This window comes from Lagenorhynchus albirostris, chromosome 2 (assembly GCF_949774975.1).
Source record: "Lagenorhynchus albirostris chromosome 2, mLagAlb1.1, whole genome shotgun sequence".
In the NCBI taxonomy this organism is placed as follows: domain Eukaryota; kingdom Metazoa; phylum Chordata; class Mammalia; order Artiodactyla; family Delphinidae; genus Lagenorhynchus; species Lagenorhynchus albirostris.
Genome location: NC_083096.1, coordinates 12,444,829 through 12,516,917, shown reverse-complemented (window position 1 = coordinate 12,516,917; position 72,089 = coordinate 12,444,829).

Below are 72,089 nucleotides of genomic sequence, written 5' to 3'. Positions count from 1 at the left end.
TGCCACAATCCAATTCCAATTGTGGTAAAGAAGAATTTTTGTTAGTCCAACCTTTTTAAGCGATTATATCTAGTTTTAGAATTGAAATTTGTATAGATCCACGCTTAAGGACATTTTGAAGAAAACAAAAAGGATGACTAATAAAGTTTATTTTTTTAACATCTTTATTAGAGTATAATTGCTTTGCAATGGTGTGTTAGCTTCTGCTTTATAACAAAGTAAATCAGCTATACATATACATATATCCCTACATCTCCTCCCTCTTGTGTTTCCCTCCCACCCTCCCTATCCCACCCCTCTTGGTGGTCACAAAGTACCGAGCTGATCTCCCTGTGCCATGCGGCTGCTTCCCACTAGCCATCTGTTTTACATTTGGTAGTGTATATATGTCCATGCCACTCTCTCACTTTGTCCCAGCTTACCCTTCTCCCTCCCCGTGTCCTAAAATCCATTCTCTATGTCTGCGTCTTTATCCCTGTCCTGCCCCTAGTTTTTTCAGAACATTTTTTTTTTAGATTCTATATATATATATATATATATATATATATATATATATATATGTTAAGATACGGTATTTGTTCTTCTTTTTCTGACTTACTTTACTCTGTACGACAGACTCTAGGTCCATCCACCTCACTACAAATAACTCAATTTCATTTCTTTTTATGGCTGAGTAATATTCCATTGTATATATGTGCCACATTTTCTTTATCCATTCACCTGTCGATGGACACTTAGATTGATTCCATGTCCTGGCTATTGTAAATAGAGCTGCAATGAACATTATGGTACATGACTCTTTTTGAATTATGGTTTTCTCAGGGTATACACCCAGTAATGGGACTGCTGGGTCATATGGTAGTTCTATTTTTAGTTTTTTAAGGAACCTCCATACTGTTCTTTATAGGGGCTATATAAATTTACATTCCTACCAACAATGCAGGAGGGTTCCCTTTGCTCCACACCCTCTCCAGCATTTGTTTGTAGATTTTTTGATGATGGCCATTGTGACTGGTGCGAGGTGATACCTCATTGTAGTTTTGATTTGCATTTCTCTAATGATTAGTGATGTTGAGCATCCTTTCATGTGTTTGTTGTCTATCTGTATACCTTCTCTGGAGAAATGTCTATTTAGTTCTTCTGCCCATTTTTGGATTGGGTTGTTTATTTTTTTGATATTGAGCTGCATGAGCTGCTTGTATATTTTGGAGATTAATCCTTTGTCAATTGCTTCATTTGCAAATATTTTCTCCCATTCTGAGGGTTGTCTTTTCATCTTGTTTATGTTTTCCTTTGCTGTGCAAAAGCTTTTAAGTTTCATTAGGTCCCATTTATATATTTTTTTTTTTATTTCCATTTCTCTAGGAGATGGGTCTAAAAGGATCTTGCTGTGATTTATGTCATGGAGTGTTTTTCTCTACCTATGTGTTCCTCTAAGAGTTTTATAGTGTCTGGCCTTACATTTAGGCCTTTAATCCATTTTGAGTTTATTTTTGTGTATGGTGTTAGGGAGTGTTCTAATTTCATTCTTCTACATGTAGCTGTCCAGTTTTCCCAGCACCACTTTTTGAAGAGGCTCTCTTTTCTCCATTGTATATTCTTGCCTCCTTTATCAAAGATAAGGTGGCCATATGTGTGTGGGTTTATCTCTGGGCTTTCTATCCTGTCCCATTGACCTATATTTCTGTTTTTGTGTCAATACCATACTGTCCTGATTACTGTAACTTTGTAGTGTAGTCTGAAATCAGGGAGCCTGATTCCTCCAGCTCCGTTTTTCTTTCTCAAGACTGCTTTGGCTATTCAGGGTTTTTTGTGTTTCCATACAAATTGTGAAATTTTTTGTTCTAGTTCTGTGAAAAATGTCATTGGTAGTTTGATAGGGATTGTGTTGAATCTGTAGGTTGCTTTGGGTAGTGTAGTCATTTTCACAATGTTGATTCTTCCAATCCAAGAACATGGTATATCTTTCCATCTGTTTGTATCATCTTTAATTTCTTTCATCAGTGTCTTATAGTTTTCTGCATACAGGTCTTTTTCTCCTTAGGTAGGTTTATTCCTAGGTATTTTATTCTTTTTGTTACAATGGTAAATGGTAGTGTTTCCTTAATTTCTCTTTTAGATTTTTCATTATTGGTGTAATACAGTTTATTTCTAATCAGTATTATTCATCTGTATTTTCCATCCTACACTTCTTTCATGAAACTCTCATTTCCTAAAATAAAAGTGACACTAAGTATTGTTAAAACAAAATTTGTAGAGTTAAACAGGTATGGAAGATTTTATTGGAGGCTCTTGCAAGAGACTAGAGAGTACATAACACAGTCTGAATTCAACTCCTTAAAAAAGTAGGGCTGGAGAATTTTTAAGAGTGGAGTTCAGGGAATCTTAGGCCATCTGTGTTTGCTTATTGGCCTATCTTCCTGACGGGAGGTAATTTTATAACTCTGAGCAAGATGCACACTGAAGTTAGGCTCCTAATCTCCCACAGAGACTAGGACATAGGAATGCTAGCATCCTTAACGATGACCATTCCAGGTCCTAGAGAAAGACAGTCCTGGGTTGTAAAACTGGTAAGATACTTTTTTAAAAGATTCACATCTCAAAGAGGCAGAGACGTTTTCAAGTTTTCTAAGGCAAATGGTCCAAGATTAGAGAGGGGAGGGACCCCTGTGGTGAGGATATCCGGATTTTGTATGGGCCAGAGTAGGAGGGAGGTCATGGGCCAGAGGCAGGAAGAAGTCTGTCTGAAGTTTAGTCAAGCTTAGAGAAATATTAAGGCTATGTTGGTCAGCATTTTTTAAAATCTATTTTTAAGACTATTTTTCCAAGTATATAGTTTTAGGTTCACAGCAAATTGAGAGGGGGACAGAGAATTCCCATATACTCCGGCCCCTCATACATGCATAGCATCCCTCATTATCAACATCCCCTATCAGAGTGGTACATCTGTTACAATTGATGAACCTACACTGACACATCAAAATCACCCAAAGTTCACAGTTTACATTAGTGTTCACTTTTGGGGAACATTACATTCTATTTGTCTATTACATTACATTCTAATGTCTACATTCTGTTTGTCTATTACATTTAGACAAATGTACAGTACAGTGAATCCATCATTATGATATCACACAGGGTACTTTCATTGCCACAGAAATTCTCTGTGGTCTGCCTATTCGTCCCTCCTACCCCAGCCCCTGGAAACCACTGTTCTTTTTACTGTCTCCATAATTTTGCTTTCTCCAGAATATCATATATTTAGTTGGAACCATATAGTGTATAGGTTTTTCAGATTGGTTTCTTTCATTTAGTAATATGCATTGAAGTTTCCTCTGTGTCTTTTCATTGCATCTCTGTGTACTACAGCTTATTAACCCATTCACCTACTGATGGGCATCTTGGTTGCTTGCAAGTTTTGGCAATTATGAATAAAGCTGCTGTTAACATCAATGTGCAGGTTTTTGTGTGGGCATGTTTTCCACTCCTTTAGGTAAAATCTAAGGAGTGCGATTGCTGGATCATAGGGAAAGGGTACGTTAAGTTTTGCTGAGAAACTGTCTAAGTGTCTTCCAAAATGGGTGCACTATTTTGCCAGCAATGAATGAGAGTTCCTGTTGTTCCACATAGTTGCCTATATTTGGTGTTGTCAGTGTTCCAGATTTAGCCCACTCTAATAAATAGTAGCTTATTGTTGTTTAAATGTTCATTTCCCTGATGACATATGATGTAGAGCATCTTTTCATATACTTATTTACCATCTGTATACCTTTTGGTGAGATGTATGTTAATGTCTTCGGCCCATTTTTCTTATATATTTTTTCCTGTAATTGATATCTAGTCTCATAGCATTGTGGTCGGAAAAGATACTTGATACGATTTCAATTTTCTTTAATTTACCAAGGCTTGATTTGTGACCCAAGATATGATGTATCCTGGAGAATGTTCCATGAGCACTTGAGAAGAATGTGTATTCTGTTGTTTTTGGATGGAAATGTCCTATAAACATCAATTAAGTCCATCTTGTTTAATGTATCATTTAAAGCTTGTGTTTCCTTATTTATTTTCATTTTGGATGATCTGTCCATTGGTGAAAGTGGGGTGTTAAAGTCCCCTACTATGAATGTGTTAGTGTCGATTTCCCCTTTTATGGCTGTTAGTATTTGCCTTATGTATTGAGGTGCTCCTATGTTGGGTACATAAATATTTACAATTGTTATAACTTCTTCTTGGATCAATCCCTTGATCATTATGTAGTGTCCTTCTTTGTCTCTTGTAATAGTCTTTGTTTTAAAGTCTATTTTGTCTGATATGAGAATTGCTACTGCAGCTTTCTTTTGATTTCCATTTGCATGGAATATCATTTTCCATCCCCTCAGTTTCAGTCTGTATGTGTCCCTAGCTCGAAGTGGGTCTCTTGTAGACAGCATATATACGGGTGTTGTTTCTGTATCCATTCAGCCAGTCTGTGTCTTTTGGTTGGAGCATTTAATCCATTTACATTTAAGGTAGTTTCGATATGTATGTTCCTATTACCATTTTCTTACTTGTTTTGGGGTTATTACTGTAGGTCTTTTCCTTCTCTTGTGTTTCCTGCCTAGAGAAGTTCCTTTAGCATTTGTTGTAAACCTGTTTTGGTGGTGCTGAATTCTCTTAGCCTTTGCTTTTCTGTAAAGCTTTTAATTTCTCCGTGGAATCTGAATGAGATCCTTGCTGGGTAGAGTAATCTTGGTTGTAGGTTTTTCTCTTTCATCACTTTAAATATGTCCTGCCACTCCCTTCTGGTTTGCAGAGTTTCTGCTGAAAGGTTAGCTGTTAACCTTATGGGGATGCCCTTATGTGTTACTTGTTTTTCCCTTGCTGCTTTTAATATTTGTTCTTTGTATTTAATTTTTGATAGTTTGATTAATATGTGTCTTGGTGTGTCTCTCCTTGGATTTATCCTGTATGGGACTCTCTGTGCTTCCTGGACTTGATTAACTATTTCCTTTCCCATATTAGGGAAGTTTTCAACTATAGTCTCTTCATTTGTTAGGTCTGGTGGGTTTTTACCTTGCTCCTTTATCTGCTCTGTGTTTCCCTGTCTTCTCATTTTGCTTAGCTTCCTGTGTTTGGGTTCTCCTTATCGCAGGCTGTGGGTTCATAGTTCCCATTGTTTTTGGTGTCTGCCCCCAGTGGCTAAGCTTGGTTCAGTGGGTGTGTAGGCTTCCTGGTGGAGGGGACTAGTGCCTGTGTTCTGGTGGTTGAGGCTAGATCTTGTCTTTCTGGTGGGCAGGTCCATGTCTGGTGGTGTGTTTTGGGGTGTGTGTGGCCTTATTATGATTTTCGGCAGCCTCTCTGCTAATGTATGGGGTTGTGTTGCTGCCTTGCTAGTTATTTGGCATAGGGTGTCCAGCACTGTAGCTTGCTGATCGTTGAATGGAGCTGGGTCTTGGTGTTGAGATGGAGATCTCTGGGAGATTTTCGCCGTTTGATATTACATGGAGCTGGAAGGTCTCTTGCGGACCAGTGTCCTGAACTTGGCTCTCCCACCTCAGTGGCCCAGCCCTGACACCTGGCTGGAGCACCAAGAGCCTGTCCTCCACACAGCTCAGAATAAAAGGGAGAAAAAAGAGAAAGAAAGAAAGAGAGAGAGAGAGGGAGAGGGAGGGAGGGGAAGAAAGAAAAGAAAGAAAGAGAAAGAAAGAGAAAGAAAGAAAAGAAAAGAAAAAAGTTATTAAAATAAATAATAATAATTAAGAAAAAAAAATTTTAAGTAATAAAAAACAACCCTGGGACAATTAGTAAAAGCAAAGCTATACAAATGCACACACAGAAGCATACACATACACACTCACAAAAAGAGAAAAAGGGAAAAAAATATATATCATTGCTCCCAAAGGCCACTTCCTAAATTTGCGATCATTCGTTGTCTATTCAGGTATTCCGCAGATGCAGGGTACCTCACGTTGATTGTGGAGATTTAAGCCGCTGCTCCTGAGGCTGCTGGGAGAGATTTCTCTTCTTTGTTCGCAGAGTTACCGGGGTTCAGCTTTGGATTTGGCCCCTCCTCTGCGTGTAGGTCGCCTTAGGGCATCTGTTCTTCTCTCAGACAGGACGGGGTTAGAGGGGCCGCTGATTCGGGGGCCTTGGCTGACTCAGGCCGGAGGGAGGGAGGGAGGGGCATGGAGTGCGGGGCGGGCCTGCGGCGGCAGAGGCCAGCGTAACGTTGCACCAGCCTGAGGCGCGCCGTGCATTCTCCCGGGGAAGTTGTCCCTGGATCACGGGACCCTGGCAGTAGCGGGCTGGGGAGGGGAGATGTGGAGAGTGACCTGTGCTCGCACACAGGCTTCTTGGTGGAGGCAGCAGCAGCCTTAGCGTCTCATGCCCGTCTCTGGTGTCCGCGCTGATAGCCACGGCTCGCACCCGTCTCTGGAGCTCCTTTAAGTGGCGCTCTGAATCCCCTCTCGCGCACCAGGAAATAAAGAGGCAAAATGTCTCCTGCTTCTTTGGCAGCTCCAGACCTTTTCCCGGACTCCCTCCCGGCTAGCCGTGGCGCACTAGCCCCCTTCAGGCTGTGTTCACACAGCCAACCCCAGTCCTCTCCCTGGGATCCGACCTCCGAAGCCCGAGCCTCAGCTCCCAGCCCCCGCCCGGCCCGGCGGGTGAGCAGACAAGCCTCTCGGGCTGGTGAGTGCTGGTCGGCACTGATCCTCTGTGCGGGAACCTCTCTGCTTTGCTCTCCGCACCCCTGTTGCTGCGCTCTCCTCCGTGGCTCTGAAGCTTCTTCCCCCCCTCCACCATGCGCAGTCTCCGCCTGCGAAGGGGCTTTTAGTGTGTGGGAACCTTTCCTCCTTCATGGCTCCCTCCCACTGGTGCAGGTCCCGTCCCTATTCTTTTGTCTTTTTCTTTTCCCTACCCAGGTACGTGGGGACTTCCTTGCCTTTTGGGAGGTCTGAGGTCTTCTTCCAGCGTTCAGTAGGTATTCTGTAGGAGGTGTTCCACAAGTAGATGTATTTATGATGTATTTGTGGGGAGGAAGGTGATCTCCACGTCTTAGTCTTCCGCCATCTTGAAGCTCCGTCCCCATTTTTTAATCAGGTTGCTTGTTTTCTTATTATTGAGTTTTAAGAGTTCTTTATATATTTTGAATAATAGTCCTTTATCACATATGTCTTCTGAAAATATTCTTTCTTTGTCTATGGCTTGTCTTCGCATTCCCTTGAAATTGTCTTTCACAAAGTAGAAATTTTTAATTTTAGTAAAGTCCAGCTTACCAATTACTTCTTTCATGGATTGTGCCTTTGGTATTGTATCTTAAAAGTCATAAGCCATAACTAAGGTCATCTAGGTTTTCTCCTACGATATCTTCTAGGATTTTCATAGTTTTATGTTTTACATTTTAGGTTTGGAATTCGAGTTAATTTTGTGAAAAGTATAAAGTCTGTATGTAGATTCAATTTTTCTTTTTCTGCATTTGGATATCCAGTTGTTCCAGCACTATTTGTTGAAAAGGCTATCTTGGCTCCATTTCGTTGCCTTTTCTCCTCTGTCAAAGATCAGTTGACTTTATTTGGTTCTATTTCTCTTATTTCTCTCATTCCCTTTACATCAGATTGCATTAGAGACTCTATCTATATTCACTATGTTGAATTCCTCTGACCCAATTTTCTCTTCACCTTACTGTAAACGTTTTCAACTCTACCACTTTAGCAAAAAGATATTTTAAGTTACAAATGATCTCAATGGTGCGAAACCTCATGGTCAATTGAACATACTCATTTTACCTGAATAATCAGAAGACTGTGATATACTTTCTCTGAAACACTTTCTTCATTTGGTCTTCAGGGCATCATAGTCATCTGATTTTCCTCCTACCCACTTGCCAGTATTTCTTCTCATTCTCTCTTTGGCAATAATTCTTACCCTTCTTTACTTTTGACACACCAGGACTCACTCCTTGAAAATTTTCTCTTCTCTCTTTAAAAAATTTGTTTTCTCTACTGTTCTCTGTTTTTACTGACTCCCTTATAGAACTCATGCATTGTCACAGCTTTAAATTAAATATATATCTTTAATCCTTCCAAATCCTTCCAACATCTCCACTCTGGACACGTCATTTGAATTTCAGTTTTGCATTTTCAATGTAATTGTCATTACCACACAGCATTTGTAACAAACATCTAAAATTTTTATATGTTCTAAATTTAATTCCTGAATTCTCAAGCAAAAACTGCTCAGAAAACATTTTCACCATCTCAGCCATTGGTAAGTCTACCCTTCCATTTACTCAAGCCACATGCCTTGGTATTATCTTTGATGCCTTTCTCTTACTTTCACCTTGCTTTCAGTCCATCAGAAAATCTTATTGGCTTTACATTCAAACATATGCATAAACTAAACCACTTCTCAGCACCTCCACTGTCCATTATGTTCTATTTCACCATTATTTCTCTTCTGGTTAATTGAAAGGTCCTCAGAACTTGTCTCTAAGCTTTAACCTTTGCTTATTTACAAATATTTTCAAAAATATGATTTGAGTGATTTGTTAAAGCTCAAACTAGATCAGATCATTTATGAAATAAAAAATGCTAATGGTTCTTTATTTCTTTTAAATTAAAACCCACAGGGACTTCCCTGGCAGTACAGTGGTTAAGACTCTGTGCTGCCAATGCAGGGGGCACAGGTTCAAAATCTGGTCGGGGAACTAAGATCCCACATGCCGTGCAGCACAGCCAAAAGATTAAAAACAAATAATAATAAAACCCACAGTGCTTACAATGAATACATTTTGCCCCAACAGCTGTCTGTGCCTCTGGGGTGTTCTTCCTCTGGATATCTGCATTGCTACCTTGACCATCACTTTCACTTTTTTGTTGAAATGTCTTTTTAATTGGGCTTACTTAGAACACTGCATTTTGAATTATACTCCTTCCAGAACTCCTCATTTTTCTTATCTTGACTTTTTCTACTTTTTAACATACAATATTCTTTATATTTTATTATGTTCCTTTCAGCACTCAAAATATACAGATGCAGGTTTTAATATCTATCTCCAACTTTACCAATCTGTAACTTAGCCTCTGATTTAGCATTTTTAAACATTTTAATTGACTATTATAAAAGATGAGGATATTATCAAGTAGATTTCCAAGTCCATGTTACCAAACAACAAAATTTTGCTTACTTTAAATAATTTTTCATATATTAGTGAACTTACATTTTCTGTAGTAAGCAATATCAATCATTTAGGCACAGTTTATGAAAATGTGTTTAATTCTTAATCCCAGTCATTTCAAATCACATATTTTTCATTTTTAATTCCTTTTCATTTATCATTTTAGATAGGATTCCATCACTAAGAAATGATACATGCATTCTATTTGTTCCCTATCCATTTCATCAGCACCTTTCCATTGATACTTGTGTATGTTAGTTTCCATCTGTTTCATGTGATATTTAGGTGTCTATCTTTCAATTTACATTATTTCTCTATTCAGAGATGTTTGTACATTTTATGACATCTAATTTGCATTTTACATTTATAATGAGTCTGTTTTTCTCATTATTTTGTCGTTAACTCACATTTTACTTCCTCCTGTTAATTTACCACTTATTTGATTAGATGTATATATATTTTTTGAATTTTATTTTATTTTTTATACAGCAGGTTCTTATTACTTATCTATTTTATACATATTAGTGTATATATGTCAATCCCAATCTCCCAGTTCATCCCCCTCCCCCCGCTAACCCCCCCTTGGTGTCCATATATTTGTTCTCTACATCTGTGTCTCTATCTCTGCCTTCCAAAGTGGTTCATCTGTACCATTTTCTAGATTCCACATATATGAATTAATATACAATATTTGTTTTTCTCTTTCTGACTTACTTCACTCTGTATGACAGTCTCTAGATCCACCTATGTCTCTACAAATGACCCAATTTCATTCCTTTTTATGACTGAGTAATATTCCATTGTATATATGTACCACATCTTCTTTATCCATTCATCTGTCGATGGACATTTAGGTTGCTTCCGTGACCTGGCTATTGTAAATAGTGCTGCAGTGAACATTGGGGTGCATGTGTCTTTTTGAATTATGATTTTCTCTGGGTATATGCCCAGTAATGGGATGGCTAGGTCATATGGTAATTCTGTTTTTAGTTTTTTAAGGAAAGATGTGTAGTTTTTAAGACCAGAGGCTAATTGCTTTGAGGTCTTAGAGAACTACATCTGAAATTCTATGTTTATTCTTGGATTAGTTATTTCTATGCGGCTTATTTTATGTATGCTTTTTTCTTTCCTATCTATACTTTGGTAACACTCATAAATTGTTAGTTGATTCCTTTTATCACTTTTTCTTTCCGAATAGGTATGTTCATCAGCTATGTGTTGAAGAACAGTGTGGAAAGAAAAAGCTAATAAGTAAGTTGACAGCAAATTTTTAATATATTTCAAAACACTTTTTCACAAAATCTGTTTTCCCTGTAACATGGAAACATGCTTTCTCTAAGTTATTTTTTATATCTTTTTCTTAAATATGTTGCCTAGGAAGCACTATAAAATATATTATTAAAAAATATATATATTATTTATTAAGAGAGTATATCTTAAAAGTTCTCAAACAAGAAAAAAATTTGTAACTATGGTGATGGATGTTAACGACTTATTGATTGTGGTAATCATTTTGCAATATATACAAATATTGAATCATTATATTGTACACCTGAAACTAATATAAAGTTAAATATCAATTACACCTCAGTAGAAGAAATAGAAGAGAACATAGGCTAGGTTACACAACAGTAAAAATATAATTGCAAATGGTTTAACATGACAGTGGATATTTCATATTTATGTAACGTTCTCTGTGAGATACGAAGATACTGAGTCATTCTCCATGTGATAATTCAGTGATACAAGTTGTTCATACCAGTTAAAATAAGATTATTTTTCTTCTACTCTTTTGTTGCATTTGCATCTCATGATCTTTAAACCAAAATACTTCATAGTAATAGAAGAATGCAATAAATTGTCCTCTAAATTTCTGAAATTATATATATATACACCATTTATATCTACTACCATTAATATTTACTACAAATTTTTTTAAAAAACAATAATAAAAATCAAAGGTCATATGCTCAGTATATTAAAAAAAAGTTACTCCTCTTAACTGAAGTCATTAACCTTTGTAAAAAGCCTATTTTATTGTATTACATTATTAACTCCATTACAAACTGGCACTCTTCCAAAAAACTGTTCTTAGGGACACTGACTAGATGTCTGACACTGAGAAACTGACCATCACTCTCATGTTATTACTAAAGCATTATAGCAAAGATTAAAGGATGAATAAATGTTGGCTAGATGAACATGGGTGGGGGAAAAATATTTTTAAAAAACCTTCTACATGTAAAACTATTCTTGTTTGAAACCTATTCAAAATGTAGGAATGTCTATATTCAATCATGTTTTTTGATATATATTAGCATTTGTGTGTGAATACATTACTTAATATATCAGAGAAATCAAAAAAATATGAATTGTATTATTTTCATATTGATTCACTGATTAAGACTAGTTAACTAGAATTGTCCCATGGCAATGCAATCCGGGCACCAAGTGCCTCTTTTCTTCATAATAGGGTGAAACAATGCTCATAAAAAAATGATTGGAATTGAAGATTTTTTTCCTCAAACAGATGAGTTTAATGTTAATTTGTTTGCATTTACTGATACAATTATACATATTGATTCAAAAACTTTAAAATAACTAGTATTCAACACTAACAAGCCCTGTGATTAAAAATATGGTTCATAAAAACAAAGTTAGGCAATTTAGGAAAAATATAAAAGACTCTTTCTTATTTTTATGCATTATTTCTTTCATTGCTCCAGGCTACTAAGAATCTATCTTCCATGTCAGTGGCATTATGCATTCTATAGTATTCCATTATATGGAGTTTGGGATTTTCTTTTAATTTCTGAAAATGGGTGCTTGAGTGGCACCAACAAAGAAAGTCTGTATATATCTGCACACTCTAAGAATTCTAGCAACCTTGCAGAAAAGGCAAAATTCTCATCTCTACATCTCTGGGCATTACTGTCATTTTTATACTGAATATAGTAGGATTATACAAATATATCAAGTAGTAAAAGAACAGGAAGAAGTTAATAAATTATACACTACATTGTACAAAATAGAGAACATTTTAGTAAAGGTGTATGCCAACATAAGTACATGAAATTTGAGGAAAAATACTTCTTTTCTTCAGTAATTAACATATCCATTAACCCCTGGAACATCCTGTACTTCACCCAGGCAAAGTTTTTAAAAATAATATATATTTCAAAAATGTGTAAAGTAATATTAAATATAGCTTAAGAGAACATATAATGTAGTCAAAGGATTAAAAAAATGGGACTCGTAAACACCAAATTTAGGAGAATGCTTTCCTCTGAGAGAAAGATTTAGGAAAGGGGTTGATATTGGGGCTTCAATTTTCCATAATGTTTGTTTCGTACCAAAAAAGATCTGAAATAATTGATATGATTTCATATATTTGAGGGATTGATACATGGTTTTTCTTTATATTTTCATTTCATTTTTTGGTTGATAGCCAATAGTAAAAATATTTTAAATAATATATACCAACAGTTTAGAGGTCTGTTCACAAAAGTTTAAACTTCAGATTTGGTATAACAAACCACAGAGAAGGTACACATTTCCCGTCCTAATACTGTTATGATTTTTCTCATCTTGGAAAAGCAGAAGCAAAGGTTAGAATATATCATTCTTCCATTCCAACAAAATAAATGTATTTGCCTAAATAAAGTAGGGCATTTCATTCAATATTAATTTAATCCTTAAAACTGAGTCTTAGAGCAGTAGAAGTGTATGACAGATGGTCCTTTCATTCACAGAGTACAGGTTTCAAAGTCAAAAATCCCACGAATATTGTTAAAGTTTTAAAATATGAGTGTAATTTTCTCCACTTATGTCCCAAAGCAATCACTATATTCATTTTATAAAAGAGTAATAAATTCTATAATTTTATATATGTGTGTGTGCATTTTCTATATCTCTTCTACAATGTTAAAGAGATGGCAAAATTTTTCATCTCAAGGTTTCGTAATTCCTTTGGGCTTACATTCAAGTGAATACAAACAGAATATCTAAGTGTATGCTACACGAAAGGAGAAGTTAAAAGAATCCAGCCTGTTCATCTGTACCACTTTTCTAGGTTCCACATATATGTGTTAATATACGATATTTGTTTTTCTCTTTCTGACTTACTTCACTCTGTATGATAGTCTCTAGATCCACTGACATCTCAACAAATGACCCAGTCTCATTCCTTTTTATGGCTGAGTAATATTCCATTGTATATATGTACCACATTTTCTTTATCCATTCGTCTGTCAGTGGGCATTAAGGTTGCTTCCATAACCTGGCTATTGTAAGTAGTGTTGCAGTGAATATTGGGGTGCATGTGTCTTTTTGAATTATGGTTTTCTCTGGGTATATGCCCAGTAGTGGGATTGCTGGATCATATGGTAATTTTATTTTTAGTTTTTAAGGAACATCCATACTGTTCTCCATAGTGGCTGTATCAATTTACATTTCCATCAACAGTGCAAGAGGGTTCCCATTTCTCCACACCCTCTCCAGCATTTTTTGTTTGTAGATTTTCTGATGATGCCCAGTCAAACTGGTGTGAGATGATACCTCATTGTAGTTTTGATTTGCATTTCTCTAAAATTAGTGATCTGAGCAGCTTTTCATGTGCTTCTTGGCCATCTGTATGTCTTCTTTGGAGAAATGTCTATTTAGGTCTTCTGCCCATTTTTGGATTGGGTTGTTTGTTTTTTTAATATTGAGCTGCATTAGCTGTTTATATATTTTGGAGATTAATCCTTTGTCCATTGATTCATTTGCAAATATTTTCTCCCATTCTGAGGGTTGTCTTTTCGTCTTGTTTATGGTTTCCTTTGCTATGCAAAAGCTTTGAAGTTTCATTAGGTCCCATTTGTTTATATTTGTTTTTATTTCCATTACTCTAGGAGGTGGATCAAAAAAATATCTTGCAGTAATTTATGTCAAAGAGTGTTCTTCCTGTGTTTTCCTCTAAGAGTTTTATAGTGTCCGGTCTTACATTTAGGTCTCTAATCCATTTTGAGTTTATTTTTGTGTATGGTGTTCAGGAGTGTTCTAATTTCATTCTTTTACATGTAGCTGTCCAGTTTTCCCAGCACCATTTATTGAAGAGACCATCTTTTTTCCATTGTATATCCTTGCCTCCTCTGTCATAGATTAGCTGACCATAGGTGTGTGGGTTTATCCCTGGGCTTTCTATCTTGTTCCATTGATCTATATTTCTGTTTTTATGCCAGTACCATATTGTCTTGATTACCATAGCTTTGTAGTATAGTCTGAAGTCAGGGAGTCTGATTCCTTCAGCTCCGCTTTTTTCCCTCAAGACTGCTTTGGCTACTTGGGGTCTTTTGTGTCTCCATACAAATTTTAAGATATTTTGTTCTAGTTCTGTAAAAAATGCCAGTGGTAGTTTGATAGGGATTGCATTGGATTGGTAGATTGCTTTGGATAGTATAGTCATTTTCACAATATTGATTCTTCCAATGCAAGAACATGGTATATCTCTCCATCTGTTGGTATCATCTTTAATTTCTTTCATCAGTGTCTTATAGTTTCCTGCATACAGGTCTTTTGTCTCCCAAGGTAGGTTTATTCCTAGGTATTTTATTCTTTTTGTTGCAGTGGTAAGTGGGAGTGTTTCCTTAATTTCTCTTTCAGATTTTTCCTCATTAGTGTAGAGGAATGCAAGGGATTTCTGTGCGTTAATTTTGTATCCTGCTACTTTACCAAATTCACTGATTAGCTCTAGTAGTTTTCTGGTGGCATTTTTAGGATTCTCTATGTATGGTATCATGTCATCTGCAAACAGTGACAGTTTTACTTCTTCTTTTCCAATTTGTATTCCTTTTATTTATTTTTCTTCTCTGATTGCCATGGCTAGGACTTCCAAAACTATGTTGAATATTAGTGGTGAGAGTGGACATCCTTGTCTTGTTCCTGATCTTAGAGGAAATGCCTTCAGTTTTTCACCATTTAGAATGATGTTTTCTGTGGGTTTGTCATATGTGGCCTTTATTATGTCGAGGTAGGTTCACTCTATGCCCACTTTCTGCAGAGTTTTTTTTATAAATGGGTGTTCAATTTTGTCAAAAGCTTTTTCTGCATTTATTGAGATTATCATATGGTTTTTCTTCTTCAGTTTGTTAATATGGTATATCACATTGATTGATTTGTGTATATTGAAGAATCCTTGCATCCCTAGGATAAATCCCACTTGATCATAGTGTATGATCCTTTTAATGTGTTGCTGGATTCTGTTTGCTAGTATTTTGTTGAGGATTTTTGCATCTATATTCATCAGTGATACTGGTCTGTAATTTTCCCTTTTTGTAGTATCTTTGTCTGGTTTTGGTATCAGGGTGATGGGAGCCTCATAGAATTCGTTTGGGAGTGTTCCTTCCTCTGCAATTTTTTGGAAGAGTTTGAGAAGGATGGGTGTTAGCTCTTCTCTAAATGTTTGACAGAATTCAGTTGTGAAGCCATCTGGTCTGGACTTTTGTTTGGTGGAAGATTTTTAATCACAGTTTCAATTTCATTACTTGTGATTGGTCTGTTCATATTTTCTGTTTCTTCCTGGTTCAGTCTTGGAAGCTTATACCTTTCTAAAAATTTGTCCATTTCTTGTCCATTTTATTGGCATAGAGTTGCTTGTAGTAGTCTCTTAGGATGCTTTGTATTTCTGCAGTGTCTGTTGTAACTTCTCCTTTTTCATTTTTAATTTTATTGATTTCAGTCCTCTCCCTCGTTTCCTTGATAAGCCTGGCTAATGGTTTATCAATTTGTTTATTTTCTCAAAGAACCAGCTTTTAGTTTTATTGATCTTTGCTATTGTTTTCTTTGTTTCTACTTCATTTATTTCTGCTCTGATCTTGATGATTTTTTTCCTTCTCCTAACTTCGGGTTTTGTTTGTTCTTCTTTCTCTAGTTCTTTTAGGTGTAAGGTTGTAAGATTGTTTATTTGAGATTTTTCTTGTTTCTTGAGGTAGGCTTGTATAGCTATAAACTTCCCTCTTAGAACTGCTTGTGCTGCATCCCATAGGTTTTGGATCATTGTGTTTTCATTGTCATTTGTCTCTAGGTATTTCTTGATTTCCTCTTTGAATATTTCAATGATCTCTGGTTATTTAGTAACGTTTTGTTTAGCCTCCATGTGTTTGTGTTTTTTACATTTTTTCCGCGTAGTTCATTTCTAATCTCATAGCCTTGTGGTCAGAAAAGATGCTTGATATGAATTCAAGTTTCTTAAATTTACTGAGGCTTGATTTGTGACCCAAGATGTGATCTATCCTGGAGAATGTTCCGTTCCTACTTGAGAAGAAAGTGTAATCTGCTGTTTTTGGATGGAATGTCCTATAAATACCAATTAAATCTATCTGGTCTATTGTGTCCTTTAAAGCTTCTCTTTCCTTATTTATTTTCATTTTGGATGATCTGTCCATTGGTGTTAGTGAGGTGTTAATGTCCCCCAGTATTATTGTGTTACTGTCGTTTTCCTCTTTTAGAGCTGTTAGCAGTTGCCTTATGTATTGAGGTGCTCCTATGTTGGGTGCATATATATTTATAATTGTTATATCTTCTTCTTGGATTGATCCCTTGATCATTATGTAGTATCCTTCCTTGTCTCTTCTAACATTCTTTACTTTAAAGTCTGTTTTATCTGATATAAGTATTGCTACTTCAGCTTTCTTTTGATTTCCATTTGCATGGAATATCTTTTTCCATCCTCTCACTTTCAGTCTTTATGTGTCCCTAGGTCTGATGTGGGTCTCTTGTAGACAGCATATGTATGGGTCTTGTTTTTGTATCCATTCAGCGAGCCTGTGTCTTTTGGTTGGGGTATTTATCCATTCACGTTTAAGGTAATTTTCGATATGTATGTTCCTATGACCATTTTATTGATTGTTTTGGGTTTGTTTTTTAGGTCCTTTACTTCTCTTGTGTTTCCTACTTAGAGAAGTTCGTTTAGCATTTGTTGTAGAGCTGGTTTGGTGGTGCTGAATTCTCTTTGCTTTTGCTTGTCTGTAAAGCTTTTGGTTTCTCCGTGGAATCTGAATGAGATCCTTGCTTGGTAGAGTAATCTTGGTTGTAGGTGCTTCTCTTTCATCACTTTAAGCATATCATGCCACTCCCTTCTGGCTTGTGGAGTTTGTGCTGAGAAATCAGCTGTTAACCTTATGGGAGTTCCCTTGTATGTTATTTGTCATTTTTCTCTTGCTGCTTTCAATAGTTTTTCTTTGTCTTTAATTTTAATCCAGGCTTTGGAGCCTCTGCTGCTGCTTATTGGGCAATTTTCCAAGCATGGGAACTGTAGTTTGCCACGATAATTTCAGTGATCAGAAGGCACTAAAGTTGGGGCAGAAAGTAAGGGGAACTCTGTGGGGAAACTAATCAAATGAACACATAAAATATCAAAGCACTTGGAATAGTGACCACCACATAAAAGAAAGTGAAATAATTGTTGAGGCAAGTATGTTTCTTCTTGACAAAAGTGACAGTAAAATGTACTTGTAGTTGTTGGGTGTTTTCCTCTTAACCATTTTAATGTTGGCAAAATAAGCTCAGTAATGCCCATTGGTGAGTAAATACTTTGTAGAAAAAGGTATTTATATATCTCTGTGAAATGTAATTCTACTTGATGAGGTGGTCAGGTCAAGAACATATTTTAGAGCTGTAATGGTTTTGAACTAGAATTTCATCCAACTTTTATGATAGTTTTTTTTTTAATCTTTTTTTAAAATGAATTTATTTATTTATTTTTGGCTGCGTTGGGTCTTCCTTGCTGTCCATGAGCTTTTTCTAGTTGCGGTGCGTGGGCTTCTCATTGCAGTGTCTTCTCTTGTTGTGGAGCACGGGCTCTAGGCGTGTGGGCTTCAGTAGTTGTGGTTCACGGGCTCTAGAGCGCAGGCTCCATAGTCGTGGTACACGGGCTTAGTTGCTCTGTGGCACGTGGGATTCTCCCAGACTGGGGCTTGAACCCGTGTCCCCTGTGTTAGCAGGCAGATTCTTAACCACTGTGCCACCAAGGAAGTCCTATGATAGGTCTTATACTTCAGTAATTTATGAGCTTCCAAAAAATTCTAGGTACCTTTATTTGGGATCTTACATATGGAATTGAAATAAATCATCAGCTTTGGAGGCACACATAAGATTTCTTTCAGTTGATTCTGAGTTGTGAGGGTAACTTCACTGGAGCAGTGCCTCAATTTTTGCCAAGAAATCTTTAAAGAAGTAAATGTTTTGTGGCAGCCAAGATTTAAAAGCCATCAAAAAACTCTAGTGCCTTTGGAAGATACTGTTAAGTGGTAAGCTAATTGACAAGGATTTGTATAGCAGCTTTAGCTGAGCCAGTGTGGCTCTGGCACATCAGAAAAGAGTAAGGCATGATAGAAATGACAATCTTTGGACACAATTAAAACTATTGAAATGTTGCTGCCCAAATTCTTGAAATTGCTACTGGATCCTTCTTATCTGTTTGCCTTTGTTCTCACTATTTTCTCCACCTGCAGCTTCTCCCAAATCTTCCAGTGGCTTATTCTCTTAGCTAATTCATATCTCTGCTCAAATTATCATCTCAGAAAACACTTTTGTGAACTCTAATGAAATTTGCATAACTTACTCTGCTGTACTTTTCATCATAGTTATTGCTATTGGAATTTTGTTAGGTATTTGTTCTCTTGGGTATCACCTGTAGCATCTAATAGATTGAAAGCTTCATGAAGGCAAGGAAATGATCTTTAAGTGTCATCTTTACACTCTACTGTAAAGTTCCACATTGTATAGTTAACCAGCGATGGACTTTCTCAATTGAGATGTTAAGGAAATTCTTAGAACTTAACAGCTTTTATGTTTGCATTAATTTTGGTCTAGTTACTAAAGGGCTCTCAAGTCAGATGTGAATGATTAAGACAAAAGTAATACAACTTGACTTGTACTTGGTCGCTACTAGTCAAAATTTTGGAGATTCCATATGGGTGTAACATAAAAAGTTTTCATTTTAATAGATACTAATAAGATATGGAATAGTACAAAGGAAAATTTGCTAAATTGTGAGTTCTTTCTGTCTCACAGCATGACTGTTTCTTATTCTGACATAAAACCTTGAAGTTTTACAACATATATTAATCCATACCACCCGATTGACATTTGTTATCTTTAACTGTGTGAGGGACACTATTACACTGTTGACACTGGAGGCCACTAATGAAATATAGAACTGTTGGTGCTCATCTCTTCTACAGTCTCCTACAGATCTGGGTGTGACCTGAGATTTTCTTGAATTTATCAAATTTAGGCAAAATAACACTATGTTCCTTTGAGTTCTCAGCCTTTATAACCCTGACAGCTTCTGCTTTGGGCTCTTGGGCACCCTGAGCAAGCGTGGGGGAAGTTTATCTGTCTAGCTGGAGAGGCCATGTAGAGAGACATGGTGGTGAAGCCACATGAAAGGGAGGGAGGGAGTGATGCTGAACTACATGAAGAGAGAAAGAGATGACTCATTGTATTAGTTTCCTAGAGCTGCAGCAACAGGGTGCCATAAACTGTGTGGCTTAAAACAACAGAAACCTACTCTCTCACAGTTCTGGAGGCTGGACATGTGAAATCAAGTGTCAGTGGGGTGGCTCCCTTCTGGAGGCTTGGAGGGAGAATCCTAGTTTATGGTGGTTACCGGCTATCCTTGGCTGTTACACAGCTCATTTCAACCTCTGTCTCCATCTTTACGTGGTACTCTTCCCTGTGTGTCTCCTCTGTGTCTCTGTGTATGAATCTCTTTCCTTTCTCTTATAAAGACACCAGTTTTTGGATTTAGGAACAACCCTAATCTGGCCTGATCTTATCAACTAAGTGTATCTGTAATGACCCTATTTCCAAACAGGTCGCCTTCTGAGGTTGTGGGCAGACGTGAACTTGGCAGGGGGCACTATTCAAAGCAATACACTAGTCATTTCAGCAAGCCAGCTGATTCTAGTCTCTACCCTCCAGCCTGACGTAGCCACACCACAATGGCAGCCCAGCTGATCTCAGCCCATGCTAAGGAATCACGTAAGAAAATTAAAATCATTGTTGTATTACACCTCTATGTTTTGGAGTTGTTATACAGCAAAATGTAATAGAAAGACTAGTTAAAATTCTTCCCCTCAAATCCTTATGGATTCATGCTGGAAGTGTATAAATAGATGAATATATAAATAAATGAATGATTAAATGAAAGTAAGATTAGACACTGTCTTGGCATCTGTTTTTCACATGTTGACTGTCCAGCTGAGAGATTCTAAACAAAAGCACCGCAGAGGAGCACTCTTCAAAACAGGGGCAAGCTACACACCCAGAGTCACTTATTCATCGATAAATATAGCCAAGTTGTAAAATCATCCGTTGATGCTAGTTTTACAATCAAGGACTACAACTAATTGAAAATTGTTCTTTGAAAAAAAAGACAATTACAGTATAAATCAATTTGAAGTTTTACTTATAAATCAACTGTACCAGCATTAGCTTGTATTTATTTAATGTTGCACTTTATAAAATGTTTGTTGTGTAGCCTATTTACTTTCAGTCACAACAGTTGGATCGAGTTTCAATATTCCCTTCTAGATGTGGATGTAAATTAGAAATAACTTCTCCCTTGCCCCTTTGCCCCCTGCCCCAATCAAGCATTTACGAACACGATAATTTTACAGAAGTAATCCTTTGGTCTATTGTTTTTTTTTGGTATGGAAGATGCAGTTTTTGGATACAGCTGTTCCGAGTTTGTTTATTTACTTTTTTAGTCGGCTTTATATTTTTAAGAACTTGAATCTTCTAAAATTTATAATTAAAAAAAGAGTAACCTATACTTACTATTGCACAATTTCAAGGTTAGCTTTTGATATATTTGTCCCTTCCTTCCTTCCTTTTTCTCCCTCCCTCCCTCCCTCCTTCTCTTCCTTCCTTCCTCATTTTCTTTTGAACATATCTCATTTTTTTAAGCCAGAGTTGTTCTTTTTCTAATATAAAAATCCATGAAATTTTTTCCCTGTATTTTTTTTTTCCTGGATTTATAATTAATTTTTCCCTGGATTTATAATTAATTTTCCCTGTAAAAAATATCTGGCAGTAAATTTTTATTAATGTTATTAAAAGTTACAATCTTATTTTCAAAAATGTATGGAGATATGAAAGTATGATAAAGATTTTAAATTTCTCAAAAACATACATGCCTAATTCAATAATTTGACTGGAATTCAAGTAGATCTAACAAAGAGAACTCCAGTCCTTATCCTTCATGTCAAACAACACATTTCCAAGACTACTGACAAAGAAAATTTTATTTGTACTCTTTCTAAATCATGTGGTTAAATTTTCTTCATTTAAATATATATAGGCCATAAGTATTAGTTACTATTTTTTTAATGGATGTTAGGTTTACATATGAAAAGTTATAGAAAAGGACCAAGTTTCTCTCTCCAGGAAAATACTCATGGATATGTTTTGGCCTCCCAGGAAAAGAACAATTATGTGAAAACAAAAAATGATTTCATTCTCTACTTTGGTTCTCTAAATACAGGAAGAAATAAGTCCCCTTCACTGGCTACATGGCACTATTCTTTCTCATCTTCAGCATGAAAAATCAAATGGATTTTATTTTAAACAAATTAACGATTATATGTAGATACAGATTTGAAATTTCACTAATGTGTTTTAACTTTCTTTACTCAGGCGGAAGTGGCATTTCTTTTATTATTCTTTGGAATCTCATAAAATCACCAAACACAACTATTAAATGTAATAGCTGCACACATTAGAAATTCAAGGTTGAAGTAACTAGAATGAAACAGCAGATTTTAAACGAACAAGACTGTCACTTAGTGTCAATGTTACAGTTCCATTTATCAGCTCCATTAACTTAATGATCAAAAAAAAAAACAATTCTCCATACTTTCTTCTCCCTGGTGCATATTCACTCTCATACACATCTAAACTAATGCTAATAGAGAGTAAAGTGATTCTATCAGCAATCTTTTATGTAGTTTTTATTGTTTTCCATAAAATTCTGTCACTGGGATAAAACTAATGATTTTATACGTCTGGCCCAGCCATACAAACGCCAATTTTTACTTTTCTAATTTTCATTCAACCCTTTCTTTCCACTCCTTTAACATAGAGTGCTTTTGTCATGTGAAAGTTGAAATATCAAGAAGTCAGAAACCTCATCAAAGAAAAACAGGTGCTTTACTACTTTTGATTATACATCTTCCTGTGAACAATTTGAGATGCCTGTTTACCGCTTCCCTCTCCAGCCCTCATTTATATTGCACACAGCCACACAATAGACTCTCTGGTATTTAATGCTGAAAAGCCCAATTGGTGATGTGTGTAGTAAAATTTTACTGCTTCTCTTAGTAAAAGCAGGGAGCAATTCCTATACCTACTTTGCTGTTGAAAAGTTCAACCTTTATCTGTTTAGCGAGCTTTAATTCGAGAATAGGTCTCTTTCCACCAAGAGGAGAAATGCTGAGACATCAAGCCCTTTACAGCAATCCCCTGTGCAAGCTGATTTGCCTACTGATGCTCAAGCATTTTTTTCCCTACTCTCAACAATTTTATATTGTTTTATTTATAAAGAACCCTTATGTGATGCATGTGTCAATCATCTACCATTTTCTGGCTTTATCAATTTTTTGTATTAGTTTACAAATATTAAGTATGCCATTTTATTACCACGTTATACACTTTTTAAATTATATGAAATCTCTTGAGAGCCTTGTGTTCTATCCAGAACATTTAAATTAAATGTATAAATTAATTTTGACATGTAGTTTATTGCCACAAATCAATGTCACATATATAGGTACTTGATTATAAAGGTAATTATCTCACCTAATTTCTCTAATGCTCAGCTTTTTAAATATACAAACATCTAAAATATTTAACTAAAGCTATACCCTCTGGACTTTTTGCCTTATTAGGCATTTATATAAAATGTGCTGAGAATATAAAATGATAGTTTAAAAAACCATTCATATCTTCCTTGGCTTTATTCTTCTAACTTTTTTTTTTTTTTTTTTGACAGAACTTAGTTTTTCTTGACTCAAGTGTTTGCAAGAAATAGCATAAGAATAGTGGCCAGAAAACCATTTTTTTATTTTTTTTTGGCCGCCAGGGATTGAACCTTGGCCCTGGGCAGTGAAAACGCCAAGTCCTAACCACTGGGCTGCCACGGAATTCCCCAGAAAACCACTTTTATGTCTCCCATCCACTGCTTACAAGTTGTTTAACTTTGACTCAGTCACATAAAACTTTTTTTGGTTACAATTATTTTAACCATTGCAAGGGGATAATAATAACTGTTTACTTCACAGGGTTGTGTGAAAATAATGAGATAAAACATAATTGCTTTTCTGAAAACCATACGATATCATAACTAAAATGTAAAATCCCAGTACTAAAATTTATACACAAATTAATTCAAATATATTTTCCTTAGACATCAATGATTCATATTATGTAAAAATAAAATAAAATCAAAACATATATTTGGACGAACGACCATGAAATGGAACTGTTGGACACAAGTAAGAACATTTCTATGTCTTCTTGAGGACTAAAGTCTTTTTTTTTTCAAAAATCAAATATTTACTTATAAATATTGTAGATATTACTGGTCTAGTAGATAAGTTTTGCAAATGTTCTTAAGTGAGGAACTGAGATGGTAGGTTTTTAAATGAAATGCTATAGAAAAAGGAAGTTCTTTTTCCATATGATAAAATTTCTGAGTTTTTATAGGATGTAAGGTAAGCTTTAAAAAATACTGGGTCAGACCTGGCCATTTTCCACACATGCAGACCCTGCACTCAATTTGAAGTGCATTGCACCTCCTGAGGTTCTGCCATTTATATTTTTACTTATCCACTGCATAGCAAGCAGCTATGTGAGATTTCTACTTCATTTCTACATTTCACTGAAATGCACTTTAACAAATTCAGATAGAAAGTGTGAAGTGTGTCTGGTTTCCATCGTTAGCATCTTCTACCAGGTGCTTTTGAAACTTGCCAAGCGAAATTTTAATCACCTGGCAAAGTATTTGAAATGCAGCACTCACCTGACAAACAGTTATTTAAGATTTATGCTTGCATATTGATCGTGCTCTCTTGTATGCATATCCTTTACTATTTAAATATATTTTCCTATTTTTGATAAAATTTTCTGCTTTAATAATTCTGGGATCAGTAATAATCCTTAGGATTGTATTTATCTTCTCTTTGTGATTAAAAAAATTCATTTATATGCAAGTTTATTGTTCAATGTAGAATTTATAGTAGCAATATTAGAAAAAACCCCTGAATATCCCACAAACAAGTATATTTAACTAGATACTGTATAAGCGAACACAAAATAAGGATAAATATGAATATATAATAAAGAAAATAGTTTTGAAAAATATTTAAATAAGATAAATATGTTAAAATAAGTAAAATAAACTTGGTAATAAATGAGATATGTGTCCCAGAATTAATTTTGCATATATATCTATAAATATAAATATAGGTATAAATATAATTACTAGAAGGAGATATATTTACATGTTCATATATTAAAGGTATATATTTTCCTGGCTGCTATGACTAGGAGAAATAAAAAGAATTTCCTTTAATTTTGTATGCAATTACCAATATTGCTGTCATAAATATGTATAAGTTTTAAGATTTTAATATAAAATATACTTTTAGACGTTTTGGGACATCAAGTGATATATATGTTCCATAACACAGTCTCACATGAACAAAGGTATTAGAATTCTGTCAGAAACTTCCTTAATGTACCATGAAATGACAAGTGTCTACTGTAGATTTGTGACTATTTTTATTCCAAGGTCATTTAGTTAAAATACAAGCAATGCCTTGGGGGTACTGTTTTCAGTATGTGCTGTATGTAATGTAATTTCAGGTAATTAAATAAAATAAATAAATTTATAAAAAAGAAGAATGAGTGTTCTAAAACCCTTTGAGGTTTTCTTGTGCATCAAAACAGGATTCATGTTAATGTAGTGTATGATTAGCAGTGACCAAATTCTCATTTCTACCCTGGAATTCTGGAAATTGATGCTATGGTCTGATAGGATGTTAGCATGAGGTTTGATGCTTGGTTCAAACCACAAGCTCACTACTAAAACCAGTTGGCCTAAAAGTAACTTACTTTCATAGGGATTATACCTTTCTTTCTTAACACTGGAATAATGATACATAGTTATTAAAAACTGAATAAGCTAAAGTCCCTCTGATTTGTAAACCTGGCCTATTACTGAACCAAAGGAAGGTAGAGAAGCCAGAGATCAATGTTTTACTGACTGTGCCATCTTTACAAGTGTCATGCAAGTAGCCTGGGCTCTGTCTCAAACCATCATCAGAAAATAAAAACAATTTAAATTGATTTGTAGATATTTCTTTTACCCTGTCATCATCTGAAGAACCATGTCTTAAGTGAGCTCCTCTCTGTTTGTGATAGTAATCTGTGCTTTGTGAGTCTCATCATCCCCTTGACTAGATGTTTAAAAATAGTGATTGACTTTCTGGTTTTGTTTCTCATTTCCAGAGTACATACACTATTTCTATGTTACTTAGTTTTTGTTTTTCTTTTTTTCTAACAGTCATAGGAAGAAGCCCTTTCCGTTTATTTGAATTCTAGCTTCAGCTCTGTCAACAAAAAAAATTAAAAGGCTCTCTCCTTGACTGTAGAGACCTATAATAAAATAAGTACTATTCAACTTCATAATGTACAAAAGCCATTTTGCAAAGTCTTCTTGAAGATGTTGAAAGACACTGGTAAAAAGTAAAATGTCTTTTTAAGTATAGTCTTTTAGCTTAAGTCAGTAAAATTCTGTCTGAATTTAGGCTTTCTTTACCTTACTTCAATACTCTGTAGGCCTTTAAGTCATTCAGCATGTTCAAAATATTTAACAGAATATAAGTAATTTAATGAATGATTGTCAATGAAGGATGAGAACTTACAGATAGTAAGCAGACAGAATAAATATGGCCATCACTGAAATATACATCAAACATTATTCATGGGATAATTGATGTCTTTATATTCAGCAAAATGTTTTTTCTCCTTAAGGCCTCAAGGTAGTATAAGTTTGAATGCACTTGAATCTCATAGCTAAATGTAAAGTTTACAATGAATAGGTCATTTTATCAAGTTCAAGTGTGATTTCCCTCGATGTGTGAAAAAAATGGAATGTAAATTTTACAAAGTAAGCAATGCCAGTTAATTTACCAACTAATAAGTATTTTTTCAGTATTTAAATACTGATGAATCAAAAAGAAACATCTTTTGCCTTTTAAAATCAATTTACAATGTTACCAACTGCCTGTAAACTTATGTTAATGTAACTTAAAACCAAAATGCATGAAAAATAGGGCCTTAAGAGCAAGAAAAATATTTTAAGTAAAATATTTTAATTGAATAAAGGAAATACTAACTATGGTCAAATAAGATCAAAATCATTATTACTATTTTACAGATGAGCAATGGTAACACAGTATTTCAAAAAGCAGCAAAAATATGAACTGTTTAATTCATATGTTTTGTTTTCAGAAAGGCAAATATGTAGAGAGTCACAAAAGAGTAGATACTTTGAAATTATTTAAATTATCTAAATATTATATTTGTCATTCAGGTATACTGGCATTGTATAGGAAAAAACCTAAACTATTTGACTTTTATTAGGATTTTGACCCCAAAGCATTTTCATATCTTCAAATATTTTAGTCATAATGGGAAAAACAATTCAGACAATGGTGTATGGCTTTTGATGTTAAAATTATATTTCATTCCTGGATAGGAATAGTAAAGATAACACAAGGTTAGGATAATATAAGCAGAGTAATTACAAAGTAGAAACAAAATACTACCATATCATTTTCAGGTTTATATGAGTTCTTCTTCATAGGAGAGAAGACATACTTCATTTTATTGATAAAAATAATTTGATAAAAATAATAATTTGATATAAATCTACAATCTAACTGGGAAAGACCTTCCTACCTTCAAAAGAAAGTCTACCACAGTTATCTGTAGTGATTAATCTGGTTCTTAATTTATAGGAAACAGACAATTTATGGAATAGAGAAAAACATTAAAACTATTTTTAATTAGAAATTACTATAAAACTTAAAATGGTGATGAGACAATCATAATTAACTGACAGACAGCTATGAGTTAAAGCAATCCAAACTACAGAGAATTCTTGGCACTTAAAACTATTACTGTAATCAGGGTGAAATATAGAATATACTAACCTGATAACCAACTACATGATTCGTTAGGAAGTGATTGGCAAGCGTAGGTACAATTTCAAAAGTATAATTTGGTTGATGATTTTGGAAGGAGTTTTGAAGGTGTTTGGATTTACAAATGGATTGACAGCATGTTATTTTTTTAAAAGTTCATGACAAAAAATATGGGAATCACATAGGCTTGTGATAAATTTCCTTGCTTGTAATGAAAACTCACAGGGGTATAAGAATATGGATTAAAAGCTAATGGAAACAAAGTCTCAGATTTCAGTAATTCTTGATCTAATATTGTTTACCTAAGTTTATTTTCTTTAATTCAAAAACTCTACTAATACTAATATTGTTGGCACCCTTGTTAAAGAGTAGTTGACCACATATTCATGAGTTTATTTCTGGGCTTTCTATTGTTCCATTGGTCTAGGTTTCTGTTTTTATACCAGTACCATAGTATTTTGACTACTGTAGCTTTGTAAGAGAGTGTTATAAATTTGTCAAATTAACACTAAGTGGAGCACAGGGTTTCAGAGAAGGTGAGCCATGGTTCAACAACAGACCACAGGAGGAACTGAAATAGAGAAGTACCTCACTCACCTCCAGGGGCTGCACTGGGAGGTCAAGGCAGAGTGCAGACCTGGGGCATGTGACTTGATTAGTGTCTATGAGTGGAGTGCTTCGGGGTTCCCCTGCTAAGGCCAGATTGGTCAATTCAAACCAAAGAGCAGGGTTTTGGTAAGCCCAATGGGGGTCTTATCTAAAGAGCACATAAAGGGAAGGCTCTGAGAAGCGGGGGATATTGTTGATCAGAAGGACTGCTGGAATGTCATATCAGGAACTTACATTTGCTTGTGACTCTGCAGGCTGCTACCTAGGTAATGTGTTTGCAGAAGGGGGCTAGTGCCAGTTTAAGGTCACTGCAGGCTGCTTGGCCTAACAAAATGGATGCCAAGGCAGCTACCATGTTGTTGCTTAGCTAAAGTCTGGACATGTAGTTTGAAATCAGGAGGTGTGATGTCTCCAGCTTTGTTCTTCTTTCTGAAGATTGCTTGGTTTTGTGGTTATATAAAACCTTTAGGATTGTTTTTCTATTTCTGTGAAAAATGCCATTGAATTTTGATAAGGATTACATTGAATCTGTACATTGCTTTGGGTACTATGGGCATTTTAACAATGTTAATTCTTCTAATCCATGAACATGGGATATCTTTCCATTTTTTTGTGTCTTCAGTTTCTCTCATTAAAGTCTTGTAGCTTTCAGTGTATAGATATTTCACCTCCTTAGTTAAATTTATTCCTAAGTATTTTATTCTTTTTTGCTGCTATTATAAATGGCATCGTTTGCTTAATTTCTTTTTGATAGCTCATTGTATGTATGTAGAAGTGTGGCTGATGTTTTTGTATGTTAGTTTTGTATCCTGCAACTTTATCAAATTCATTTTTTAGTTCTAACTATGTGTGTGTGTGTGTGTGTGTGTGTGTATGTGTGTGTGTGTGTGTGTTTAGTCTTTAGGGTTTTCAATATACATAATCTACAAACAGGGACTATTTAACTTCTTCCTTTCCAGTTTGGAATACACAAGGAGAAAATGATGGTCTCTTCAATAAATGGTGTTGGGAAACCTGAATATTCACACAGAATAATGAAATTGGACCCTTGTCTTACAACATGCACAAAACTAAACTCTAAATGGATTAAAGACTTAAATGTAAAATCTGAAATCATAAAACTCTTAGAAGAAAACATGGAGAAAAAGCTCCTTGATTTTGATCTTGGTAATGATTTTTTGATATGACATTAAAAGCACAGGCAGCAGGGCTTCTCTGGTGGCGCAGTGGTTGAGAGTCCGCCTGCCGATGCGGGGGACACGGGTTCGTGCCCCGGTCCGGGAAGATCCCACATGCCGCGGAGCAGCTAGGCCCGTGAGCCATGGCCGCTGAGCCTGCGCATCCGGAGCCTGCGCTCCACAACGGGAGAGGCCACAAGAGTGAGAGGCCCGCGTACCGCAAAAAAACAAAACAAAACAAAAAAAACACAGGCAGCAAAAGCAAAAATAAACAAATGATACTACATCAAACTAAGAGGCTTCTGTACAGCAAAGGAAACAATCAACAGAAAATGAAAAAGCAACATATGTATTGGGAGAAAACATTTGCAAACCATATATCTGATAAAGGTTAATAGGTAAAATATGTAAGTAACTCATACAACTCAATAGCAAAACCACAAATAATCCGATTTTTAAAGGGCAAAGGACCCAACTAGACATTTTTCCAAAGACATAAAGATGGCCAAGAGGCATATGAAAAGGTGCTCACCATCACTAATCATCAGGGAAATGCAAGTCAAAGCAAAATCCTAACACCTGTTATGATAGCTATTATCAGGAAGACAAGAGATAACAAGCGCAGATGAGGGTATGGAGATAAGGAACCCTGCACTCTGTTGATGTGAATGTAAATTGATACAGCCACTACGGAATACAGTATGGAGATGTCTTAAAAAGTAAAAGTAAAATGACCATATGATCCAGCAATCCTACTTCTGGGTATATAGCCAAAAGAAATGAAATCTAGGTATCCAAGATATGTCTATACGCCCATATTCATTGCTGTATTAATCACAGTAGTCAAGATATGGACAAGACCTAAGTGTCCAACAACAGATGAATGGATAAAGAAAATGTACATATATACAATGGAATATTATTCAGCCATGAAAAAAATATTCTGCCATTTACAACAATGTGGATGAACCTGGAGGACATTATGCTAAGTGAAATAAGGAAGACAGAGAAAGACAAATACTGTATGATCTCACTTATGTGTGGAATCTAAAGAAGCTAAACTCATACAATTGTGGTTGCCAGAAACTGGTGGATGGAGGAAATGTGGAAATGTTGGTCAAAGGGTACCAACTCTCAGTATGAGATGAATAAGTTCAGGGGGTTTAATGTATGGCATGGTGACTATAGTTCATAATACTATATTGTATACTTGAAATCTGTTGAGAGGGGAGATCCTGAGTATTCTCACCACACACACACACACACACACACACACACACACACACACACGCAAAGAATAGTAACTGTGTGAGGTGAAAGATGTGTTAACTATGTTGACTGTGGTAATTATTCCATGATGTATACATATTATATCATGTTATTCACCTTAAATATATAAAATTTTTATTTGTCAATTTTACCTCAATAAAGCCAGAAAAAAAAGAAACTCTACTAATAGAAACACAGACTATGACAATGTATTTAAATGATGCACATGTTTGTGTGTGTGTATGTATGTATGCACATATGTATGTGTGTTTCCTTGGATACACTTAAGTATCCAAGGAAACATCTAAATATATCTTTAATTCTTAGCTTGCCATTGTTCTTATCTTCATTTTCCTCCATATGCTTTTTAATCAGCATTAATTTGTTTATTTTATTCCACACCTTTTTGCATTTCCCTACTTTACTAATTATGTGTTTATGTAATAAAATTAATATCTTAAGCATATGTGTGTCTGTGTGTGTGCTACAGACAAAAATACCAAAACTACAAAGTGATTTCACTAAAAATAAACATTGATATATAATGTATAACCCTAAGATAAACTACCAGTCCATCAGAAAAATTGGAAAGAAATTATTTCTATTAAAATTATCCTGAACCTCTAAATATTAAAACGTGTAAAAGTCAAATTTCAAAAAACACTTTTTATGGATATGATAATTGTGACTTGACTGTACTGGCAAAGAGACAACAGTGTATTAATTGTATAAAAACAGGGCACTTCTAAATTTGCTTTACTCATTAATTTAAATTTGCATTAAGCAATTTACATGTATGCCATTTTCCCCCTTCTATTTCCATGCTTTAATTAGCTTAATTTATCTGAAATCTCTAGATAGGTCACAGCTCTCAAGTACAATAAAATAGAGTAAAATGGGATTAATAGAAATTCATAAATTATCAATGTTCTTTGGAGTAATACATATATAATTTATTTCTTGTTGATACACAGATTTTGTAACATCAAGTAAATAGAAAAACCAATAGTGTTACATATATATAATACCCTTCTTAGCAAGATAACAGCATTACTTCAGAAAAAAAAAATCTGAGAATTCAGGGATATGGGCAGTACATGACATGTGTTTTACTAGAACACTATTTAACTAGTATGGCCTTTTGGATCACACTAATTAAAACCAATCCTCCTTACTGCCAGTTGTCCCTTCTGCCTTCCCTACATTGTTTTAATAGCATGCATCACCATCTGTGACACAGCACTTTTTAAAAAAAATTTTATTGGAGTATAGTTCCTTTACAATGTTGTGTTAGTTTCTACTGTATAGCAAAGTGAATCAGCTATACATACACATATGTCCCCTCTTTTTTGGATTTGCTTCCCATTTAGGTCACCGCAGAGCATTGAGTACAGTTCCCTGTGCTATACAGTAGGTTCTCATTAGTTGTCTATTTTATACATAGTATCAATAGTGTATATATGTTAATACCCATCTCCCAATTCATCCCCTTGCCCTGGTGTCCATACGTTTGTTCTCTACGTCTGTGCCTCTATTTCTGCTTTGCCAATAAGACCATCTATACCATTTTTCTAGATTCCACATATATGCATTAATATACAATATTTGTTTTTCTCTTTCTGACTTAACGTCACTCTGTATGACAGTCTCTAGGTCCATCCACATCTCTACAAATGACCCAGTTTCATTCTTTTTTATGGCTGAGTAATATTCCGTTGTATATATGTGCCACATCTTCTTTATCCATTCCTCTGTTGATGGACATTTAGGTTGCGTCCATGTCCTGGCTATTGTAATTAGTGCTGCAGTGAACATTGGGGCACATGTGTCTTTCTGAATTATGGTTTTCTCTGGGTATATGCCCAGTAGTGGAATTGCTGGGTCATATGGTAATTCTATTGTTAGTTTTTTAAGGAACCTCCATACTGTTCTCCATAGTGGCTGTATCCCTATTCTCCACACCCTCTCCAGCATTTGTTGTTTGTAGATTTTCTGATGATGCCCATTTTGACCAGAGTGAGGTGATACCTCACTGTAGTTTTGATTTGCATTTCTCTAATGATTAGTGATGTTGAGCATCTGTATGTCTTCTTTGTAGAAATGTCTATTTAGGTAATTGTTGATGCGTTTTTGTTTGTCTCCCCTCCTCCACACACTCACGCTGACAAGGATGGGGTTTCATCCTTGTTCACTACTGGATCCCTGGGGCTAAGAACAAGGCCTGACACAAACAGCACTCAGGGATATTTGTTGAAATGTGAAATGTATCCACTAGTTGTTGTATGCCTTTTGTGTTTTTCTGAGGCTACTGTTTGAAACAGACACAGTGGGTCTCAATGAGAAATGTGAATTTATGGCCGGTGTCACCCAACCCAGCCACTAGGCAGAGGAGAGCACAGGAAACTCACCTGCCTGCGTTCAGGTTCCAGGAGACACGCCTTCCCCAGGTGAGCAGGAAAAAGGGAGAAACACGGTCACTCTGGCGTCCGACCATTTGTTTTCCCAGCTTGCCGCCTCCTGATCGTCCCCCACAGCAGCTGCCTGCTCAGAACGATGGCAGGACCAAGTGTGGTCCAGGGTCAGCCTCCCAGAGATGGGAGGCCAGGGAACCTCGTCCCAATCATGGGATCCAGAGCAAATAACAGACATTGGCCCAGCACATCTGGGATCTGAGCTGGGCTCAGAGTCCATTTCCAAGGACAATCTACGTGTGACGCAGGGGTCACCGGGACTCACCCGTGGGTGTGTCTCCCTCCAGGGAGCTGCTGCCCGAGTTGAATGCAGGATGGTGGAAAAGGTCCTCTCAGCCCCCACCAGGCACCTGCCCAGGGAACCTGCCGGCATCAGGACCAGCTTCCTCGCGGAAGCACCACATTCCATGGCCTTAAGCACGACACGGCGGGGAAACGCGGATGCCTGCCTACAGGGGTCCATAAGGACATAATGCCGCCAGTGAGCGTGCCCTGCGAAGTCAGAGGTCATGACGTGGCCTGGGGCAGCAGAGGATGTGACCTGTGACGTCGAGGGGCATGACCTGTGACGTTGGAGGATGCACGTGGACTCTCAGCTTCCCACGTTCCCGCCACTGTGGAGATGGAGCAGCTGGAGAGTCCATGCGGACCCAGCTAGTTGCCTGTGAAAGGGTCACATCCTTCTTGGGGCTGGGGACCGCCGCTACTGGGGGACTGCAGGCACCCCGGCCCCCATCACTCGCAGGCCCCAGGCCAGCAGGGGTCCCATCTGGTGGTCCAGCTGAGGCCAGTGTGCAGAACAGTGAGGGTGGTGGGAAGCGATGGACGCCTGGGCTCGGAGTTTAGGGGAGGGAAAAGGAAACCCACCAGGGACGCCACACCCCAGTGTCCTTTCTCTATTTATTTTATTATTTTATTTTGTTTTTTGCTTTACGCGGGCCTCTCACTGTTGTGGCCTCTCCCATTGCGGAGCACAGGCTCCGGACGCGCAGGCTCAGTGGCCATGGCTCACGGGCCCAGCCGCTCCGCGGCATATGGGATCTTCCCGGACCGGGGCATGAACCCGTGTCCCCTGCATCAGCAGGCGGACTCTCAACCACTGCGCCACCAGGGAAGCCCCCTTTCTCTATTTAAAGTCAACTAAAAGGACATCTGCAAGTTTCTTTTCAACCCTTAAGTCCCCAAGGCCGATGCTCAGCCCTCCCTACTTTTCTGTTATCAACTCTTTAGAAAAATTTTTATTTTGAAAATTTTTTTGTGTGACAAAACGTATGTAACATAAAATTTACCATTTTAACCATTAAAGAAAATTGTTGAAGTGATAACCACTGTTAACACGTCATTAAAAAATTAAGTTAAAGTTAATAAAGTGGGAAAAACTTACACAATAAAAGACTTTTAAGTGATGTGCAGCAAATGAAAACCGTTACTAAGGAGTTTACACTTGTTCTGTTCATTCTTAAATCATTGCTTTTGCTTGCTAACTAAATTAAAGGCCTGTATCTGCTATTTAAAGAAAGATATATATGTATAGATCAAAGAACCAGAAAATGTGTGTCATTCAGAATTATTTTATTTGCAAGTTACTACAGGTTTGCAAATATACTTACAAAAACCCAATTTAACCAGCTTAAAGCATAACGGTGATTGATTGGCTTACACAAATAGAAAACCAAAAGTTAAATCAGGTAAGAAGTTACCTGGCTGATGAAGATTTTATAAAAGGCATAGTTTCTTTCCAGTTTTCCTCTCTGCCTTTCACCATTATTACGTCAGCAGTTAGCTGCTAAGAGCTTCTGTGGGCTAAAACTTTCTTGCTCAGGTCCAGTGGGAAGAGAATATTTCACTCCTGAAACCACAGTGAGGAGAGTGAAGAATTTTCTCTCCCAGATTCCCACTAAACATCTTCAAAATTAGCCATGGCTGAATTGGGTTATATAACAGTCCCTGAGGCCAAGTGTTTAATTGAGACCTTGGCACTGATTCTGAGATTGGAATGGATGGCACTGAAATAGCTTTGTTTCAAACGAGAGGAGAGATACCAAGGGATATCCCCAAGGTACAGTTAGCCTGGCAGATGTGGGATGAATGCTGGACAGCAAAATTGTGTGCCTGCTACAAAGGTTTAGTCTCTTTTGGGTACTTTGGCTTGTATGTCCTTACTCATTGCCAATCATAAGGTAAAATTGTAGTTCCTGTCTTGCTAGTTGTTTGGCATAGGGTGTCCAGCACTGTAGCTTGCTAGTCGTTGAGCGGAGCTGGGTCTTAGTGTTGAGGTGGAGATCTCTGGGAGAGCTTTTGCCATTTGATATTACATGGAGCTGGGAAGTCTCTGGTGGACAAATGTCCTGAACTCGGCTCTCCCACCTCAGAGGCTCAGGTCTGACACCTGGCCAGAGCACCAAGACCCTGTCAGCCACACGGTAGTCTGTGATCTTGGACCAGGCAGGCAGTTAACTTCTCTGTGCCTCAGATTTCCTTTCGTGCAGCACCTCTTCGCTCCAGAGGCCCAGTCAAGGGCAAGGGAAGGGCTGTTGCTCACAGGCTGTGCAGGGAGGAAGACTGTAAGGTTGGCGCAGGACGGTGGCACAGGACCGAACTTGCATATATATTTATAATTGTTATATCTTCTTCTTGGATAGATCCCTTGATCATTATGTAGTGTCCTTCCTTGTTTCTTTTAACATTCTTTGTTTTAAAGTCTATTTTATCTGATATGAGTATTGCTACTCCAGCTTTCTTTTGATTTCCATTTGCATGGATTATCTTTTTCCATCCCTTCACTTTCAGTCTGTATGTGTCCCTAGGTCTGAAGTGGGTCTCTTGTAGACAGCATATAGATGGGTTTTGTTTTTGTATCCATTCAGCAAGGCTGTGTCTTTTGGTTGGAGCATTTAATCCATTCACATTTAAGGTAATTATCGATATGTATGCTCCTACGACCATTTTCTTGATTATTTTGGGTTTGTTATTGTAGTCTTTTTCTTCTTGTGTTTCCCACTTAGAGAAGTTCCTTTAGCATTTGTTGTAGAGCTGGTTTGGTGGTGGTGAATTCTCTTAGCTTTTACTTGTCTGTAGAGCTTTTGATGTCTCTGTCAAATCTGAATGAGATCCTTGCCAGGCAGAGTATCTTTGTTGTAGGTTCTTCCATCACTTTAAAATATCATGCCACTCCCTTCTGGCTTGTAGAGTTTCTGCTGAGAAATCAGCTGTTAACCCTGTGGCAGTTCCCTTGTAAGTTACTTGTTGTTTTTCCCCTTTTGCTTTCAATAATTTTTCTTTGTCTTTAATTTTTGTCAATTTGATTGCTTTGTGTCTTGCGTGTTTCTCCTTGGGTTTTATCCTGCTTGGGACTCTCTGTGCTTCCTGGACTTGGGTGACTATTTCCTTGGGTCAGCAGGTTAAACCTACAGTCTGCTCTTTACTCTGTGCCATGCATAAATTTATCCTGTCAGAAAAAAAATCTTTAAAATTAATAGCACGACCTATCATTTAAATTAAGAGAATGCTTTAACAATCCTTGCAATATAGACCACTTTTTTTCCCGATTAGCTAAAAGAGGAAAAATTTGTCTGGCTGATTGGTTCATTAACTGCTTCATAATTGGCTTTTCAAAGAACTTGGTTGTCCTAGATCTGTATAGATATTTATCAGGTTTTTACATATTACTATCACTTTCTGTGCTTCTGTACCCTTAGAGGTAGCCAGGGGTAATTTTATATTTGAGAACTGAATTCCCTCTACCCAAACCAGTTAAAATTATAAAGAAATTCTCTAGGCCAGTATAAAGGCATCCAGTTCGATACATTTATTTTTTTCCCTTTTGTCAGGAAATGCAGTCTGTGACTACTCTGGTCCTAGTTCAAAAGAGTAAGCAGAAACCCCAGAGTTTTTTGATTTGGGGAGATTTCAGTCATAATTCCAATTCTGTTCCTCAGCATGTGTTTACACCTTTGTATACTGCCTGACAATTTTGAGATTTCAGTTAGTGTTGTAATCATTTCATTAATATTTTCTGTATTCAGTTTCATTCAAAGTTCTCCATAACTGTAATTTTTCTCTAATTCATTTATATTATTGTATACTTTTCATTTCTCTATTTTCCTTGATGTCATTTACCTGTTTTGTAGTTGATTTAAAAGATCCACCCATTGTTTTGTATTTTTTGATAGCTTCATTTTTTTGCCATTAATTTCCACTTTCATCTGTATTAATTCGATCTGCTTTCTTTCATCTTGTTGTATTCTTCATCTTCTGTCTTGTTAAATAAAATTAAATATTTAAATTATTTAATTTTGGGCCTTATTAATAAATCCAATAGTTTATTTATAAGAACATAATTGCTATGGGTTAGAAACTATATAAAATTCAATTAATTAAAAGTAAAAAATCAGTTGAGACATAATTGAATAAATAAAAAATTGAATAGCACTTTTTCTTCCTTAAATCACATACCAGAAATTAAGAATATTATTTGGTGCTTATTTTGCATATATATACATATATGTATAAATAAGATACCTAAATTTGTACAATTTCTGATATAATAATAGCTGATATTTTGTAGTGCTTACTGTTGGTTTTTTTAAAATTAATTAATTAATTTAATTTGGGCTGCATTGGGTCTTTCTTGCTGCGTTCGGGCTTTCTCTAGCTGCAGAGAGCAGGGGCGACTCTTTGTTGCAGTGTGTGGGTTTCTCATTGAGGTGGCTTCTCTTGTTGTGCAGCACAGGCTCTAGACGCACAGGCTTCAGTAGTTGTGGAGCACGGGCTTAGTTGCTCCACGGCATGTGGGATTTTCCTGGACCAGGGCTTGAACCTGTGTCCTCTGCATTGGCAGGTGGTTTCTTAACCTCTGCGCTACCAGGGCAGCCCACTTACTGTGTTTTTATGTTACTATTTTTTTTTTAATTTTATTATATTTGAGACTCCTATTTTTTTTTAATAAATTTATTTGTTTGTTTTATTTTTGGCTGTGTTGGGTCTTCATTGCTGTGCACGGGCTTCCTCCAGTTGCAAAGAGCAGGGGCTACTGTTCGTTGCAGTGTGCAGGGTTCTCATTGCAGTGGCCTCTCTTGTTGCAGAGCATGGGCTCTAGGCGTGGGCTTCAGTAGCTGTGGCGCATGGACTAAGTTGCTCTGTGGCATGTGGGATCTTCTCGGACCAGGGATCTATCCCCTGTCCCCTGCATTGGCAGGTGGATTCTTAACTACTGCGCCACCAGGGAAGTCCCTGGTACTCCTATTTAATGTGGATCTATAAAGATCAACCTCATTAATTTGCTTGTATATGTACTAACATGTCATATTTGTGAATGTTTAGGTTGTTTCAGTTATTTTGTCATTGCAAAAATGTTTCAATAAATATTCTCAGACTTCATACAGTATTTTATATCTGCCCTGTCAAATATGGTAGCCACTGGTATATGTAGCCTTTTAAATTGAAATATGTTTCTTATAAAATAAAACTAAGAGTTCAGGTTCTCAGCACAGTAGCTAAGTTTCAAGTGCTCAGTAACCACATCTTGCTAGAGGCCATGATATCAGACAGACAAGACATAGAACATTTCCACCAACTGAAAGTTCTGTTGGCCAGTTATGATTACACATTTCTAGCAGGTATTAATATTGGAAAGGTTTTGAGAACTAAGGTTTCATGTTTAAGTGTTTGTACATTTGAAATTTGCATGCAGCCAAATAAAGATGATTGTAGAATTTAGCTGTCACACTACAATGCATGAAATTATCTAATTTTCCATGTTTCATCAACAGTGGATATTACCTTTTAAAAACATTTTTTCTCAAAATAATAGGAAAAATAGTTTCTTGTTACTATTATAGTTTTTATTAATGTGATTATCACTCATATTTGTTGAAATTTGCATTTCTGAGTCTTTAAATTTCTTATCTCTTTAAATATTCTATTGAATATCCTTTTATACACAGATTAATAAATTATGAGGCATGCATTTACCTTTTTGATTCTAGTCACATCTGTGTACATTTTCAGTATTTTTATCTAGAACCAGCAGTAAGTTTATTTGTTATTATGCCATTCCTCAGTTTCCCTTGCTTCACAGTATTTTTTTCATAATATCCATGTTGTTGCTTTTCTTCACATTCATCCGCTATATGGGAAGATCTATACAGCTCTTGTCTTAATAGGTAAGATGAAGGAAGTGACCTTGAATTTCACTTCCTGTTAACTGGCACCATTTCCAGATTCTATTTTCAAATCTGTAACAGAAGGGAAGGTTGGTGTGCAGTTCCTAGTCCAATTCCCTATTTCTGGCAATTCTTCATCTTCTGGCCCTGCTCTACTTTGATTAAGTGTTTTTCCCAACATTGTTTCCAGGTTTTCTGGTATCAAGCCGAAGAACTGAGCCAATGTTGTACACTGAGGACTGCACTCGTCAGCCAACACTGCGACCAGGTAATGTTTTCTTTGCCCTTACTTAACAGCAATTTACCTGTGCGAGGTACCACTCTCCTCACAATGCACTTTGCCGTCACCTGTTTTTTCCTATGTTCTTCCAGTTATTAGCAGTGATTTGAAATCCCCGTCTCAGGGAACAGCTCCAAACCAGTGTTTCAGAGAGGGTCTCCTCTTGTCAGAGAGTCTGTGTCTCAGTTAGTTGATCAGTGGTGGTAGAATTATGGAACAGCTTAACGCTTCTAAAATAGGCTTTTAGAAGATTAGGGATTTAATCTATGTGTTAAAGCCTGGCTCTATGTCTTTCTGCTTTTCCTCCATCTAACTCTAACTATCTCATATTAGTGTCAGTTCATACAAGATACCAATATTAGGTTATCTGTCAGAATTACTATAGAAGGCTGCTAAGGGTTTTAAAAATATTTCACTGTATCTCCATCAGTATTTAATGAATAGTTGTGGAAGGCTCCCTTGGGGCCTGCAAACCAGCTGTCATTTTGAACCAGAAATCTCTGATCATAAAATTTCAAAAATAATATCTTTTACTATAGCTGACAGTAAATTCTTAGCACGGAAGCTGTTCTGTGTGGCAGAGATTCATTTTAAAATGCATTTGATGTGTCAAAATTCCTCTTCAATTACGTAAGTTGAGGGATTGAAGTACGTTAATTTCAAGGATTCCTGTAAAAAAGAGCCATATGAGAGAATTCCTTAGTGAAAAAAGCAAGTTTCTAAGAACATCTCTTTTAAAAACTAAGTGAATGTAGTGGGACATGCATATATTCTATAGATGCTCCTTACATTTGTTTAAATAAAATATTTTAAATACAATGTCTCACATTATTATCTGCACATAATCTTTTGTGGTACCAAAATTATTAATCAATTGATGGCTCAGTTTCAAACTACAATCCTCTACTTGCCGAAATATGTCTGTGTTTAAGGAACTCAACAATAAACAGAAGTCACATATTTTATTGCCCTGTAGAATATATTTTAAAAATTCTCAGGTGTGTTGTGCAAATCTGGTTTTCAAAAGCAATTTTTTTTTTTTTTTTGGTACGCGGGCCTCTCACTGTTGTGGCCTCTCCCGTTGCGGAGCACAGGCTCCGGACGCGCAGGCTCAGCGGCCATGGCTCACGGGCCAAGCCGCTCCGTGGCATGTGGGTTCCTCCCGGACCGGGGCATGAACCCACGTCCCCTGCATCGGCAGGCAGACTCTCAACCACTGCGCCACCAGGGAAGCCCCAAAAGCACTTTTAACAGTAGGCAAAGTGTATTGTTTCGAGGAGAAAAAGAACATAGCTCTCTACTTCAGAACATGGTTTATGAAGTATAAGGTTTTTTCCTCCATAAAAATAGTATCAGCCTTTCTTGTGCAAAATGTCTAGATGTTGCAGCCCTGAAAAAAATCAAGAATACAACTCTTCTGATAGAAAATACTCATTCTGTTTTTCACTACAGTGACAATGGCAAATGACTGAGGGAAACTGCCATCTCTTATAGTCAAACTTTTTCCATATTTTTGTACTTAGAATGTGATATGTTTATAATTCATATTAAATTGTACTTTTTAATAAAAATTATAGCAGTATATAAAATTAACATGTGGTAGAAAATAATTATAGCTGTCATATTTTTATCATGTTATCTGTGCCAGAAACTGTAGGAAGAAATCTTAATAAATTATCTTATATATTTTTCTCAAACCTCCTGCAGAGGAAGAGATTTATAGCCCTGTTTTGTTTTTTGGATGTGGTATCTTTGTGTCAGATAACTGTTGAGTGACTTATCAGGACCACAGAACAATGGACTATATTCCATAAGCTTAGTCCTCAAAAGACATTGGCTGTTGGAATCCCTACAGTTAAGTCCCTTAAAAACTTACAGACACGCTATAAAAGGTATATGAAATACTGTTAAAAATAAAAGTCTAGTTCACAGTGATTTACTCTATATCAAATGTTTTTTACAGAAATTATTGTAGTTTTATTCTTCAATATTATGCAGATTTTCAAAGTTCCCTTTTCTTTGTACTTAGATGCCTATATATACAATTTGATCATTTGTCTTCTAGAGTAAGTAAATATTATGGAAAATTTCCAAAGTCAGTGGTGAAAGTGTGACATTAGTCTGTATAAAATAATAGGTTCTGGGCTTCCCTGGTGGCGCAGTGGTTGAGAGTCCGCCTGCCGATGCAGGGGACACGGGTTCGTGCCCCGGTCCGGGAGGATCCCACATGCCGCGGAGCGGCTGCACCCATGAGCCGTGGCCGCTGAGCCTGCGCGTCCGGAGCCTGTGCTCCGAGACGGGAGAGGCCACAGCAGTGAGAGGCCCGCGTACCACAAAAAAAAAAATAATAATAATAATAGGTTCTACTTGGGTTAATAATTGCATGGGTCCACTCCAGTGATATGTAAACCTATAATTTTATGTCTAAAAATTAGTTATGGATATCATTCAGGTTTACAGTCCAACCAGGGACATTTAGAGTTGTGACTCCAAATCAGCCAACAAGCTATCAAAAGTAGGTATCTTTAAGTATGGTTGTATTTCAACACATTTCTCATTATGTGGTCTGTAATACAATGATACTTATAGATTTTTTAAAAAAGAATTTTACTCAAAATAATAAGTTCCATTTATTGAGTTTTTTGTTCTCAGTGCTGATCAAGTTTCTCTAGTTTAACAACTATATATACAATTTTATGCAAATGAGGAACATTACCAATTACTTTGTGTAATGGTAGCTCCTATAGGATGTTAACCTGGAAATCTCAGTGTGTTAACGTAAGAAATGTTTATTTTTATGCAATGATAATTTCTTTTCCTTCACTTAATTAAATCCACATTTTTTTTTTAAACCTATAAGGTATACTTTATGGCTCTCTGCTGACTCCATTTACACATTCTTCCCTATCTAGATTCACTTTCAATATGCACTTCCACATTTTCTTCTAGCCCAGCAGCAGGTAATATCCCAAACGTGGATCAATGCAGTTTTCTGCCTTTAAAAACACACACATAGACACACATAGACACACATACACACACACACACACACACACACACACACGTTGATGAGTGCTGAAGAAAATAATGCAGTAATGCACCAGCACAGGTTGTAGTCATTATACATTCTTAGTACATCATGAAAGGGGTTCTTAATGCTTTCTGACACTGCAGTTGTTCCCTAATTAGCTCTTTACAATATTCTCCACAGTAGCTGTTTCAAATTCCTCAATTCCCTTGAAATTTTTAACCTGGTTACCTAGGATAAAATATGGAGATAGAGATAGAGACAGAGATAAATAGATAGGCATCTCAATTTTCCATTTAAAAATCTTAAAAACCTATTGCTTGAAAACCCTTAGTAATTGCAAAAGATAATGGCAGCTATTTTATGATAAAACCTTCTGTATAATGTTGAAATATGTCAACCTTTCTGGCTTAGTTTAGCCAAACCTTGTGAAAATGAAGAACATGAAACAATATGTCAATATTTATTGAGAATTTATTCTTTAACAGATATTGTTATAGATACCATAAGTATATTAATGACTATAATTCAAAAACATTTTGAAATAAATGCTATTATTACATGCATTTGGAAACAAAATGGATAAGTTAGTCAAGGTCACACAACCAGGAAGTGGTGACAAAGATTCAAATCTTGCCCTAAAGATCACACTCTTAACTGCTATACAAATAGATTTTTCTTATCTTTTGGCTTTCCTGTCTTTGTTTATTGACTCTGTGGACTTTCATGCTCTTTTCTTAAACTAAACAATGCTTATGAAAATATTCATTTAAGGTACTTTTAAGTGCATTGAGGAATACATGGCTACATTAATTTAAAAAGGAGATCAATAAGCACAGTCTTATTGAATGTTGGTATATAGCTAGTATAAGGCTTATTTTTAATTTTCAACAACACCTTTAAAGACCATACTGGTTTGAGCTTTTCTGATAAAAATATTTATTTCTCTTCTATCAACATCAAATTCTCTCTTTCCACAGCACAAGTTTTCTATTTAATTATTTATTTTCTGTGTTTTAATTTTGGCACATCATACAATTAATATTCCCTAAGTTCATAATCACTTCTCACACTAAATATCTTAATTTGTGTTCTCCCATGTCACAGAATGCCCTTTGCATATCTAAATCAAACTTTCCTTTACTGCTAGATTGAATATGACCTCCTATATGAAATATTATGCATGTGTTCATCTATTTGTATCTTGTCTCTCAAACATTAAGGCACTTTAAATCACCTCATTCAGATTAATATTTGTATTATCAGTTACTTGGATACTTTTATATTTCAAATAAAAAAATACTTAGCTCAAAGTCTGATTTCTGTATTTCAATTACATATCTCAACATTTTATTCCTATTTAGTACATTAACTTTTACTTTTTTAAAAACAAACTTCTGTATAGCATTCTATCATATTAACATATCAGAAGTTAGAGAATAGTTTATATCAGAAGTTAGAGAATAGTTTATATGTAAATTCAGTACCTCATGTATAAATCAGCACAGTACTAGTATTCAGTAAATGTATTCATTGATTATTGTTATATTTAACTACAATAAATATATATACATTTTGGATGCACATATTAGCTTACACTATTTCTAAAGAAGTATGGTTAATATAAAATGAGACTACCAGAATATTGATGTAATCAGTATTCCTTCTATGTACTTCACAAATTATGAGCCTTTCTTTATTTTTCTTTTCTTTTTATTCTTTACTTTTTATATCTGACTTGCACCATGCTGGGAAATTCACCTGATATTAATGTTAATTCATTTTTCAAGGTTAAGAGAAGTAATAGCTTTCATTATCTGTAGTAATCATGTAAATGCATTAAAGCACATAAAGAACACAAAAACTAACTAAAATTTCTTATGAATGCCTTTTTTTTATTAAAAGCTTAGACTATTAAAAAAATAAATATCTGAGTTAATAGAAGTCAGTGAAACTCTACTCTGTGATTTTACCACTGTTAAGCTCCTTTCAGTCACATATACAAGCCAACTATAAAAATGACAAAAGATGAAATGCTTTGTTTACAAATCTGATGACGTGTTTCCATTATTGAGGTCACATAGAAGAGGTGTTTTGGCTGTCTGCCAGTGCCATGTGGGTACTTAATTCCATTTTTATTTGGATCTCTGTGACCTAGTCTTCAGAGCTACATCAATGATAAACGAACATCTCATTTTAGTAACATATACTATAGTAACTGGTAGCTGCAGTTTGGCACATTGCTAATTAAATATTGATTTGTTGAATGAACTCTAAGCCTTCAGTATTTTTCTAATTAGAATAATGACTTGTCCATATGCTCGCAGTTATGTTTCTCTTTAAAAAGTAAAAGACATATAGAAGTAGTTCAAAAGTGTAAATTATTAAGCATATTGTACTTCAAGGTATGGTTAATAAATTAGACATATTGTAATAGGTTCAGGCAAATTGCTTTTATTGCTTATAATAAAGAAAGATTTCATGCTTCTAATCCATTTTGGTAATGGCAAAATGCAGCATTTAATAGTAGTGGTACTGCCTTAGGATAATACATTTACTCAGGAGATTTTACTCCATTCTGAGTGAGAAGCTATCCAACTGGATTACTGTAGGTCGTATTAAAACTGAAAAGCCTTAAATGTCTAAAGACAAAATTATTTTTCATTTTATATTGTTATAAATAAATCTCTGTCAGTTGAATTATCTCTAATCAGTATTGCATATAAACAGAATTCTTTATATAATGGAATCTCTTTAACACTCCCGAGTCTGGAAACTAGTTAAACATGAAGTCCATCATATATTAGAAAACATGAAAAAGGCATCAAATATGACAGCTTTGTAAGACTTTTTTTTTTTTTTTTTAACAGTAAGGGAGTTCTAGGACATAGAGTTTCATGGACACTTTTAATAGGTCTTGACCATGAACTGCCCTTTGAAGAATAAGATGAAGCTTAGGAAGCAAATGCTGATGTTGCAAAAAGACATAAAGTGATGACTGTGCTTTAAAAGAGTTTCCCAGAGGTTATCACTTTTTTTTTTTAAATCCACAAAATTATTTGAAGTACTGTTCTTCTTCCTCTCTTTTTTTCCTTCTTTTTAAACTCTCTTTACATAACTTTCTTCTTCTTAATTTGTTAGTTTGGTTGCAAATGTTTCTTAAATATAGAGTAGATTTACAAATATTTATGAATGATATGGGATGTAGAGAACAAAATGCAAAGGCGCTATCTTAAGAAATAGAATGTAATTGTTATCTTTGAAATATCACTTACATCTCCCTTCCTGACCCCATCCCTTTCCCAGCCCCACAGTAGAAAACATTATTCAAATTTTATGTTTATAATCTCATTGCTTTTCTTTATTTTTCCCCATGTATGCTGGTTTCCGTGGTCATATATTGTTTAGTTTGGTATTTTTTTAAACTATATATAGCATAGGTATTTTTCTGTGATTGATTTTTCACTCAGTGTTTTATCCCAATTTAGCATACCTAAAAAGAACTATTCATGTTTGCCTTTTTTTTTTTTTTTTTAACTTCTGGGTAGTATTCCATTTTATGAACATAACACAATTTATCTATTTTACTCTTGAATAACACATATTTCCTTCAGTTGGGCCATGAGAAACAAAACCACAATAAATATTATTTTACAATGATTTTTTTTTCTTTTGAACATAAGAGCGTTTTTTGAGTGCATAAAAAGTAATATTTCTGGATCATAAATATTGAAGAAGAAAACCCAAGCCAAAGTGGTTAGCTCACCCCTTTATTAAGAACACTGCAAGGTAAAAACAGCTTTAGAATACTGCTGTGTCAGACAGCATGTGTTCTGAAGAATTTGTAGGTTAGACAAGCTAAGGTCATAATCAGGTTGATTTTATGGCTTGCTCAATCTTCAAAATCTCGGGAATTATGGGTAATTCAGGTTGTATTTGTCATGTGATAGGATGATGGGCTTTCAAGGCAGGAATTAAGGTTTTATCAGGTATTAGTTTCTAGGATTAGCAAGAGGGGTTAGGAACAACAGTGTGGAACAATGTTTAACTGAGATTGGTCAAAAAAAAAAAATCGGTCCTTCAGCATTCCTCAGTGTTTAGCTGAAACACTTTAGGTTTCAGCTAAACATTTTAGGTTTCAGGTAGAGCTTTACCTCAATGTTTCTGAAAAATCCCAAATTATTTCCAGAAGTGATTATTCCAATTAACTTTCAATAAAAATATATGTGATCCTATTTCCACACCCTACCAATACTTGATATTTTCTGGTTTTGTTTGCATTTCCCAGACTATTGATTAGGTTTTTTATCTCCTCAAATATTTATCAGCCATTCTTTTGTTCTTTTTAGCTATTTTAGTGTTTCTCTTGTTTTGCTTTTGCATAGTCAGTATTTCTTATTGCTCCAAAGAAGGACTTTCTATGTTCTGATTTGTTGTTTTTTATTATCTGTCAGGATATCTATGTCTTTATCTATTGTCTATCAATCAATCTATCATCCATTTATCTAACCTGTCTAATCTATCTATATAATGTTATCTCACATTTTAGTGGCCTGATCCTTAATTTCCATTATTGTATCTTTATATGAACAAGGGTTAGTTATTTAGCTGTGATCAAATGTTGTCAATCTTACCATTTGTAGTCGATATTTTATATCTTAGAAGTATTTCCCTATCTTGATTCATGATATTATTCTATTTTGCCTTTTACAATTTTATTGTAATTTATTCTTTCATATTAATGATTTAGTTATTTGGGATTAAAATTTTATGGATAGGGAAAAGGATGGCATACAATTCCCTGTTTTATCAAATAGGTATAAGCAGTTGACATTAATCCATTCGTTAAGAAACATTTCCCCCCATTCTGCAATGCCAATTTGTCATAAAACAATGTTCCATATGTTTAGTTCTGTTTCTGTTCTTCTAATATCATTCATAGTTCTGTTGACTATACAGCATTGTTTAATTTTCTAATCTTTGACATCTAGTAAGGCAAGTTATTTCATCCTGCATGTGGTAAATCCATAGTTATCAGCTAAGAATGATTACCCCTCCCCCCAATCTCAGGACGTTTTCCAACATCTGGAGATATTTTGGTTGTCACCTGGGGAGGGTGTGCTACTGGCATCTAATGGTTAGAGGCCAGGAGTGTTGCTAAACACCCTGCACTGCACAGGGTTACCACACTTCCCCCAGCAAAGAATTGTCTGGTCCAAAATGTTAGTATGGCCAAGGTTGTAAAACCCTGAACTAAATGGATGACGCATTGGGATGTCTTTCTGAAAAGGGAATTGTATGGTCCATGTGTGCAGTAGGATTCAATACAGAAATGTTTACTTCCTTCTTTATCTCATTTTATTCTCTTAGTTGTCTTCTTGCTTTTCTTCAATGCCCTTTATTAAATTTCCATTAGTCTATTCTGTCTTGCAATTTAATTTAGTCTTTATTAGTGAGAGTTTCGTATTTTTTTTCCTGAGTGCCTTGAGAGGTAATACAGAGTCTGAAAAAGGAAGATCACAGTCTCTTTTCCTTTCACTTCTTTCTTGAGTTTAATCAACTTTTTTTTTATTTCTTCCTTATTTGATTTTGTTCCCTTTTTTTTCTGACTCAAGGTGATTTTCCCTATCCTGAGTATATATTTATATATAATTATATAGTATTGTATCTAAAGGAACTGAATAAGATTATTCAATTTGAGTGCAGTCTTTTGTTTTATGGTGATTTTATTCAGGGAGAAAGTTTCATTCCTTCAGGTATATTATGTTGCATTGAAAAAGATTGTTCATGGATTTATTTCATTTTGGTCAATTTTGGGTGGTATACAGGATACCCAGTTTAATGAAATTTACTTCTCACAGGGTAGCAAAATCCAGATTTTTTAGTGAATATGATTTTCTTTAAAGATAATAAAAGAGACTGTGTTCTCTGAATTATGGCTCTTTATTGTCATGAGAGACCTTATGTTTACCCCTTTTAATTATTTCCTTCTCAACCAACCAAAAGTCAAAAAGTACCACTTCATCTATTTTCTTCTTTATTCTGTCACAGAAACTATGCTTTTTAAAGATTGACACTTCAAATTAATAGATTATAATTTCATTCCATTTATATCAGTGTTTCTCAATTGGGAAGGGAGGGACAGTTTTGTCTCAAAAGGGGCATTGTACAAGGTCTAGAAACATTTTTTGGTTGTAAAAACCCCTGGGGGCAGGGGGGGAGGGGGCAGAATTTTGCTACTAATGTGTTCTACTTGGTAGAGGCCAGGGATGCTGCCAAACATTCTACAATGCACAGCCAGCCCCCACTTCCCCCCAAGAAAGAGTCATCTGGTTCCAAGTGTCAATCCATTCGGGTTGATTAGCCCTGACTTGTGGCATACACTTCTAGTACTTCCAGACTTAGGTCAGGTTTACTCTTCCTGGTAGTGGTTTTAGATCAAATGTATTACCTCCCCCTTTTCTGTTTCTCATGACCTTTTCCTCCACACACTTGCTCATCACAAACCCCTGCATTAGGGCAGGAACAAAGGTGGTACTTCCTAGGAATCATTGGTTTGCTTGGAGTTATTTTGAATTTGGGACATTTATTGTCTACAGATTATAATGAAAGCATCATTTTGTGTACCTGTGCTTGTCCTATTAATAGTTTGTAATGTTTTGGTGGAACTACAGAAAAGGTAGAATGAGACGAGACAGCCGCCATTTTCTTCAAATATCCAGAAGCCTTCCTCCAGGATCACCTTAAACTATATTTTTTTCTTTGATATTTTACAGACTACCTAGTGATTATGAATTTGGGTTGCAAATTCATGTTAGTGGAAATTGTGGCTTCAAATTTTTTAAGGAGATTTTTGTCTCCACCCACTGCCAAATGGCAGGGTAGCAAATGTTTTCGCTGTCTTCAGTGGTTGAATAAGTCTATTTGTAGCTCACATTTCACTGAGAGTCCAGCTTTACCTGCTTGTATATTCTACTGACTGCATTTTAGTTACATTCTAATTTTCTTTTTCCTTTCCTCAACGCCAGGAGAGGCAAAGGGGTTTAAAAAGGGAAGTCCAGTTTTTCTAAGGGCTTGGCATATACCCTCATACAGAAGATGAGCCCTGAGGCTCTAACTACTTGTGTTCCTACTATTATTTCAAGCTTATCTTAATCACAGAATTCGAAACAGACCATTTCAAAGATATATATTTTTGTAGAAACGTTTATAGGACCAAAGAATATTTAGAAAATTCTTGTTTTTCTGGAAACAAAAGTATGTCTTGTTATCGGGTTAAAAATAATTTTACCCGACTTCATTGATAGTCAACCAAGAAAGGCAAATAACTAGGTTTCCAGGAGAGGTTTTACTCCCATCTAAATCTTATCAATATATCACCTGTAACAAGTCATGCTGATAGTATTTACCTCTGATAGGATGTGATGAAAATGGCACTTTACACCTCTGGTCTTCCTCCTTGAAACACATAACTCCAGTCTAATCATGAGAAAAATATTGGAAAATATTTTGAAGAATAAGGGGCATTCTATAAAATACCTCACCAGTACTCCTCAATACTGTCAAGGTCATCAAAGACAAGGTAAATCTGAGAAGCTGTCACAGTTCAGAGGACCCTAAGGAGACACGACAACTAAACGATATTATCCTGGATGGGTTCTTGGAACAGAAAAATCACATTGACTTAAAAAAAATAAAGAAATTTGAAACAAATATAGACTTTAATTAGTAATGTATCAATATTAGCTTATTAACTATATAAAATGTACCATGTAAGATGTAAATGTAAGATGTTAATAATAGAGGAAACTGAGTTCAGGGTATATAGGACTTCTTCCACTGTATTCTTAATTTTTCCAAAAATCCAAAACTGGGCTAAAATTAAGAAATAAACACAAAAATTTCTATCAAAATACTTCCTTATTTAATAGAAATGCTAGTTTCGTTCCCAAACGATGTTGTAAATCTCATTATGCAAAGTAGTTTTGTTCACTTTAGATTTGAGACAGTGTTTCCATCACACTGCACTGTTGTGCCATGCTATATTGCATACTCTCTTCTAAGGTGGCCCAGACATAGAGGTTGCACTTGATCTAAGGCAAGAAATAATTAGGAAGGTATCATAGTTACTACTTAGAAAAACATGGTGGTAGAAGCTTTACTGGAAAAGAAAGTTGTTCATAGGGCAGAAGCAGAACATAAGAGCAAGGTGAATTGCTCTTTCCTGTGAATATTTAGGAAAAGGAAGAGTGTAAAATATTGGGGAAATTTTAATTGGGGAGTATTTTAGAATATATGGCAATTAGGAACAAAGAGAAAGATTCAAAAGGAAAAATGAGGAAAAGTTATATATCATTTCTACTTGCATTTCCCCTGCTTCTGCCTTCCTTAGATTTTGTACCAGAACCTACTAACAATTTGTTCTTATTGGGGAAGTTTGAACCTTGTACCAACTGAGACACTCCAGGCCTCAGCTTCACTGTTCACTTCCCTTAGATTTAAATCAGTTGCTCAACACAAAAATCTAGTGGTTTTATTCTGATAACTATTGTTAATTCAATTAAATTATGCCAGTCTAGTATCTGTATTGCCAGCTGAGTTCAGTAGTTTTATGTATTTTATCACTATTATTGTTTTAACATTATGCATGACTAATGCCAATATTGTAGCATTATAGTATATATATAACTGGGCTTATTTTTCCCCGTTATGCAACACAATTCTATCCCAAATCCATATTTGCTTATTAACCACAGCTTATTAAAGTTGATTAAATTGGCTATGGTATTTTTTCACTATCATAACTGCCAGCTAACTTCTCTCCACAGAACCAAGCTCTACTAGCATTCCCTACTGAGATGTCTTGCTCCTCTGATTTGTTTTTTATGTATTAATTTACCTTGTTTACCCCTTTTTTTTTTCCTTTATAGGCAGCTGGTAATTTGAACAATTTTGGTATTTTTTTCTAACTTTAAATTGGACTTGTGGATAAGTCATGCACTACTTCCTGATTATCACCACAAAATTCTCACCTTTACTCAAGCACAGGTGACATATAACAATGTATTGTTATCAATACATTATTATTTTGATTAATGCGTTGTCTAGAATAGACCAGATTTAGCAGAAAACGTTTCCTAAATGCTATATTTTATCTAAACAATAAATCCTGTGCCTAGTTTAAAAATTCTAAATGTTCCCTGGTGGCACAATGGTTAAGAATCCACCTGCCAATGCAGGAGACACAGGTAAAAAAAAAAAAAAAAAAAAAAAAAAATTCTAAATGTAATGTTCAAAATGGATGCCTCCTTAAGGAACCAGAATTACTTAATTATTTAAATGGAATTTTCTACTGTGCTATGAATTTCAGGAAATCCTAACTAGGTAAACTAGGGAAGTTAAAATTAGTACTAGAAAAGAGTAAAACCCTGTTGTGATGGGAGGCTAAAATGGTTCAAGTGTCCCTTTTCTATCTTTTTGGAATAAAAAAAGCAACTAAGTCTACGTATAGACGTCTGAGGCACATGGCCCTTCTGCTCACCAGATGCCTTGTCAGTGACAGCCCATCTTATTCTAGACACAGGAGAATAATTTGTAGACGGGGGGAAAGTCATGGACTATAGTAAAGGCATGAACCCTAACTCTGAGAATGGGGATAAGTTTAAGAGTAATAAGTTGAAACCCAAGCAGACATCCTAAATAATATATAATATTTCCTGAATTCAAATGATGTACAGACTAGAATAAGTTTCCTATACTCTACCATGGAAAGAAATTAAAATATGTTATCTCACTCACTAATGCATCATTGATATCAAGGCCTTATTATTTCTACTTTCTTCACCTTCTCTCTTTTTGCTCTTGTTTAAGAATCTCTTGCAAACATCATTATTCTTTATAACAACCAGATCTTTCTCTTGTTTTTGAACCAAGCAAAGAAAACTACAGTGTTTCATTATGTCACAGTTTTCAAGTAATTTACTAAGGGGTGGTCAAGAAATCTTAGAAACTATCACCAAATTTTCTTTTTTTTAAAACTTTTTATTTTATATTGGAGTATAACTGATTAACAATGTTGTGATAGGTTCAGGTGTATGGCAAAGTGATTCAGTTCTACATTTTTCCATTTAGGTTGTTACATAGTCTTGAGCCGAGTTCCCAGTGCTGTAGAGTAGGTCCTTGTTGGTTATCCATTTTAAATATAGCAGCACTATCACCAACATTTTCATCATCATAGTAATATCATTATGGATCTTTAATAATTTTGAGTAATGAAGAATCTATTAAAATGACTGAGGATTTAAAAAAAATACTAAACAACAATTTATTGAATATTGAAAAATGACAGTCACTTGTAAATTATAGAATAAAAACATGTCATACCTATCATATTTAATTTTAATGTATTATTGAATATTCTCTATTACAGAGGAGAAACATCCAATTCACACTTCCTTATATGTAAATACACACACAATATATCCACCAATAAATTTATAGCATTATTTTCATTAGATTGTGTATTAGTGTTTACATTATTATGGCTATATGATATTTTACTTACAACTGAGCCTGTAGTATACCTGATTGTATTTTTTGTTTTTACAGTAGTTATTGAAAATTGCTTCATTTTTGTTGTTTTGTTCTCTTTGTGTTTCTTGCTAACTGAATCCTAAACTACCACCAGCAGGATACATGCTCCCAATTTGTGAAAATATAAATGTCCTGGATCCCTTTGCATTGCTGGGGCTGGATGGGACGTGCTCTAGGCCTGTTGCACACCTCTCTTTCATTATTACCCTTGGAATTCATCCTCTGTAAATTCCTTATATGGAATTTACATTTTCCTTTTTTATTTGGTTCCACATTTTAGTGAAATGCTTTCTTCAGTGGCTTCCCCCACACAGGCATATTGTTCTGGACTATGTTGATTATCTAAATTTATAGTTCATAGGTGATATTTTTGCACGTCAAATTTAGGAGGAAAACTATTTGCCACTAAAAATTTTGAAAACATTTGTTCAGACTCCTGGGTTCACAAGAAGTTGGATGTTGTTCTAATTTCTGTTCTTTTTTTTTTTTTTGGCGGTACGCGGGCCTCTCACTGTTGTGGCCTCTCCCGTTGCGGAGCACAGGCTCCGGACGCGCAGGCTCAGCGGCCATGGCTCATGGGCCCAGCCGCTCCGCGGCATGTGGGATCTTCCCGGACCGGGGCACAAACTTGTGTCCCCTGCATCGGCAGGTGGACTCTCAACCGCTGCGCCACCAGGGAAGCCCTCTGTTCTTTTCATGTGGACTTTTTTCCTCCTTTCTGAAGGCTGTTAGTATCTTTTCTTTGCCCCTTTTATTATTTAATTTCACAATGGCTTGCCTTTGTGTGCATATTTTTTAAATGAAATATTTGAAATAGAAAGTCTTTTTCATCTGGAAACACTTATCCTTTGTTTCTAATAAATATTTACTGTAAACTTTTCTTTCTACTTTTACTCTTCTTCCTTTCTAAAACAATGGTTTATGATGGATTTCATGAACTGATTAAAAATCTTATTCTTCCTATCTCATATGTGTATGTGTGTGTGTGTGTGTGTATGTTTTAATTTCTGATCTTCATATTTTGAATTTGTTTCATTTTGTGTGCCATTCATTTCTTCTTTCACGGGTGTAATACATTTTCTCTCTAAGGATAATTATCCTTCTTCTCCTAAGGATATTGCCTAAGTTTCCTCCAGGTTCTGTTTGCTAGTCTCAGTCTTCCCTCTTACGGATGTTCCTCAAATGCTTGGTGATCCATTGATCATGGTATCCACAAAATGATTCAGGATTTCTTTGTGTCTGTTGATTTGGCTTGGTGGCTACCAGGCTTTACCTCTTTACCACAGGACAACTGAATGAAATATTTATTTGGTTGACTCTGAACTTTTAAGTGTTCTTGTCTTTGTGCTCAGGCTGCTCAGATTAACCAGAGAAAAACATTTCATTTTCCTGTGTCTAGAATAACACTGGCTCTCACTGTCATGGCATCCAGTGAGGGGAAGGGCCATGTACCTCACAGTCTTATATAGATAGACTTAGAATTGCTTTTTTTTTTGCTTTTTTTTTCTTTTTAAAGAAAGTATACCACGTTTCTGTCATGGTGAAGGAGGGCCTACAAAGCCTTTAGATCTAAATATTTTTTCAAAAGACTTTTAGCTACTTCTGTTTTAGATCCACACTGACATCACTTTTTTAAATGTCTGATATTGTCCATTCTTTAGCCTTGCATATTTCCAGTTCTTCTGAAAACAGTTTTGTTTTCGTATTTTGCGTTTGTTAATTGCAGTTAGCATACATCCTTCTGCCTTTCAGCTTTGAAAATTGGATTTCTGTCATATTTTTTCCCTTTTTCTTGCTCCCTGTGAGATTTCACCTGAAAAAAAAAATCCTTTTACACTTATTTACCAGTGTTTGAGGAAAGAACAGGGAAAATTACTCTGCTGTCTTGAATGTTAATTAGAAGTGCTATACTATTTTTTTAAAAAATGCGTGTAGATTAACATAGGAACACCTTCCAAACTGACATATTTATTGTTTATTATTTGGGGCGTTTTTTTCTTACTTACCTCTTATTCTTTTTTCATACATTTTTTTGCAGTAAAATTTATACATATTTATATGGTCTACATGTATTATTGTCAATATCTGAAAGTTTTACAAATGTTTTTTCTAAATAGCTTAGAATAATTCTTTTGAATACTATTCATAAATTACATGTATGAGCTTTTAGTATTGTAAGTAAACTTACCATATATCAGTACTTAGAATTTTCCATATTTCTGCTAATTTTTATTATATTCTTAAGGGAAAATATGTGTGAGTTTTTCTGAACAGCCTGGCCATTTGAGAAGCATTTATCACAAAAACTGTTTTGGCATTGTACCATTTGTTTCCTAGACAATCACAGAGCAACATATGTAATTATACCATTGAATTTTAAAGTGTTCATAAACATTGCCACAAAGTATTACTAACTAAAGCTTATTTAACAAAATTCAGTGAGATTTGTGGATATGACGAATTTCCTCATCCAACATTTTACAGGAAAATTGCAACTATAAAGCCCTTTGTGTTGTGCAGCAGTTACACAGAAGAATTTCCCATACAGGATGCTTTACTCAGCTACAAAATTGGTGCATTCACAGATATAAAGTAGGCTTCTTCAGAAAAATATTGTATTGTGTCCCCACTTATTAACTCAGATACTTGAAGTAAAGGAGGAAAAGAGACTAGTTCTACCTGTATATGGATACATTTATTATATAATAATGTAGATTTGGGAATTCTTTGTCCTCCCCTTATATTTCTACACTCTCAGATCATTTATGTGATTTCCATGTGCCAAAACACTACCTGAGCTCTAACTTCCAGCCCAAAAGCCACCAATTACACCTAGTCTTCCCTGAATAATTCAGCCGAAAGTCACCTCTTTCACTTTTGATTACACATAACAGTCTACTGCATTCATTTCATGGCATTCATTACAACAATATGTCCCTCAAAATCACAGACAGAATGATACCACATTGTAGGGTATTTTATAAACAGGAATAAGAAAGAGGGAAAAAAATTGACACACATATATAACTACTTCTGTCCAATATTATTCTGTTTTGTAGTAAATTACATATTTTCTATGGTTGTAAGTGCCCCTTCCTTGGGCTTTTTGGATTATACCACCATTGATTTTTGTTAGCTCACTATCGAGTTATAAATTAGTATATAAATTACCATCCTAATCTACTTTTTGAATACATAGCAATATATTCATATTGAATAGAACAGATAGCTGAATTCAAAATAAAGGCATCATATTTGTTTTAAGGAAAAATCTTGTTTTCCAGGTACTTTCTTTCTCTTGAAAATCAGCCACTGGAATTCTGCACATTTCCATTTTCAACTGATAAAAAATTGAAAACTCTTAATTTACTAAGGATCAATTTGCCGACTAGCATTGCTGTTTAAAACATTTGACTGACCAACTAATTCACCAATGAATTTATTTCTTTTAATAATTTTATTTTAATTTATCCTTTTTTATTTTGCTTTTAGGACAGTATTTTAATGATCTCAGTATGTCTCTGCCCAAGCTCTCCTCCCCATATTCATGCATTGTAGGTAAAGTGGATTTTTCACTGCAGTATCAGGAGGAAGCGTGATGAGTCATTATAAATGGCTGCTCAGTGAAGCATTGAACTTAAAACTGCTATGAGACATTTGTCTTTCTAAAATTTGACTCCAGATGTCTTCTTACTTCTGATTGTCACCTCCTCTCAATTTATTTTGCCCCCTTTTTTATCTTTCTGCTTCCCTCAACAATTCTTAAAACTACCTCATTATCAACAACAAAGATTCTTGCTCTATAGCAGAAATCTCTGGTCCCCCAAAAGCAATTTAATGTCTCTTTTTATATATTCAATTGTGTTCTACCTAATAACAGTGCATACTCTTCCTGGTCATATTTTAACCGTTGTTCCTCATAGGTTACTGTAAGTGAAGGACAAAATTACAGATTTATATTTTGCAGGTGTATGAACTATGTCAATACCTTAGAACACTGAAGAACATACAGTAGCTATTTCTTCAAAAAGTTACAAAATTACAGAAGAGTAGAGAAAATAATACAACAAACTTATAAGTCCAGTACCCTTTATATAAGTTTTTAACATCTTCCCATATTTTGCTCAAATTTTACTTTATGTATTATGCAAAATTTCAAAATCTGTATTGAAAATAAATCACAGTACAAAAGAATGTGAATGATGTAGATGCAGAGTCTAAAGTTGAGCTGTTCATTTCAGTAGCCACTAGGCAAATGTTGCTATTTAAATTTGAATTAATTAACAGTATATACAACAAAAAAGTCAGTTCTTGGTAGTTAGTAGCAAGTAGCTAATGGCTACGGCATAGGACAACCCAGAATATGAACATTACAACCATCAAAGAAATATCTGTTGGGAAAGATATTTCCAACAAAGCATAAATTACAGTTTTAATTTTAGATTGTTATTTTTCTTCTACCCAACTACTGTGCTAATGATAAATTACTGAATTATTAATAATTAAAATTTTGAATACTTACCATTTGAAAGAGACTCTTTTACAAGAAAACATTTATGTATCAGTTTATAAAATCCTAGTAACACAACGAAGTGGGTATTGATATACAGAGAATGAACAGATTTATTATCACTTAATTACTGATAAGGAAATTGATGTACAGTGAAACTGAGTTAATTTCCCAAAATAAAACAAGTTGCAAACCTAGAATTTGAACCCAGATTTTCTTTCTTCTGAGACTTTCAAATTGATGATTGTTAATTAGCTTAAAATATCAAATTATATTTTCAGAGTTCAAAGAGAACAGACCTTGTGTGCTTTTTCTTTCCCTCTAAGATGCAGGAATTTAAAGTTCATGAGATAATAAGCCATGGGATTCAGATAAACTCTGAGAAGGCTTTTTAGATATGATACTACAGTTGGCACTGAAATTACATTTATTTATAAGTGACCTACTTCCAAAAGAGATTTAGGAGGATGTAAAATTTTTTTAAAAAACAGTGTTTTCAAGACCAAGAAGAGGTGTTGAAGACAGAAGTTTATCAAAAACTGAAAACTGTGAGATTTGTTCACTTGCCACAGTGTCATAAACACTGGTAGAATACCAGAGACTCCCGAGTAAAAGACAAAGGACGTTATTACTCCAGACAAGCAGAACTGCATGCTGACATCAATTCCCCTTGTCCCCAAGGATCCATGGGCATGACGAGTAGTGGCCCAGGAGGAGGCTTTCCCAAGAAGATATTGTCTTAGGAGAGGAATTACGGGCTTAGGAAACCCCCATCTTATACAGAGGCTGCTGGAAAACCTGCACAACCTTTACTCAGGAGAAAGATATTATTTTTATTATCCTGGTCAGGAAACAAAAAATCTGCCCTTTGCCCAAGAGGGAGATACTATCTCTTTTTCCAGGGTTCTTTGCTCTACAGACATTTTTGAAAAGATAGTCCAAGAAAAAAGCTGTCACACAACATGTAGTGACACTGCAGAGAATTGTCCCCTGACAAAATCAACATAGTAGAGAACAGACTTTCCTCTGAACTCCACATATTTATAAATCAAATTCTCACCTGGCTCTCTCTATACCTAATGAAAGGAAGTCCAGCTATTTGTAAAACGAAATAAACTCTTTCCTGACCTTAAGCTATGAAAGTGTTGTGGTATGAGGAGCATTGTGTAATGGAAAATTACGCAAAGGATTTAATCAAGTATTTAATTTACATTAATAAAATGAAACACATGTAGGTGTATTCTGTGTTTTTCCTCCTTAAATCCAAAGGCATCATAGCAAAGAACAGGTTCATAAAACCGATTTTTGGTGAGTGTAAAATTGATGCAAGATTTATTCCTGATAGGTGATTTGACTGAGCCTTATAACTTTTTTACATCTTTAGAAAAATATATTTCTCCTTAGCTTAATACATTTGAAGAAGTACATTTAAACAACTGATAATGTTCTTCCAAAATAATTAAAATCAATCATTTCTTGATGTCATGCCTTAAAATTGAATCCTGCTTTATAACCTTTATTTGCCTTGTTTTATTTTCTTTTTTATTTGCCTCGTTTTAAAGGGTTTAATGTACTACTCTGAATTAGTTCATATTATAAATCCTAAACATAATGATTTGGATTGCACCCAAATGTTCTCTTGACAGGATAATATCTTTATTGTATTCTTGAGAAGTTTCATAGGGTTTTATTAGAAAAGCAACATTTTGGGGAGAAAAAATAATAACAGTAAAAAATAAAGTTCAGAAAAATTTCTGTAAGATATTTTGTTTTGCAAGTTAGACTTCTTGCTTCTTGCTATACATAAAGAATCCAGTTATGACAATGAATAAAATATTCTGACAAAATACAGCAGCAACTATAATATCACAGGCAAAATTTAAACTTTCTATGTGACATGTTAAAATGCTTGAAATTAGAATTTCAGAGTTCTCAGATGCTATTATAATTTCCTGTTTTCTTGTTGTTTATGTAAACCATCTCCACGAGATAAGAATTTGGAATTAATCCAACTGAGTAAAGAGAGGAAATTCATATTTAAGAGCCATTTTAGCTATCATTCATCATTGTCTTATAGCACATTTAACATGTTTTTATTCCTTTCTAATTCCATTTAATTAAAAATATTTACAAGTACAGCATTTCAAGATCCAGGAATACAGGAAAAAACAACTCTGTAGCCAAAATAGATTTATCAAAATTTTCATTCTGAAATTCATCTAGTTGACCTATAGAACATATTGTATTGGCTTACAGCCTTTTCTAGTAAAATCACAATTAGTTTACAATTCAATAACCAGTAGAGATTTTGTGAATAAACGTACTAACTACACACAGAAGCCTCAGTTCAGCAGCCTAGTGCATCATAAAAAATAATTTTTGTACACATTTTATCAGATAATATACATGAAAATATAAATCTCTTGAGCAAATAGCCCTAATATAATTTTTAATAAACAAAGAAACAATGCTCTTGAAAATAGCTAAACCCTCAGGACATCTACTCGAAGGTAAACCATACACTTGCAGGTGATTAGGGTCTGATGATAAAACTATATTACAACCAAGTTAACCCAAGTTTATAATGATGTTTCTGAATATTTGACGTTAAAAGTAGTAGAGAGGAAAAATAGACACTAACTCCAAACCACAGTATATTTGATACATGTTTTTGTAGATACCACCTTAGGCAATCTTCACAGTCATCCCTTCATGTACATATTATAATACCTCCATTTCAGAAAGGAGGAAATGGAAACATTATAGTGGAGTGATTAAAGACAAGAGTGCTGGGGCTGAAATACCAGGTCAAGATCAGCCTTCACCATATGTTAGTTGTCACCCTTGGTAAGGGTAAAATCTGTAGTTTCTTTTCTCATCTGTAGCTGGAGGTGAACATATAATTAAACTTATAGAATCTGGAGGAGGTTTCAGTTTTCTTAAAAAATGTATACGGTGCTTAAGGTTTGGCCCTTTACACAAAGTGTTCACTGATTGGTACTATTTGTTTTTATTATGCTACTGCTGTTGGTGTTTTTGCCTTTACTGTTGTTATTCAGTGAAAGATTAAGCAACTTAAAGACAATTCAGCCACTATCTTGGAAAACAGGATACAAACTAAAGTTTATATGTATACATATATATATACAGATAGATAGATATTTTTTATATGGATTATCTGGATCAGGACTTGGCAAACTATAGTGCATCAGTCAAATCCTGTCTACCACTTATTTTATTTTAAATTTATTTATTTTTTTATACAACAGGTTCTTATTAGACATCGATTTTATGCACATCAATGTATATATGTCAATCCCAATCTCCCAATTCATCCCACCCCCCACCGCCACCACTTTCCCCCCTTCGTGTCCATACGTTTTTTTCTCTACTTCCGTATCTCAATTTCTGCCCTGCAAACCTGTTCATCTGTACCATTTTCAAGGTTCCACATATATGCATTAATATACAATATTTGCTTTTCTCTTTCTGACTTACTTCACTCTGTATGATAGTCTCTAGATGCATCCACATCTCTTACAAATGACCCCATTTTGTTCATTTTTATGGCTGAGTAATATTCCATTGTATATATGTACCACATGTCTTTATCCATTCGTCTGTTGATGGGAATGTAGGTTGCTTCCATGACCTGGCTATTGTAAATAGTGCTGCAATGAACATTGGGTGCATGTGTCCTTTTGAATTCTTTTCTCTGGGTATATGCCCAGTAGTGGGATTGCTGGATCATATGGTAATTCTATTGTTAGTTTTTTTAAGGAACCTCCATACTGTTCTCCATAGTGGCTGTACCAATTTACATTCCCACCAACAGTGCAAGAGGGTTCCATTTTCTCCACACCCTCTCCAGCATTTGTTGTTTGTAGATTTTCTGATGATACCCATTCTAACTGGTGTGAGGTGATAGCTCATTGTAGTTTTGATTTGCATTTCTCTAACAATTAGAGCAGATTTTCATGTGCCTCTTGGCCATCTGTATGTCTTCTTTGGAGAAATGTCTATTTAGGTCTTCTGCCCATTTTTGGATTGGGTTGTTTGTTTTTTAAATATTGAGCTGCATGAGCTGTTTATATATTTTGGAGATTAATCCTTTGTCCGTTGATACGTTTGCAAATATTTTCTCCTATTCTGAGGGTTGTCTTTTCGTCTTGTTTATGGTTTCCTTTGTGGTGCAAAAGCTTTGAAGTTTCATTAGGTCCCATTTGTTTATTTTGTTTTTTATTTCCATTTCTCTACGAGGTGGATCAGAAAGGACCTTGCTATGGTTTATGTCAAGGAGTGTTCTTCCTATGTTTTCCTCTACGAGTTTTACAGTTTCTGGTCTTACATTTAGGACTCTAATTCATTTTGAGTTTATTTTTGTGTATGCTGTTAGGGAGTGTTCTAATGTCATTCTTTTACATGTAGCTGTACAGTTTTCCCAGCACCACTTATTGAAGAGACTGTCTTTTCCCCATTGTATATCATTGCCTCTTTTGTCATAGATTCGTTGATCATATGTGTGTGGATTTATCTCTGGGCTTTCTATCCTGTTCCATTGATCTATATTTCTGTTTTTGTGCCAGTACCATATTGTCTTGCTTATTGTACCTTTGTAGTATAGTCTGAAATCGGAGAGTCAGATTCCTCCAGCTCCATTTTCTTCCCTCAAGGCTGCTTTGGCTATTCGGGGTCTTTTGTGTCTCCATACAAATTTTAAGATTTTTTTGTTCTAGTTCCGTAAAAAATGCCATTGGTAATTTGATAGGGATTGCATTGAATCTGTAGATTGTTAGGGTAGTATAGTCATTTTCACAATGTTGATTCTTCCAATGCAAGAACATGGTATATCTCTCCATCTGTTGGTATCATCTTTAGTTTCTTTCCTCAGTGTCTTATCGTTTTCTGCATACAGGTCATTTGTCTCCCTAGGTAGGTTTATTCCTAGGTATTTTATTCTTTTTGTTGCAATGGTAAATGGGAGTGTTTCCTTAATTTCTCTTTCAGATATTTCTGAAAAGTGTGTAGGAATGCAAGAGATTTCTGTGCATTAATTTTGTATCCTGCAACATTACCAAATTCATTTCTTAGTTCCAGTAGTTTTCTGGTGGCATCTTTAGGATTTTCTATGTATGGTATCATGTCATCTGCAAACAGTGACAGTTTTACTTCTTCTTTTCCAATTTGTATTCCTTTTATTTCTTTTTCGTCTCTGATTGCCATGGCTAGGACTTCCAAAACTATGTTGAATAATAGTGGTGGGAGTGGACATCCTTGTCTTGTTCCTGATCTTAGAGGAAACGCTTTCAGTTTTTCACCATTGAGAATGATGTTTGCTGTTTGTTTGTCATATATGGCCTTTATTATGTTGTGGTAGGTTCCCTCTATGCCCACTTTCTGGAGAGTTTTTATCATAAGTGGGTGCTGAATTTTGTCCAGAGCTTTTTCTGCATCTATTGAGATGATCATACGGTTTTTATTCTTCAATTTTTTAATATGCTGTATCACATTGATTGAATGCGTATATTGAAGAATCCTTGCATCCCTGGGATAAATCCCACTTGATCATGGTGTATGATCCTTTTAATGTTTTGTTGCATTCTGTTTCCTAGTATTTTGTTGAGGATTTTTGCATCTATATTCATCAGTGATATTGGTCTGTGATTTTCTTGTTTGTAGTATCTTTGTCTGGTTTTGGTATCAGGGTGATGGTGGCCTCCTAGAATGAGTTTGGGAGTTTTCCTTCCCCTGCAGTTTTTTGGAAGAGTTTGAGACAGATGGGTGTCAGCTCTTCTCTAAATATTTGATAGAATTCACCTGTGAAGCCATCTGGTCCTGGACTTTTGTTTGTTGGAAGATTTTTAATTACAGTTTCAATTTCATTACTTGTGATTGGTCTGTTCATATTTTCTGTTTCTTCCTGGTTCAGTCTTGGAAGGTTGTACCTTTCTAAGAATTTGTCCGTTTCTTCCAGGTTGTCCATTTTATTGGCATAGAGTTGCTTGTAGTAATCTCTTAGGATGCTTTGTATTTCTGCAGTGTCTGTTGTAACTTCTCCTTTTTCATTTCTAATTTTATTGATTTGAGTCCTCTCCCTCTTTTTCTTGATCAGTCTGGCTAATGGTTATAAATTTTGTTTATCTTCTCAAAGAACCAGCTTTTTGTTTTATTGATCTTTGCTATTGTTTTCTTTGTTTTTATTTCATTTATTTCTGCTCTGATCTTGATCATTTCTTTCCTTCTCCTAACTTTGGGTTTTGTTTTTCTTTCTCTAGTTCCTTTAGGTGTAAGGTTACATTGTTTATTTGAGATTTTTCTTGTTTCTTGAGGTGGGCTTGTATAGCCATAAACTTCCCTCTTAGAACTGCTTTTGCTGCATCCCATAGGTTATGGATCATCGTGTTTTCATTGTCATTTGTCTCTAGGTATCTTTTGATTTCCTCTTTGATTACTTCAGTGATCTCTTGGTTATTTAGTAACGTATTGTTTAGCCTCCATGTGTTTGTGTTTTTTACGTTTTTTTCCCTGTAATTCATTTCTAATCTCATAGTGTTGGGGTCAGAAAAGATGCTTGATATGATTTCAATTTTCTTAAATTTACTGAGGCTTGATTTGTGACCCAAGATATGATCTATCCTGGAGAATGTTCCGTGCACACTTGTGAAGAAAGTGTAATCTGCTGTTTTTGGATGGAATGTCCTATAAATGTCAATTAAATCTCTCTGGACTGTTGTGTCATTTAAAGCTTCTGTTTTCTTATTTATTTTCATTTTGGATGATCTGTCCATTGGTGTAAGTGAGGTGTTAAAGTCCCCCACTATTATTGTGTTACTGTCGATTTCCTGTTTTATAGCTGTTAGCAGTTGCCTTATGTATTGAGATGCTCCTATGTTGGGTGCATGTATATTTTTAATTGTTATATCTTCTTCTTGGATTGATCCCTTGATCATTACGTAGTGTTCTTCCTTGTCTCTTGTAGCATTCTTTATTTTAAAGTCAAACAACTAATATATTCTTAAGAAATAATTGCTTTCAGCATTCAGGTCATGTACAGTTTTTATGCTTTACTAGTTTTTATATTTGCTTTATGTCTGGCAAATAACCCACAGCATTAAGTAAAAGCTAGCAATTATTTAAAATTAAAGTTCAAAATTACGATTATTTCCTGATGGCATGTTAAAATTATTTTAAATGACAATTAAAAATAAGGTCTATTTCTGAAAAGAACTGTATCTTCTTCAGGTTGTGTTCCCTAAGAAACAGGCTCTGAAATGAAAATTTTCCCACAAGAAGTTTATTAGGAGGGCTTTCAGAATTAAAACTCATGGGAAACTCAAGGGAACAGTTTTGGATATAAGGAGAAATTGAACTGTGACGCATGCAGTCCACAAGTCTTAAGCCCATCCCATGGAGCTCCAGGGTTGTGATGGCATGGCATGCACAGACAGTATCCGCAGCTACTTAACTTTTTGACGTAATTTCACTTGTTTTAGGGGATCTGTATCATTCAAGTTTATCAACAGACACTTTATTTTCAACTTACAAAAATATACTATTATTATCATAAATATTTATTGTGAAGTAAATAACTAGCTCTATCTTAAATATAGCAGAACGCACTAAAGAAATTTACTACAATTCCACTGTTATCCAGTAGTATGAACACTACTGATTAGCAATCTCCTGGTGGCTACCTACTTTACACAAATTTTTTTTTTTTTTTTTTTTTTTTTTTTTTTGCGATACACGGGCCTCTCACTGTTGCGGCCTCTCCCGTTGCGGAGCACAGGCTCCGGACGCGCAGGCTCAGCGGCCACGGCTCACGGGCCCAGCCGCTCCGCGGCATGCGGGATCCTCCTAAACCGGCGCACGAACCTGTGTCCCCTGCATCGGCAGGCGGACTCTCAACCACTGCGCCACCAGGGAAGCCCTACACAAATATTTTTAAATGATGTTTCTAAAAAAGTATAGTTTGCCCTTTTAGGATTTATTTTCTTTATAATGGTGTTTTTTCTTAAATGAGGTTTTGAACATTTTCCATGTAGTGGAGACCATTATTCCAAATGTGTTATGTTTTAAACTACTGCATGTTATATATTCTAATAAGGCAGCTATTAACATGTAAATTAATTGAGTGGACCTGATTCAGCAATGTTGTTGTTAAATAGTGGAAAAACACTATTACCAGCACAATGGATAACCTGTATGGCAGTGGTGGCAGAAATACCATAATGGGGCCAATTAAAATAAATGTTTATTATAATTGTTTAGGAACATTTTACTTATGTAAAACTATGTAAAATTTTTACTTACATAAATATATGCTAAGAAAAATGGTAATTACTTAAGTGTCAATATATTCTATCAGATGCAAAATCTTCCTTTTTTCCTAGAGTTTCTCCAATACTTCATTTCTGTGTTGAACAGATCAGAGCTGGGCTGCAGAGGATAAGTAGCTATGCCCAGTGCATAGTCTTTCTTTTAATTGCATGTGGAAATTAATATAAATGTTTGAAAATGATTGTTAACCCCTGAAAAGTACCATTTTAGTAAAAGCTTTGAAAAATACCCACAGGAAGATTCAAAAATAGAATTATAATTCTTATACCTTCTCTCTCTTGAGTCCTTCTCATTATTACCATAAATTCCAGCATAAAAATAATTATGTATCTCACTATGGTAGCAGGGCTAAACCTTGTAATGAATATGGAATAACTAAATCATAATTATCTTTTCAAAGGTATAATTAAAGCAGTTTAAGAATTTTCTTTTCTTCTTTTACAAGTCAATGTTCAATTTGGTAGTACTTCTTATTGTCATTGGAAAACAAATATAATTTTAACAATAGTTTGACCACATGAGAAACTGCTCAATGTTATAATTATGAAATCAACAACCTTTTTTATTAAAAATGACAAATACTCTTACATATTTTTCATTTTAACCTAAACATAAGTAAAACATTCTATTTCACATATTATGAAAGGTTGATGCTGTACATATACATATTTTTCTACAGAACCAATCTTAAAACAATTTGCCAATTGGAAGACTTAAGACATTTTAATAGTGATATCTTTAGGGGGCTTCCCTGGTGGCGCAGTGGTTGAGAGTCCGCCTGCCGATGCAGGGGACACGGGTTCGTGCCCCGGTCCGGGAAGATCCCACATGCCGCGGAGTGGCTGGGCCCGTGAGCCATGGCCGCTGAGCCTGCGCGTCCAGAGCCTGTGCTCCGCAACGGGAGAGGCCACAACAGTGAGAGGCCCGCATACCGCAAGAAAAACAAACAAACAAAAAAAATAGTGATATCTTTAAATGACCATATGCAGTGTATTTAAAGGAGCCATCTATTTAGAAAAACAAATTACTGCTAACAGTAGACCTAGCATTTTTTCCTTCAATTAGTAGAAAAATATTACAGTTATTAGCACATTAACTCTTCCTTATGGCATTGGTATCAGAAATACTGTCTTTTATTTTCCCATTTTAGTTTTATTTTCCCATTAAGTCCTCCAATCCTCCAACTTTCTTCATTTTCAGACAGAATTCCTGATAAGCAATCCACAAAGGAATGTCAGCTTCCCTCAGCAAAGAAATACCTTTAAAATTTTATATAAAAACAGGAAATCCTTATGGAGTATCTTCTATATGTTAAGGGCTGGGCTAGTTTTAGGTGTTTCTGAAGCTAAGTGTTATTGTTTCTATTTAACTGATAAGAAAATTGAGACTTGGAGATTTTTATGTAAATTACATGCCTTATAAGTAACATATTTGACATTCAAAATCAGATTTGATGGACTTCATAGATGATTCGTAATCACTTGACTAAATGGACTTTTCAAAAGTGGCCACTACCTTGGGGGAAGCTAACCATTTGATATTAGCAATTATGTTCCCTGTAATTCTATCCTGAATGGCTTTGATGTGTCTTGTATTCTAGCTTTAAGGCTAGTGGTGGTCTCTTAGGTGAGCTCTTGTTTGTGATGTTCCAACATCCTTTACTGCCTTCATTTACCTAGCAGTGAAAAATTTAATAAACATGCAAGATTACTGAAAACATATGCTTACCTTTAGGCATGCATTAAAATTGCAACTTTACAGAAAGAATCATTGACTGAACAAAAGCTGTGCTGCTTACCTTGCAGAACTGTCTTTGACCTCAAATGCTGTAATTTAAAAGAGTATCAATGATTGTTTGACACAGAGTGGTCATTTTTAAGACTCCAAATAGTTTCTTTTGATTATGTAAATCAATATTCGTGGAGGTCTTTTCATTTAGGAAGTATCATTATGTGTTCCTGAGATGACTAGCTTCAAATCAGGGCAGGCACTAGAGATCACTTGTTCTCTAGAATAAGGAAAACAGGAATTACACACTCAAGAGCATTCACCTGTCAGTTCGGATATGCCACTCATCGATGAAAAAGTGGAAACTCACACCAACATGTTGCTTTGGAAGTCAAACAATAATAAGGGCAACAATAAAACCACATTTAATCACTGGCTATCTCCTATGGATCAGGCAGCATGCCAAGTGCTCTTTCCATACATTATCTTTAATCCTTTAGTGTAGGGATTATTATCCCTAGTTTATAGAAGAAAAACAGAGCCTTTGAAAGATTAAGTGATTTTTCTCAAGGACTGCAAAGCCAGTAAATTCTGTATTTGGAATCAGAGCCTCAGGACATTTGTCTCTGATGTTCACAAATAAGGGAATCATGTTATGAATGTGTGACATTAACCAGTATCAGAGAGAAAGAGTTTGTCATAGTACCTTCCATCACATGGCATAAATCTATTTAATTATTCACATGCTAGTGAAAACCAATACTATGTTAGGTCAAGGTGCCTCAAACTGCTGAATTTCTTTTACAGCGAGTGAAGGAATCTCCAGACCCATCTTTTATACTTTTGCTTAATATATGCAGCCCATTTACCTATTCAGCTAACTTCTCTCTTGGTGCTGTCTTTTTCTTCTTCTCCATGACCACCCTGAGTGGTCATATTAGGCCAAGGTACTATCTTACGCATTTGAATCCCCAGCTCACACTTAGTTCCTAAGGCCTCATTCATGAAACAAATTTCAAAAAATGGATATCCACCCATGGAGGTATCTTAGTGCCTATAACCTGACATTAATGTGGATTCATCATTGGTCACCCAGTTTTTCCCCTCCTACACTAAACCTATCTCCACCTTATCACACAAACCAAGTATCTGTACACATTATTTTACCATCGAACATTTCCAATCAGGGACCAAGTTTTGTAAATTTTACATTCCTAACATCTATTGACTCTATTACCTTCTCTCCTCTCCTGTCCATTGTTCCTGCTTTAATTAAAGTTTTTATCATTTCTCAGCTGTTTTGTCTAAATCCTTTTTGTTGTTGCCTTCCTTCTCTTTTCCTGTCATTTCTCTACCATATACCTTGCAGATTGAACTTTTCCAATATGAAATAATCATGTCAATGTCATATCAGTGGCTTCTCACTGACATAGTACATTTAAATCTGCATTACGTGGTCGGATTCTAGTCGTCAGTTTCATCTCTCCCTGTGGTTCCCCTCATAACCTTCATAACCTACTGTGGTGGCAGGATAATGTCCCTCCAAGAATGTCCATGTCCTAATCTTTGGGATCTGCAAATGTTACTTAAGATGGCAAAAGGGACTTTGCTAATATGATTTTGAGATATGACTGTGAGATAGGGAGGTGAGGCTGGATCATCCAGTGGGCCCAATGTAATCACAAGTGTCCTTAGATATGGAAGAGAACCAGAAGAGAAGAATGAGAGGAAAGGTGCCTACCGTAGAGTAGTCAAAGAGGCTCAATGTTGTTGACCGAGAGCCAAGAAATATGCGGGTCGTTGGAAGCAGGAAAAGGTAAAGAAAAAAATTATGCCATAGAGCCTTTATAAAGGAATGCAGTCCTGCAGACACCATAATTTCAGCTCAGTGAAACCCATGTTGGATTTCTCATCTACAGAACTGTAAGATTAGGAATCTGTGTTAAGTCATTACATTTGTGATAATTTGTTGCGGCAGCCATAGAGAACTAGTACACATATAGTCCAGAATATTGAACTACTTGTATTTTCATGAGCAGACCAAGTTGTTTCACACCTTTATATTTTGTTGATTTTTTTCTTAATTTCCTTTTCTTTTGTTTGAAATGATTTCCTGAAATTTAGACCTCTATTATGATGAAAGCAGATTTATTTCAATAATTACATTTTTCTATGTATGTTTCTTTTCTCTATGTTAGACTTGAGTACTGTTTTCTTTTTTCTTCCTGCCATACTCAGTCGTATCACAGCGCTTATCAAACCATTTTTACAGTTGCTTACTAACCATTTCTTCCATACCAGCCACTTAATCCCTTGAAGAAAGATATTTCTCTCTACCCATAGCTTTTTATATAGCCTGGCACACAGTGAGTGAACAACGTAAGCTTGTGATAATGAAAGAAAAGAAAAGAATTACAGCTGACCTTTGAACACAGGGGTTAATCCACATATGATGTGTAGTTGGCCCTCCACATCCAAGGACTAAACCAACCACAGACTGTGTAGTACTGTTGCATTTACTATTGAAAAGTATCTGCGTGTAAGTTGACCTGCACATTTCAAACCCGCTTCGTTCAAGGGTCGACTCTAATTCAGTGAGTCCATGTTAACGACCTATTTTCACAATGAGTTCTACTAGTGTTACCGAGAGAACCATGCACTTAAAGATTGTGATCCTCACCAAGTTACTATTTCCAGAGGTTATTCTGCAACTGTAGTGTCTGTGGTGGGGTGCAAGGAGGGGGTGGAAGGAGAGGAAATGGAGATGTTCTAAAGAATTTACCACATGCCAAGGCAGTGAAATGGCAGGAAATCCTCTCTGAAAACTACTAGTTTATATCAATAAATTGAAGATATGCAACTCACCTACATTGTTAGAGATGTGTGATTTTAGGAAGAAGTCAAATGTTTTCTGAGGATATTTTGTGAAAAACGGGTAGAGTACAAATGGAACTAGGTGTATTCTTTCTAGATTCAGAAATTTCTGCAATTCACATAATAACAGAACCATTCCTTTTAATGTTAAGATATGAAACTTTAAAATGTGATGTGACTATATCACATTTGTTTAATTACTTTATCAATACTTTAAAATGTGAGTGACTATTTATTTTGCATTTGTTTAATCACTTCACCAACAATTTCAGTTCCAAAATTTAAAGGTAGATGAGACTTGATTGGAAGAAATGTCCAAACTGACATGTCCCCATTTTCAGCATCTACAAATCAGACAGAAGAAAGTGTTAAGAACAGGTCCACTTTTTCTACTGGAGAATTTCGCCCCCATTCTGCAAGTTTCCTTCTGAGTTTAGACTCTTTAATCCAAAATTGTGGGTTCCCCTGAAAACTCCTAGTATTTCATAAAACCCTGCTTCACATATTTTGGGGTGTTAAATTATTTTTACAGTAGTATGTGGTCAATAAAATAACGTTGACAAAAGATAAAAATTATACCATTTTCACCACCAATGATAACAAGAGCTAAAAACTACACTAAGATAAACATGAATATCAGAAACTTGTCAGTCACATACAGGAAACCCCAAGTCTAAGTTGCTCCCATTGTCCACTGCCTCAATTTTGGGATGATTCGTTGTCTATTCAGGTATTCCGCAGATGCAGGGTACATGAAGTTGATTGTGGAGATTTAATCCACGGCTCCTGAGGTTGCATGGAGACATTTCCTTTTCTCTTCTTTGTTTGCACAGCTCCTGTGGTTCAGTTTTGGATTTCGCCCTGTCTCTCTGCATGTAGGTCGCTCTCTGGTGTCTGTTCTCCACCCAGACAGGACAGTGTTAAAGGAGTGGCTGATTATGGGCCTCTGGCTCTCTCAGGCCTGTTAAAGGAGTGGCTGATTATGGGCCTCTGGCTCTCTCAGGCCTGGGGAAGGTTGAGGTACAGAATGCGGGTGAGCCTGCAGCGGCAGAGGCCGGCGTGACGTTGCAACAGCCTGAGGCGCGCCATGTGTTCTCCGGGGAAGTTGTCCCTGGATCACAGGACCCTGGCAGTGGCGGGCTGCACAGGCTCCCAGGAGGGGAGGTGTGGATAGTGACCTGTGCTCGCACACAGGCCTCTTGGTGGCGGCAGCAGCAGCCTTAGCGTCTCATGACTGTCTCTGGTGTCCGTGCTGATAGCCACGGCTCGCGCCCATTTCTGGAGCTCATTTAGGCAGTGCTCTGCATTCCCTCTCCTATTGCGCCCTGAAACAATGGTCTCTTGCCTCTTCTGCAGTTCCAGACCTTTTCCTGGACTCCCTCCCGGCCAGCTGTGGTGCAGTAGCCCCCTGAAGGCTGTGTTCACGCAGCCAACCCCAGTCCTCTCCCTGGGATCCGACCTCCAAACCTGTAGCCTCAGCTCCCAGACCCTCCCCCGTCCCGGCGGGTGAGCAGACAAGCTTCTCGGGCTGGTGAGTGCTGGTCGGCACTGATCCTCTATGTTGGAATCTCCCCGCTTTGCCCTCTGCACCCCTGTTGCTGCGCTCTTCTCTGTGGCTCCGAAGCTTCTCCCAC